A 71,910-nucleotide genomic window follows, 5' to 3' on the forward strand; every position below is an offset into this window, starting at 1 on the left:
CCCAGGTGGCCTCCCCAAATCCAAGCAGCAGGCAAAATCTCTTAGCCTCAACAGGGACAAACAGAAAAACAGTCTTGGATGGGAGATGAGGGTGGGAGGCATGCTGAAAATGGGGTCACATACCAGTGAAGAAGTGGTAGGTTCCAGGAACCCAGGCCAGCATGAAGTCCTGAGCCTTAGAAGGCTGAGCTTGGGGACCAGAGAGTCATAAACTCTCAGGAAAAGCAAGTGCCTTCAAGACCCTGTCAGTTGCTGCTGCTGCTGCTGCTAAGTCACTTCAGTCATGTCCGACTCTGTGTGACCCCATAGACAGCAGCCCAACAGGCTCCCCTGTCCCTGGGATTCTCCAGGCAAGAACACTGGAGTGGGTTGCCATTTCCTTCTCCAATGCATGAAAGTGAAAGGGAAGTCGCTCAGTCGTGTCCGACTCTTAGTGACCGCACGGACTGCAGCCTACCAGGCTCCTCCATCCATGGGATTTGCCAGGCAAGAGTACTGGAGTGGGGTGCCTTCTCCAAAGTTACACTTCAGAATCTTGCCTAAAGCTAGTTATAAATCCACTGAACATATCTGCATTTTATAGGTCTCCAAATAAGCATATGAAAAGTAAATACAAAGAGATCTCACGTATGTTTAATTTCCTGCTCTAATTGTCTTCCACCAGCTACCTGTGCCACCAACTGTCCAGAATATAAGATTTCTCTCTCTCAAGGCCTCCACAGTTCCTTTACTGCTCTGAGCTGGAGCTGGGCATGTTTCTTCAGAAAACATTCTTTGAAATATTTTTGAAGAACTTCACAGAGTCCTTGTTATCTAATAGATAGGCCAAAAATTTGACTCCAGGCATGTTTTCCTTTTCTGTTCTATCAAAGGAAAATAAAGATGAAAAGCCTTTTTGTATCTTATTAGGATATTTTTAAAGTAAATAGTTTTAGTCAAAAATGTTAGAGGCAGTTTCCTAAAACAGAGGAGTATTTAAGTGGCTAGATTTAATAAATTCCAGCTCACAAACTGAGCTCATTGACCATAATTGCTTGCAACAGTAGGAACTAGACACAGAGATTAACATAATTGTGATTTGACTCCTATGGAGAAGGCAATAGCACCCCACTCCAGTACTCTTGCCTGGAAAATCCCATGGATGGAGGAGCCTGGAAGGCTGCAGTCCATGGGGTCGCTGAGGGTCGGACACGACTGAGTGACTTCCCTTTCACTTTTCACTTTCATGCATTGGAGAAGGAAATGGCAACCCACTCCAGTGTTCTTGCCTGCAGAATCCCAGGGACAGGGGAGCCTGGTGGGCTGCAGTCTATGGGATCACACAGAGTTGGGCACGACTGAAGCAACTTAGCAGCAGCAGCAGCAGCAGCATTTATATATATACCAAGAGCCAAGTATTGGGCTATAGTAGAAAGATTTCACTAAAATTTCTCTTGTGAGAACAGAAGTGGCATTGTGATTAGGGCATGGACTGGCTCTGTGACCTTTAACCTCGACATGTCTCAATTTCCTCATCCGTAAAACATTGTGTGATAACTCAGTGAAAGTGAAAGTTGCTCAGTCCTGCCCGACTCTTTGTGACCACATGGACTATACAGTCCATGGAATTCTCCAGGCCAGAATACTGGAGTGGGTAGCCTTTCCTTTCTCCAGGAGATCTTCCCAACCCAGGGATCGAACCCAGGTCTTATTCATGTTAAAGAGGCACCAGTTGAGGGATTTTGCTTCTGCTTAAAGTGGAGAAACGACGTCAGATTTGTCTACTGCCTGAAACAAACACACATGCAAACAAAATCAGCAAAATGTATGACACAACAGTTTTTGAGACACTGGTCATCAGACAGTGGAAGACGGTGATCTCTGAAGAATAAGGAAAAATTAGGGGAACCATACTCTTGCTCCAGCTTGCTGCCTTGAGAGAGTTTCTACTCTGTAGTATAGGAAGGGAGAGACCTGGGCAGAGCCTGGTGGACTCTCCAGCGTAGGGAGATGGGGATGAGAGTCATAAATTATCACTAACAGGAAGACGGTGACAAGTTAGAGCTATATACTATATAGTGCACACAGTATATGCTATGTTTTAGTCACCTCTGTGTTTGGGATAATTTGTTACATAGCAAAAAATCTGATATACTTAATACTTCCTGGAGCAGTGTTGAAAGCAAAGTCTATATCTGAGCAAATGTGATCTTCAAAGTGTTGATTTTTTTTCTCAGCATGTTTTCTAACAAAGCTTTGTTGGTGTTTTCTTCTTTTGGCATCCCCAGTACAGCATTAGAGAAATATCTCAAAGTTACCAGTCTGCTCAACATCAACTCTCCAGCAGTGCTAATTCATCTACACAACTCTGTACAATTATAAGCTGTTTCATTACTTTTATTGCCCTTGCCCTCTTGGTCAATCAAACTTACTGAGTTTTAGGGAAGAAAGGTTAATCTTATTGTATTATTGCTTTAATTATTGCTACATTAATCATTCAAGAGGCTGGGGGGAAAGCAAGCCTGGTATAATAAGAAACAAGAAGTGACCACGTATATAGCCTTCCATCTGACAGCCAAGCTAAAGTCACCATGACTTGACAGGTTGTTTTCCCCAAAATGTAACAGTTGTCTTAAAAATGTGATTTCAAGGTAAGCTATGTGTGGTGTCTTATCCATTTAATGCACAAGGGGGAATGTAAGGAACATGGAAACAGGTAACACATCTCTTGAGATATTCCTTGAGGAAAAAAAAAATCATAATCAAATTGTTTGCAAAACACTAAGTACAAATGGGCCCCTTTTGGAGTTTTACCACCTTTGATAAAGATGACCCAAGTTTCAAAATATATAGAAATCATGACTGTGATCCTGACCTAGTACATCATTTGCCAGTATGAAGTCATTTTTTTCCCTCAAATACCTATTTGATTCTAGTTTGCCAAATATTAAGGTAGAAAAAGATGATCCAGGTTTGTGCGGTAAAGAAACCTATTTGATTAACTTGGTTTATCCCCGAATTTCCCAAACGTATTTGATTTGTACTCTGTCCAAGTTTTATAGTTGAGGTCAGTAGGAGGTAAGTGGAGGTGTGTGTTTATTTCACATGGTCGGGGAAGTCATTTTTTGGCACACCTATTCATCCCTGGAAACGCAAATGTTTTTGCATGGAAAATATTTGAGGGAAATGTGGATAAAGAGATTAAATTCATCACATGTTTACTTACCCTGTCCCTTCTTTCTGATGCTATTCCATTCTAGGTCAGGGGTGGACCTAACATGTGAATTTGTGAGAAAAATTCCTAGCATAACTGCTCACAAATGGAAATCGCCACCCCCACCTCACCTCAATCCATAATCTCCTGTGATAAAATGAATCCTCGGTAACTCAAGAAGTTCAGGCATCACAGATCAGGCAGGGCTTATCACTCTAAAGTGTTCCACAGACATTTTCCAAGCATCTATCTTGTGTGAAGCCCAGTGCATTACTAGCCTGTCAGCAGCACACCAGTCTTTGAAGCTCAGAGAAGGTAGGGGCCATGCCAAGAAGGTATCCAGGAGGGATTAAGACTCATGGACCCCCAGAGGCTTCCAAGGAAGAGAATGAGTGGCCAGGCTGGAAGGTGACAGAGACCCTCAAACAAAGTCAGGGGATGGCACTGCCCTGACCACTTGTGTAGAACCTTAGATGGGGTCTGGCTGGGGTAGAGAACTCACCCCCTGAAAGCAAAACCAATTGACCGAAGAGATTCTGTGAAATCAATCACTGATGGAAATGTCAAGCTAAGAGCAAAGAAGGAGTAGAAAAGAAAGAAACAGAAAGAATCAGTTCCATTTGGCACTGATTCTAAGACGCACATTTCTTCACATTTTGACATCTCTGAACCCTCTGAAATTGGCATATATCCTATACAATCTTACAGTCGCTGGCCTGCAGGCATCAGCGTGACCTAGCTGTCACTGCCTGCATGTGCAAACGTGTTCACAGCCATTGCAGCTGTCATCACTTCAGCGCGATTGTGTGCGTTGTTGGTACTACATGTGCCAGGTTTAATTGCCGTGTAAAATGTCTTCAGAAAGATTATACCATGATTCAGTATTGAAAAGAACACTTACAGTGTCTTCAGAAAGGCAGGCAGACAAAGCAGCAAGGTATAAATTTGATATTTGTGAACTGAATATTCATTAGAAGAGAAATGATTGTAATCCATTTTTTCTTGCGCAAAAAAGCAAAAGCCCAACTGCTTTACACCTGCTGCTCAAAGTGTGGCCCGTGGACGACAGCGTCACCTGGGAGATTGTTAGAAATGCATAACTTCTCAGGCTCTACCGCACACCCCCCCAACTCAGGAAGAAGCAAGGAATGAATTCACCCTGAATTTCCAAATGGAAACTATTTCAGACATCCAGTTTCCAAACTGTGTAAGTAGATTTACTTGCTCATTTGTTAACCGGCAGCTACAAGAAACTAAAGCCCCGCCCCCCAGCTTTGACTCAGATTCCAGTAGAACTGGATACCATCACAAGAACTCACTGGCCCCAGGCAGGATGCAAATTTGAATCAAGTTTCTCACCAAAAATGTTTTACTAATGCCCTACTTCTAGAGGGTGCCACTTGTGCACAGGAGTATGTTAAGTAGCTTCAGTCGTGTCCGATGCTTTACGACCCCATGGACTGTAGCCCACCAGGCTCTTCTGTCCATGAGATTTTCGAGACAAGATACTGGAGTGGGCTGCCATTCCCTCCTCCAGGGATCTTCCTGACCCAGGGATCGAACCTGCATCTCTTATGTCTCCTGCATTGGCAGGCAGGTTCTTTACCACTAGTGCCACCTGGGAAGCCCAGAGGGTACCACAGTTAACTTTATTTGTGTGTTTGTTTTGGCTGCTCTGTGAGGCTTGTGGAATCTTAGTTTCACAACCTGGGATTGAACCCAGGCCCCTGCAGTGGAAGCTCAGAGTCCTAACCACTGGACAGCCAGATAATTCCCTACAGTTGACTTTATTTTTTCTTTAAAAATATTTTATTTATTTATTTATTTATTTATTTTTTACAGTTGACTTTAAAAAGAAGCTCACGCATCCTGTGGTACTTCATCCTGAAAGGCAGGTTAAGGCTTTGTTCTCATTTTCACAGCTGCGTAAGCCGTGGCCTGGAAAGTGTACGCAACTTAAGAACCAAAAGTGACAGAACCCCCGAAAGACGTACCCGGTATTTTGAACCCAAAGGGATTTCTGAAGAATGATACTCCGCCTGTTTCAGGGAAGCCTTAGCAAACTCTGATATAGGCATTCTGATTTATAGTTTATAAATCACCATCTGTTGTCTTTATCCCTTTCCCCCATCCCCAGTTTAGTGACAAAAGGCCACATCTGACAGTGCATTTTGCTGCTGCGAAGTCGCTTCAGGCGTGTCCGACTCTGTGCGACCCCATAGACGGCAGCCCAAAAGGCTCCCCCGTCCCTGGGATTCTCCAGGCAAGAGCACTGGAGTGGGTTGCCATTTCCTTCTCCAATGCATGAAAGTGAAAAGGGAAAGTGACGTCGCTCAGTCGTGTCCGACCCTCAGCGACCCCATGGACTGCAGCCTTCCAGGCTCCTCCGTCCATAGATTTTCCAGGCAAGAGTACTGGAGTGGGGTGCATTTTACTCCCCGAGATTTACTGACACCTGCTGACAAATGGAAGGATAACAGCGAATAAAGAAGTTTTGTAAAAAAAGGCTGTCGTGCTGCTGTGCAAAGTGAAGCCAAGGGAAGCTTCACACAGGAGACGATGGTGGACGTAAGAAATGCAACAGCCTCCAGGTCTCCGACCAGGTGGGTGAAGCCAGAGGACCCCCCCAGTCATGCCACATAAACACCCTATTTCCCCCTCAGGGCGTCTGGCAGGAGCCATTGCAAGTCCTGTGTTCTGAATGATGTGTAACAGGAATTAATTTCTAACAATGCAAGTAGTAAAACTCACTGGTGTAACCTGAGATTATTGCAAGTCAGTTCCTTACTTTCCTATAGCACTCAGGTGGGACACATTTTAGAGTTAATCTAACTAAACTCTTATTAATACAAGGTGTGTTTATATTAATAACAAATATAGTAAGTAAGTAAGTAAAGTCGCTCAGTCGTGTCCGACTCTTTGCGACCCCATGGACTATAAACACACACTAAAACGCCACCCCTTTTACCAGTAACAGTTGGATATGTAGACAGCAGTGATAGCTGAACTTTTAAGAGAGTGAAGTACCACTTTATTCCAGTAGGTGGAACCAGAGATCAGCTGATATATATTGCAGGTCTGTCATCCTGGGCCTTGACAGGTGTTTTCCAGGTTTTTTTCCCAGCTCTTGCCAAGCTTTACACTTACTGGGATCAGTGAAAAGGTAGTTGGGAGCTCATATCTCTGCCTGAGAAGACCACCTGGGATGAAGCGGGCAGATGGCAGTGGTCCTGACCTGCAGGGAGTCAAGTGGGTAGTAGTCAGCGGGGCCAAGCATGGAATGAGGGTTGGCTGTGCTCAGTGGTGTTTTCAAGATCCCCACAAAAAGGCTCCTGGGGATAAGCAGCCAGCGTTTGGCTGTCTGCCGCACTTTAGGGGGTAGATTATAACTGTCCGAGTCAGATCCAACATGCATGGCCCCTCAACTCTTCTGGTTCTTCCCTTGAATCCCAAATGGGCACAGTGAGTAGGGGGCATGGAGCAGAGGGGACAGACTTGGGGAGGGGAAATGCTGTGAGTTAAGTGTGTGGCTATCATTTTGCACTCGGTCTGTGTAATATCTGAAAAGGACGAGGAATGCTGTGACTCAGAAATCCATCCAGAGGCAGGAAGAACAGCACTAAAGAAAAAGTGTCACAACCCAGTGTTGAGAAAGAATGGAGCTGGCCTCTGCCATTTCCATGTAGAGTCCACAGTGGTCTCTAAAGGAATACTCCCTCCTAGAAAGTCTTAGTGGATTTTTTTCCCTTGTGTATCTTGGAGGTGGTTGATGGGTTATGGTGGCGGAACTTGTTCTGCAGAGATAGTCTGGCTTTTATTGTTCTCTAGCTTTGAGGCATCTGCCAAGCACATGGAGAACACAGGAAAAGTCACGTTTCACGTCCTGTCACAAAAGAATAAAACGAGTTGATGTGAGCTGAGTATTTTGCACCTTGCCTGGTACACTGTAGGCACCCGAGAAACGGCAGCTGCCGTTGTCTCTTTATTGCTTGGTGGTGGTGTTCTGTCGCTAAGTCGTCTGACTGTTTGTGACCCCATGGACTGCAGCACGCCAAGCTCTTCTGTCCTCCACTATCTCCCAGAGTTGGCTCAAATTCATGTCCATTGAGTCAGTGATGCTATCTAATCATCTCATCCTCTGCCGCCCTCTTCTCCTTTTGCCTTCAATCTTTCCCATCATCAGGATCTTTTCCAGTGATTTGGCTCTTCGCATTAGGTGGCCAAAGTATTGGAGCTTCAGCATCAGTCCTTCAAATGAAATTCAGGGTTGATTTCCTTTAGGATTGACTGATTTGATCTCCTTGCAGTCCAAGGGACTTTCAAGAGTCTTCTCCAGTACCACAGTTCCTTATGGAAGATACCATAAAGATACATAATCTCAATTTTATAGTAGGCAGAATAGTTCCTAAAATTTGCTAACATCTTTAACTTTACCTATAATTTGAAATTCCTCTCTCTGAATAATAACATTTTTTAGAAAGTGGTTTTTCATTATGGGGATAAAAGTGCCAAATAATTGCCTCTAAATCTAAAATGTTTCACTTGAAGGATTACAATAAATAGCCTCTTATCTCACCCCACCTCTCCCAGTTCTCTATTCTACTCCAGAGTGATGGCTCAAAAACAGACCAGAGCATGATATTGCCTTGCTTTAAAAACTGCTGATACCTTGGTTTCCTGAAGAATGAAGACCGCACACCTCAGCAGGCATGCGATCTCATTCAGAACCGCCTTAACAGTGTCGTAGCGCTGGTGATGATGTGATCACAAACACACACACTTACACATGGAAAGAATTACTCCTCTGTGCTTTTCTTCCTATGGCTTCCCTTGCCTGCATGCTTTATCTGCCTGGGAAAGTCTCACCTTTCAAGCACCAGCTCATCTGTATCCCTTCACCTGCTTTCTGCAAGTCGTCCCCTGCTCCCTGTGTTCCAGGAAGAGGGTTTGTCACACCCTGTGATAGTTACATGTTCTTCTTCCTAAGAACCCAGCACAATACCTGACAGAATAACTGTGTGTGTCTCGAATGGCGGGAGCTGAGAATGGATTGCGCTGCTCAGGAAAATTGACAAAAAACGAAGAGGACTTCTTTTTTTAAATGAAAAACATGACAGCAAACTAAATGAATTTTTTAAGTCATTGAAATGAGAAGAATGAAGTTTGCTTGACAGTGTGTACATATTTTAAACTCACAAAATAAGGAGACAAGATGATATGTCCTTCTTTATTGACAAGTAGTTTGATGTGATATTCTATCCAATTTTACTTTAAGCACTGGAATAGTATCATCCAGCCTTAAAATAAGAGCTATTTATTTCCATAGTCACCAGGAACAAGTAATTTGTCAAGTGTTTAGGAAAGAACCTGATTTCCTGATTATTGTCAACAGCACAACCTCTGAATGAGGATGTGGGCTAGTAAAAATAAAAACAATGTTTGATACATTTTTTTCTACTTATCTACAGGGATAAAAAGATGAACTAGACTATAGACTATAATTTTAAAACTCCCAGAAAATACATTTCCCTAGTTACAAAGAGGACAATGTAGACAATGAGGAACACTGTGTCAAATTCCTGTGAATGGTACTCAGATTCACAGTATGGAAGTTAAAGGCCATGTTTTGATGACAAAAATGGGACATGGTGAAGCAGAGTAGTTGCGAATTAGTGGGGTTCTCCTCTTCCATCTTTTGCCCAGGAGGAAATAAATCAGTTCATTTTACGAGTGCAGATTATCCTCAAAAGTCACACTGGGAATTATGTTCACCTATCTATTAGGATAAAATTAATCAGCAGTGAAACATATGTCACATTAAAAGCAGAACAGCAGAGAGGAGGCAAAGTATAAATTCTGAACCCTCTAGCAAAATATTGCAAGACATGATCTTTTAAATTTACAGATGCTTTTTAAAATTTTACAGGAACTTTTTGCAAAAAGGTTGGTGAAGAGTTAGCTGCAATTAGGATTCTCTGCTGCTGCTGCTGCTAAGTTGCTTCAGTCGTGTCTGACTCTGTGCGACCCCATAGACGGCAGCCCAACAGGCTCCTCTGTCCCCAAGGGAGGGCAATCACAAATGGATTGGAAGAACTGGGTCCGCAATGGGCAAAGGGCAAACCAAATCAAGTCCTCCTGTAACTAGGCTGCAGAGTGCTCACGATTTCCCAGACCAGGCTTCACTTAGACGTTTCTTGGCTCTCAGTCCCTCTGTCTCTGCCTGGACTGTCCTTTCCCACCCTTTTCTGACTCACATCTTACTAATACTTTATGGCCCAGTACAAACGACACTTCTGTGACCCTCCCACCCTGACCCTGGGTTCCCCAGAAATAGCACTTCACACGTTCCTTTCTTTCAGTATCTATCTCTGAATCATGACTGTTCATTTATAGATCTGGTTTGATCTTTCTGTTGCTAGCACCAGGCTCAGTATGAGCACTCAATGAACCCCTGGTGAAAAAATGGATAAGTTAATAAATTGATGGAAACTAGATCTCTGGATCAAGCCTGCCAATGTCATTCCTTGTTGAAACTCTCTAATCCTAGTTTCCAGTATCCTTTTGTTATAAGGAAATGAATTCAGTGGTTTCTAAAATAATTACAACTTTAGGATACGAAGGCAGTGTTCTTTATCAGTTAAATATTCTGCCTAACAAACTACCCTAAGACTCAATGGTTCCTTATTTATTATTTCTCTGGAGTTTGGTGAGTGTCTTTTCCTCTGGTCTTATCTGGGCTCACTCCTCCAACTACGTTCAGCTGGCTGAGAAGAAAGGTCTGAGATGAACTCACTTGTCAGGGGGCCTCAATGCTAGCTGTGCACTGGACACCTTGGTTCACCTACAAGCTTCCTCCATCCTCCATCCACCCGCCCAACTGGCTTACTTACTTGGACAACTTCCATTATATAAGCCTCTGGTTAGCTATGCATGGTGGTCTCATTGGCCATGGCAAGCCCAGCCAATGTGGGAGGGAAATTACTTAGACTTTACCTATTCATGGACAAAGTGGCAAAGAATTTGCAGTCATTTTTAATCCTCCACATCATAGAAATCCTACTAAATGTGTTGTTGCTCTTATGAATGAACCTTTTTTTCCCTCCTATTTTGCTTCTTCCTTCCAATATTTCTACTCTTCAACTTGGGTTCTTATCCAGTTTCATTGGTTAGCCTTCCAGGTCATTGTTGTAAACTAGTTCAGGAACGTGCCTGCTATTTCACCATTTACAATGTCAGACACTGATTTAGGTATTCTTTACCACTGAGAGAATTCTCGCTCTCTCTTATTTCACTAGGGTTCTTGTTGTTGTTGATGATGATTTAATCAGTAATTCATATTGAGTTTTATCAAAAAGAATCTTTGAGTGTGGTTATTTGTTTTCTAAGTTATTAATATGATGGATTATATTGTGGGCTTTCATTCTTATACAGAGCCTCACTCTCCCACCTCCCACCCTTCACTGCTAGGTTGTGTGCATGGCTGGGAGGGAGACGATTTCCCTGCATACAGACTGTCCATCAGTCCCAGTCTTACAATCCCCCTTCTCTCGCCTGCCGCATCTGTCAACATCTCCATCTGTGCTCAGCAATGCAACAGTATCCAGCCACAGGAAGCCATGAAGCACTTGGTATGGATATATTTATATGTATGTGCTTAGTCGCTCAGTCGTGTCTGACTCTTTGCAACCCCAGCAACTGTTGCTTGCCAGGCTCCTCTGTCCATGGGGTGTCTCCAAGCAAGAATACTGGAGTGGGTTGTCATGCCCTCCTCCAGGGGATCTTCCCAACCCTGGGATCAAACCCAGGTCTCCCTCATTGCAGGTGGATTCTTTACTGTCTGAGCCACCAGGGAAGCCCAAGAATACTGGAATGGGTAGCCTATCCCTTCTCCAGCAGATCTTCCAGACCCAGGAATCGAACTCGGGATCTCCTGCATTACAGGCAGATTCTTTACCAGCTGAGCTACCAGGGAAGCCCCATGTATATATATGCCTAATGACATGTATCTGTATCAGACAGCACTGATCTAGCTGAATTCTACTCTCTGGTTGTCAACATTTCCTATTCAGAGATGGTTGAACATACCTGTGATAGATGGTGGCATTAATGGCCTGGATTTGCTCTCATCACCCTTTATGCAGACTCCAGAAGACCCCTTCCCCACTTACTCTGAGCTTGTTCATGTGACTTAGCAAATGTGAGCAGAGGTGTGCTGAGGGCCTGTGAGTTAGGCTTGCCCTCTGTTGCTGCTAGAACCCTGAAGTCACACGTGAAACAGCCCCAGGCAGTCTCCTGGAGGATGACTCTGAGGAGAGAGAATGTGCTGTGCAAGGGGACCTAGCTGTTCCGGCAGAGCGCAGCCCCCAGCCACCTGACTAAGCCCAGACCAGACCTACAGAAGCATCTCCCAGCCAAGCCACAGGATCAAAAGAAAGAATGAAAAACCCTTGTTTCAAGCCATGAAATTTTGATACCATTTTTAATGCAGCAAAGGCCAACTGATTCGGTACTCTCAGTCTTTGAGAGCTCACGCTGTGTAGTGAGGATTGGTCATAATTCACTTTAATCAAAATAATCTTATCTCTTACAAATAGATTTTAAACTAGCTAAACCTGTCACCAGTATGTCATTTCTTACCAATGCCCTCTCTCTTCATTTGCCCTATCATGCAGTTCAAAATAGTATCTACCTTATAGGTTTCTCTCAAGAAACTTCCTCCTTGCTCAGCCTTTTATGGACAAGCACTCTCGCCTCTATGAGGTAGGTTTTATTGCCCCTACAATAAGTAGGTTTTCACAAGTGATGTGACTAACAATTCAGCACTTCTAAATTAGGTCATTACTTCTCCAGGGAGTCTTCTGGCTGACTAATCCTCCAAAGCCAGCCTCCTCCCCAGGGGACCAGCAGGTGTCCCCCAGGCAAAAGATGGAAGCGTGCATCTTTCAATTAATTGAATCTGTTATTTAGAGCTGAGCGACCAAATAACTTGGCTAGCAGCCCAGTAACATCATGACCAGAACTGTTCATGAATTGTACGCTAATGAAATCAATTGTCCACGAAATTTAAAACATATTCAAAGCAAAATCATAAGTACCATGTGGCTGGGATCTGATAATAGAAGAGGGTGTCTATTAACTGACCATCCTTCTACATAAGAATCTTAGAGATTCCAACTCCAGTGTGTTCATTTTCTTTTGATTCTGTCATCTTCATTATACTGGTTGCATTTTGCATCCCCTTAACAAAGTATTATTCCAATTTGGATTTTATATTTGAATCGTGTTGTTCCAATTTGGAATTTCATGTTCACATTGTCCAATTATATATGAACATTCTATTTTCAGAAATGCCCCATTACATTTTCAATGATTGTGAAAAAAATAGTTTCAATTAGCTTTAGACTTCTGTATTGGCCGGAATTAGAAATTTCTTGGCCATCCAGCAGCTAGGACTTCGATCTTTCACTGTGGTGTCCCAAGGTTCAGTCCCTGGTTGGGGAACTAAGATCCTACAAGCCACATGGCAGAGCCAAAAAGAAATTGGCCGGAATCAACTTCTAAGATTTTCGTAAAACTCCTTTTGCAAACCAACTCAATTTTAAAAGTGTATAGGTTTTCAGCACTTGAATTTGACTTACAGAATGAATTGTTGTTGTTTAGTTGCTAAATAGTGTCCAGCTTTCTTTGACTCCATGGACTGTAGCCCACCAGGCTCCTCTGTCCATGGGATTCTCCAGGCAAGAATACTGGAGTGTGTTGCCATTTCCTTCTCCAGGGGATCTTCCCTACCTGGGGACTGAACTTGGCAGGCAGATTGTTTACCGCTGAGCCACCAGAGAAGACATACAGAACGAATACCTTGGTCTAAAGGCAAAAGGAATACTAGCCTAGGGTTTAGGTTACTGTAAATGGTCCACGCTTTTACTGGTTTGCAGACTGGACACACTTGTTCTAATGCAACCACCTCAAAGTTTGCCTCTTTGTCTTATATTCTGTAGCCACAGAAAACTAGACAGGCCAAAATATTGCCTTTTATTTCAAGTCACTACCACATCACCCATATGAATACATTACTCTCCACTATGCTCTTGAGACTTCTAGATTCCCATTTTTATTATAAATTTTAGAAATACTAGGTAAAGAGTATAATGAGGTTTAAGCTGATATCATTCAAATACATAATAATTGTGTCAATGTTAATAAAATGCCATTTTAAGTGCCTATTTTATAAAGATTATTTCATTCATCTTTATACCAGTTCTGTTGAGTAGAAACTAACTGCTCCATTTTGACTTAAAGAGAAAAGGTCAGCTTCTGAGAGCTCAACTTGGCCCACCAGTAAGCAAGGCATGGCAGAACCAGCTGACACAGAAGGTCTTCTCTATGTCAAAGCTTGTGCCAGTGGCCTTCACTCCATCATTCTGAAGTCACCTCTCCTTTCTGCACCTCTGAATTTACATCAGGGAAGTAAGAGTCTATGCTCTCTCCTTTCAGCCCCAAGGTTAGCTGATTTGCACATACCATGATGGGTTTGCCCATTCCTCCATTGCTAGGCTTTGTCCGGGTCTTTCTTACCCGTAACTGGGTCAGGAATTGAAGTATGACTGTCTGGTTGTAAACATTATGGTTGTTATTGATTCAGGTGAACTGAAAAACTGATAAAATGCCTGACTGATGGCATCAAGCTGACGAGTTTTGCAAGTTTAACAGGTTCTGTTCTGAAGCGCTTCTACAAGATTGAGGTGGAAAGGAATGCTGGACTGAGGAGAAAATGATCATTCTCAAAAGCTTATGCTTAGAAAGGTTGCTAGTTTTTAACATTTGCTTTCTAGCTTTTAACAAATCTCACACCACCCATAAAGTGAGCAAAATACACTTCTGCATGTTTTGATAGTCTTCTAGATGTTAGTGATATATATAACTCCTTTATCTCTCATATTTTAGTTAGTTCAGTAAAATCCACCCCATTTCTGTCTGCTGATGTGAAACATAGCTGTGCACAGGAATGAAACAGGACAAAGAATTCTCCAGAGCAATTCTACAGTTTTCTACCTGTCAAAGAACAAATATGTTCTGCAAATGTCCAAGCAAAGGGGTTATTTTGTCCTCCAGTCAGGAGGGAGACACCTTTTATGCCCCTTTTTTCATTCCCAAGTCTGGAAGATCTTTCAGTCAAAACAACTGCTTGTTAAATTTACTCACTTTCACTTCATCCAAATATAATTAAATCTTATGGGATGTAGCAAAAGTTCCCCATACAGCCACTATAATTCTATCTGGCATCTTTGAGCTAAAAGTTCCCCTTTAATCCGAACTTTCTAACTTAAGTTTATGGGCTAGCAATGTATGGTTTTTGCTGGTGCTATTAGATTCAGTGCAGTCCTCACATGTGTCTAGAATTCACACAGCATGACATTATAAACATAACGTTGGGTAATTCATAGGGTTGTTCTATCTGCTTAGCAACCCCAGGAAAGTCTATTCAGAGTTCCAGGAAGAAAAAGGGAAAATATATTTCTTACTACTTTTAAATATACTGTACTCACCGTTATTATGAACGACATTAATAAAAATGACCTTCCAAAAGAAGAAATAATGAAAAAATGAGAAAATTGGATGTATATGGCTTCTCTGCTTACCAGTCCACAACATATTTCCCAAATATTGATGTAATCTTAAAGTTCAAAGTCAATGCCAAATGTGAATTTTGAAGCTCATGACTGATTTATATGCTGAATTTTGCCCTTGCTGTTTGTTGCTGAGTAAAAAATATTTCTAGACTTCCCTGGTGGCTCAGACAGTAAAGAATCTGCCCGCAATGCAGGAGACCTGGTTTCAATCCCTGGATTGGGAAGCTCCTCTGGAGGAGGAAATGGCTACCCACTCCAGTATTTTTGCCTGGAGAATTCCATGGACAGAGGAGCCTGGGAAGGCTACAGTCGATGGGGGCACAGAGAGACACAACTGAGCGACTTTCACTTCACTTCGAAGAGGGTTTCTATATCATGTGTAAACATGAAAAATGCTTGGAAAAATACCACCCAACTTTCTTCCGGCGTATGTTCACATCGTTCATTGTGTGTACATTTCTGTGGATGATGATGTGACAGAACTCCGCTCTCCCACTTTTCACGTATGGCCTAATTATAGCCGTAAGAGACTGTGCACTCACAATTATGGAAGAAACATTTATGTCATAAGAATGGGGGACTGGACTTCAAAGCCAGAGAAATTGGGAAACTTAGTTGGCCATGAATTTTTAAAAGTCATCCTTTTCAAATTTAAAAAAGCCTAAGTGGTAGGAGAATTCAGGATGGAGAGAAAACATGTATACCCATGGCTGACTGATACAATGTATCACAAAAACCATCACAATATTGTAAAGTAATTATCTTCCAATTAAAATAAATAAATGCTTTTAATAATCTAAAATAAGGAAATTTTGAAAATGTATAAAAGTTCAAAGAAAATAAAGATTGGTTGTGAAATCTATCACTCCAAATACAGCTAACATTTTGGTATATCGTCTAGTATTTTTCTAGGCATAAACTTTCTTTTTAACCTAATTGGTTTCATGCTATAGTACTATTTTGTAATCTGCTTATTATAAAGGGCACTATAGTAAATATCCTTATAACTAAACATTTCCACATACTGTTTATTTCCTTGGAGAAGAATACCTGAAAGGTTAATTGAAAAATCAAAGGGAAGGCACATAATTAAGGCTTTCAAAACAAACTGCAGGGTTATTTGTGAAATATAATACTCTATTTCCTCTAGTGACTTTTCCAAATCTAGCCAAAACTGATAGCATCTTTCCCCCTTAATTCGTCAAATTTGTTTGTTTATTTAATGTTTTTATTTGGCTGCTTGGGGTCTTAGTTGTGTGTTGTTTTTTTTTTAAGTTTCAGTATGTGGGATCTTTCTACCTGTGGCATGTAGGATCATGTCCCATTTAAAAGGAGAAAAATGGTTCATGCACATTTTATTTTGCATTTATGTGAATAAAAGGGTCATTTAGTTGATCACTTTGTGCTTTTATTCTCTTTTGTGATTGTGCATTTTCTTTGCCCATTTTGCATTGCAATATTGTGTCCTTATTGATTCGCCAGAGAGATATGAAATATATCTGCCACAAAAACAGAAAGAGTTGTCCTAACGAAACAGAGCAGGACCCTATGATCCTTCACCTCGTGTCTTCAACCTGCCTTTTACCTGTAGAAAACTTTAGCCAAATAATAAATTTAATCAGAGGAATGAGAAAATGCAGACATAAAGGAAAATAGACCAAATAATAATAGCTTAGTCATTTAGTAAATTCAAGAATCTTTAGTTCCTCTTCAAGGGCTATAGATCATATCCTAAGCCATGTCTTTTGAGCTCTTCTGTAGATATTGAAACCCCTACCAGGCTGAAGAAGTTAACCTCATGATAACCAGACTGCAGCCATGTCATAAGCTGCCCCAATTCAGAGAAATGGGAATGGCCTCAGAGACATGGGAATAAACCTATCTTTAAACTAAAAATTAACTGTACTTAAAACAATCAAAATAAAACTGCTCAGATGACCACATGGCCGATTTCAAGATAACTGTGCTGTTTCTACATGTAGCCTCTCTCCTCTGTCTATAAAATCTCTTTTCAACTGACTGTGGGTGGCAGGAGGAGGTGAGGGAAGTCCGCCTTTGGACAGGAGTTTGCCCTTCCAACCTGGTTGCTGGCCTGCAAAATAAAGCAAATTTTCTTTCCATCAGTCTTGGCTCTTTATTGGCGTTTACGTGGACAGCAGCTGGACCCACTTTCGCTGATAGACTTTGGCTCCCAACGTGAGGCTGTGCTCTCGCGATATTGGGCTCTCAGCATTTTCCCCTATCAGAACGCGGCCATGATGGCCAAGATGGCTGCAAAGAACTCACTGCTCAAGGCGTCCTGGCCCCAAGAGGGGGCTTTGAGGGATACCATTTGTTTCAAGGATCCAGAGCAGTCTCCTCTGCTCGGCACCGGCTGCAAACATACACAGTTCCTTGGTGGAATGAAAACATGCGCCTGGACAAGCTGACAAGCTCCACAAGTAAGTCCATCTGTATGCACTTGGGCAAACTTCTCTTTTGAGCATAAGGTGCTTTTTGAGCATTTTACAGTTGGTTCTGATGGGTGTCTACCACTGAGAACTGTTTGTGAGCACTGAATGTCATTTGAGCATTTTGCCATTGGTTCTGATGGGTGTCTATTGTTGATGATTGTCTGTGAGCACACAGTGTTATTATTGGTCATTTTGGCCAGTTGGTTCTGATGTATGTCTGATGTGCAGGGCCATTTTTGTGGAGGAGTTGTCTGTTTGGGACTCAATATTGGTTATTCTCTTGGCAGATTTATGATGGTTCTATCTTCTGGTGTGTGAACATGTATTCCATTTGTGTGATCAGTATCTTTGTTGTCTTTTGTAAAATGGGAAGTTCAGGTTCAATTTACTAGAAAAGCTTTGGCTATGAAATTACAATTAAAGAAATAGAAAGATTTTGTAAACAATGTATGGCAATAGTATTCTTGAAACTCCAGAGAAGATTGTTTAAGATGAAACTCTTTTGAAATTCCAACACTGGTTCTTTTTGTATATGCAGTTACTGTTTTCAGGATTCTGACCCTAAGAGAGCAAAAATAAGCCTAGGAGAAAGCTTCACGTTAACTCTTACCAAGTCCTTGAAAAACAGACAATCCCACTTTGCCTGGGACTTTAGGTTTGAGTTAAATAGTAGGATTTCAAAAGATGCTTGGGATTATTAAACACACATCTTGTTTCACATTAAAGAGAAATTATGCTATGAGAAAAAAAATGCAACTTTTTAGAGGTTATGGAATATGTTCTAAGTTTGCCAATCAGTAAATGCTGGTATAACAGTTAAATTACTTGTTTCTTGGTTTGGTTAAGGCTTTTAAATGTTAAAAATCGTCATATGTAATTAAAGCTACTAATGACAAGGAAAGCATTTCAGTGTGTAAAGCAAGTAGGATATGTGTTGTTGGTGAGAGAAGATAAAAAGAATGGAGATATTTTTGTGAGGAAAAATGATGATAATTTTGTCCTAGAGCTGCTTGTTTCTGAATAGGGAATACTTAGCTGCTCTTATAAGACTGTAAGTTTCCTTCTCTAACTTTGAGTATTCCAAAGGGCCCCTGCTGCTGCTGCTGCTGCTGCTGCTAAGTCGCTTCAGTCGTGTCCAACTCTGTGAGACCCCATAGACGGCAGCCCACCAGGCTCTGCCATCCCTGGGATTCTCCAGGCAAGAACACTGGAGTGGGTTGCCATTTCCTTCTCTAATGCATGAAAGTGAAAAGTGAAAGTGAAGTCACTGAGTCGTGTCCAACTCTCAGCGACTCCATGGACTACAGCCTACCAGGCTCCTCCGTCCATGGGAGTTTCCAGGCAAGAGTACTGGAGTGGGGTGCCACTGCCTTCTCCGCAAAGGGCCCCTAGGCATCTCAAAAGAATCATTAAGGTAACTAGGATTATTTGATATGATAAATTATATGGAAAGCATAAAAATGGATAAGAAATTTAAAAAATTCTAGTGGAAAGTGATTGTTTTGCTTCAAACCATATTTTTGACCCCAATGTTTAGGATGAAAAAAATTGTCTAAGGAAGTTGTCACAGGGTATAACTACTCATTATGTATATTACTGCTGGCTTATGAGTTTATTGCTAAAAGCACATGTACCATTCTTGTGTGACAATTGGGTATAAGTGATCAAAAGTATAAGCTATAAAATTTCTCCATCTGATTAGTTTTCCTCCAATGCGGATAACTAGGCCAGGGTCTATAAACAAAAGATAGGCTTAGCACCAAGGGACATGAATGGACCCCCAGCAGGCAACTGAGCCACTCTGGCAATGCTAAAAAAAGTGTACTGATTATCAGTGCTTTCTATGGAGAGATTTGCAGTTTAGAGGAGAAAGTGGTGGAAGAAAATTTCACATATTGAGGTATGGGAAAGTCATTCTGGTTTATACATGACTTAATTTGAACTTCAACATAACCAAAACAGCCTGTTTGTGGTCTGTTAAACATACATTGTACATCTGCTTTAACCATTAAGGGGAAAAAACATTCTGAGAATAATGTAAAGATGAATTTTGATTATCATCTTCATTGTAATATGTCTAAAATTGTCAAATGTTTGTCTATGTACTATGACAAAGTAATCAAGTTTTCATAATATGAAATACTGACTTAAGTGAACCTAGTCCATGGTATGGTAAATCTTTTTGCCCTACACTAGATAGAAATGGACAGAATTGAAGGGAAGCAGGCTATGTAAGCACAGCTGCTGATTCCTGGGACCAGCCCTACCCCCACCACACATCCACAGCTTTGTGAAGGAGGCAGCCTTCATGCTAGACCAAAAAGGATTAGAAGCCTCTAGAAGATAAAACTTAAGCAGATTTTTTTTTTCCTTTTTAAGTGTCATAATATCCTGTGATACCTTCTTATATGTAAAAGAGGAATGGCAAGTAGAAGCTTGCTTTGGATGATTAATGACCACACAGAAATGATATAGAATAAATTTAAGTTTATTTACTGGGGATTTCCCTGGCAGTTCAGTGGTTCTGAATCACTTTGCAGTATACCTGAAACCAACACAGCATTGTAAATCAACTATACTTCAGTCTTAAAAAAAAAAGGTTAACCATCAATTATACTTCATGTCATTGGTGGAAATTTTGCAACAATTTGTTGGTTTAGTTGATGTAATGAAAACATTTTAGGGACTACCCTGGTGGTGCAGTGGTTAAGACTCCATTCTTCCACTGCAGGAAGATGATACCACATGCTGAATAAAATGAATAATAAATACATTGATTTACTATCAGCATCATTATTCACAATAGACAAAAGGTGAAAATAACCCGTGTCCATCGATTAATAAGTGAATAAGCAAAATTTGGTCTATACATACAGTAGAATATTACTAAACCTTAAAAAGGAAAAAAATTCTGATACATGCTACAACATGGATGAAACTTAAGGACATTGTACTAAAAGAAATGTCAGTTACTAAAGGATAAATATTGTGTAATTCCACTTCTATAACTTGGATACAGTAGTCAAAGTCAGAGACACAAAGTAGAATGATGGTGGTCAGGTGTTGGGAGGACAGGAGAGTTGTTTGATAGGTAAAGAATTTCAGTCTTGCAAGATGAAAAGTTTTCTGGAGATTCAGGATGGGAATACCCCTAACATTACTGAACTGTACACTTAAATAAGTAAGATGATACATTTCATGTTCTGTGTATTTTACTATGATTTTTTAAATGATGTGTGTTGTATCTTCCTTTTACTGGGTAGGATTTTACAAAATTTCTTTCACTTATTTAACTAAGGATATTTATTGAGTACCTCCTATGAGTAGGTACCATTCCAGGTGCTGAGATATAGCCAGCAGGGTACAAAGCATTTATTTGTAACTTAACAATGCAACGGTAGAAAAAGAATATATATAGGTCAATACACAATTAATAAGAAAATATTTGGTAGTGATAAGTTCTATATAGAAAATAAACTAGGGTGATATGATACTGGGCTAACTGGGTGGGGGGGGTACTTTAAATTGGATGTCCAAGGTTATCTATTCTCTACAATATTTTGCACACAAAGCTTGAAACCAGTTGTCAGGCTAGAGGTCATCAAGGAAAACTAATGCTACATGAGTGGTCTTCATTCACTTCAGGTCCTATTTAAAACTAGAGGATGATCAGAGTTTAATTTTTTTTTCATAGTTTAATTTTTATTCTATGACCTGCTGAACTGGATTTGCCATTGGAAGACTAACATATTAACAGGGTCTTAATATGTGGACAGAGTGAAATATAAAGACTGATAAAGGAATTCTGAGGATACCTCATAATGGCATACTGATCTTTGCTCCCCAAATTTGCAATGAGACCCAGCCTGTGTAGGCTAACAAGGGACCAACATTGGTCCCCTGGGAATCTTTGTTATTGCTATTTAGTTGCTAATTGTGTCCGACTCTTTTTTGACCCCATGAACTGTAGCCCACCAGGCTGCTCTGTCCACAGGGCACCATAAACAGATTCCTGTCTTACCATAGGCCCCTTTGCAGAAAAGAAAGCTATTCTAGGGCCTGAGGATCATTTTACACAGCAGTTACTAATCTCAGAAATAATTCATCCTTGCGCACAGTGATTCATCCTTTGTCTTTCACTCAGCCTTGCGATGAACTCAGAGGCACAGGGAACAAAAGAGCCCAGGTCTAGTATCAGATGCTGTGCTTAATGCAAACATCTTTTACTACTATAGAAAGTCACCCACACAGGGCTACACTTTTTGTGTGTGTGTGTCATAAATATTGGAATTACCCTAAATCTCATTGTTTTCTATGCTGGAAAAAAAAAAAAAACACTTTCAAATAATAAACAACTTTACTAAAATGCATTAACAGTTTATTTTGACCAGGCAGCCATCTGTAAGAGAATTGTGTGGATACTATGTGAAAGGACACAGAGGGGAAAAAGAGAAAATGGGTTTGTTGAATGACTGCTTCGGGCCAGGCCATCAGGATAGATTTTATGGTGGAACCAAACAACAATACGCCTGCCCTCAAAGAATTTATCCTTGTCCTGGACAACTAGATGATTCAAGTAATAAAGAATTGTGACAGGTGTTACAATAGAAGAGGGTGTATATGGAAGTCCAATAGGAAGAGTTAATCCATGGGATAGAGAAGCTTTCCCAGAGAAAATGGCATTTAAGCAAAGATCTGAGAGATGCACTGGATTTGGGAATTGGCAGGTAGGACTTTAGGAAAAGAAAAGAGCATATACCCGGGTCTAGAGACAAAAGGGAGCACAACAGGCCAGGGGAAAGAAAAGAGAAATCCAGTCTTCCTGAGTTGTGGTGTGAGGAGGTGAGGGGATAATTGGAGAAACTGTAACCGTTGTGTGCTGTTGGTGGGAATGTAAAATGATGCAGCTACTGTGAAAACCAGCAAAGTATTTCTTCAAAAAAGTTGAAAATAGAGTTACCATATGATCCAGCAATTCCACTTCTGGAGAACTGAAAGCAGGGATTCTAAGAGATATTGCTATACCCTTATTCATAGCAGGATCATTTGCAGGAGCCAAACAGTGGAAGCAACCAAAGTGTGCATCACAGGCTGAATGGATGAACAAAATGTGGTCCATACCTGTGATGGACTATTCAGCCTTAAAAAAGAAAGGAATTCTGACACATGCTTATGAGCATGGGTGAACCATGAAACCATTATGCTAAGAAAAATAAGCCAGTCATAAATCCTGCATGATTCCTTTTGCATGAAATATCTAGAGGATTCAAACTCGTCAAGACAGAAAGTAAAATGGCAGTTTCCCCAGGCTAGGGGTAGGAGGGTTGGTTGTTCGTAATTTATTGGTTGGGTTGGGGAGTTACTGACAAACGAATAGTTTCAGTTTGGAGAAATGAAAAAATTCAGGAGATGGATGATGGGAATGGTAGAATAACATAAGTATACTTAATTCCAATAAATCGTATGCTTAAAATGGTTAAAATGGTAAATTCCATGTTTATGTATATATGACCACAATTTTTTGAATTTAAAAATTTTCAAAAAAACAAAGGACCCATCCTTGGTATTGTCCACTCCTAGAATGTTCAAAATTTCTTCAAACCAGTGCTTAACTTTGCCTTTTTAGAAATAATTTTAACCAATTGTAAAGGTTAACACACTTCCATTGTAAGAAATACAGAAAATGAGGAAAACGTTAAAGAATAATTTTTAGGAAAATGTGAAATCATGATTCTCACACAAATATAAAATGAATGAGTGTCAAAGATTTTATTTAACTTATTACAGAAACCAGTATGATGTTACAACCGATTTGAAGGCCAGTGCAAGGGGTGCACATGTATATATATAGGCAAGCTGGCCTGCTACAGTAAATTTGCAAATCAATGCCAAACAGGTCTATATCTATTGGGTAATAATCATTAACATTCTACTGACAAACTAATTTGCACTACTACGGACAAAAATCACCTGCGACACTACAGGTTTTCTGCAAGAGTGACTGAACTGAACTGAAACAGCTCAAGGACAAAGTCTCAGGACCCTATAGAGTTAAGTGAAAGTGAAGTCGGTCAGTCGTTGGACTCTTTGCAACCCCATGGACCAGGCTTCTCCATCCATGGGATTTTCCAGGCAAGAGTACTGGAGTGAGTTGCCATTTCCGTCTCCAGGGGATCTTTCTGACCCAGGGATCCAGCCCAGGTCTCCCACATTGTAGACAGACGCTTTACCCTCTGAGCCACCAGAGAAGCCTCTTTGTGTATAGAATTAGACAAACCAAAAAACTGTGCTAGGCAGGACACACACACCCCTCTTGTTTTTTTGGGTTTTGTTGTTGTTGTGGTGGTGGTGGTGGTTTTTTTTTTGGGGGGGGGGTCAGTTTCAAAATCTTTCAAGAGACTAAAAAATAAGAAAGTAAAATCCTCAGTAACTCTTCATCCCAGAAACACTCGCTTTGATTCTTTTGTATCAAGGTTAATCCGGAGTATGACATGTTTTTTAAGCAAATGAAACAAAATACACAAGTGCAACACTCTGGGACACACTGCTCGACCGAGTGGACCCTCGGTGCACACCTGCCCAGCGCACCCCGGGAGGTTCCATCCATTTGGCCACGAGTGGCTGCAAGCTAACAGCGCAAAACTTCGGGGGATCTCTTGGCGGGAGTGGAGGGAAGTCAGGCTACAGGTGCACGGTGGACCGTCAGGGACCGGAGAAAAGCTTTAGTCGCTGAGAAGCAGGAACCTGCCCAGCGCCGGGCCAGGTGCGCCGGGCTGTCCAGGTGGCGCCGCCCCTTTCCTTCCCCGCCCTCTGCCGGCGGGCCCAGCGGAGGGGCAGGGGCGGGGCGACCTTTGCTCGGTTCGTCCCAGAGGGGCCTCTGCAGTTTCCGGCTCGCCGCTCCCGGCCCTCCCGCCCCTCCCACCCGAACGGGTTGGGCCACGGCTGCTGCTGCGTCCCCACCTCCGACTGTGGTTTCGATCAGACTCGCCCTAGAACTGGTTTCGATCAGGCGGCCGGGAGAGAGGCAGGGCGGAGCGGCTGGGACGCTCGGAGCAAACTAGGGACGCGCGGCCGAGAACGGACAGTCCTGCGCTGGAGACAAAGAGCGGCCGGAGGAGAACCGAGTGCAGGAGCGCGGGCGTGGCGGCGGTGGCGAGCGTCCGGACTTCAGGGAGCTGGAGCCCGGAGCGCTCTCTGCGGGCGCGAGGGCTAGAGATCGCCAGCCTGCGGCAGGTGCGCCACCCAGGATGCGGACGCCGGTGGTGATGACGCTGGGCATGGTGCTCGCGCCCTGTGGGCTGTTACTCAACCTGACCAGCACGCTGACGCCCGGCTGGAGGCTGGTGGAGGGCTTCCTCGACCAGCCGCTGGACCTGGTGCTGTACCAGGGCCTGTGGGACATGTGCCGCGAGCAGAGCAGTCGCCAGCGCCAGTGCGGCCAGCAGGACGACCTCGGCTACTTCGCCGCCGAGCCGGTGCGCGTGGCGCGGGGACTGATGGTCACGTCGCTGGCCGTCACGGGCCTGGGGCTGCTGCTGGCGACGCTCGGCGTGCGCTGCTGGAGAGACGAGCCCCACTTCGCGCTGGCCGGCTTCTCGGGCGTCGTGCTCTTCACCGCGGGCCTCTTGAGCCTCATCCCAGTCTCCTGGTACAACCACTTCTTGGCGGATCGCACCGTCCTGCCGGCCCAACCCAGCCCGGTCACGGTGCAGGTCGGCTACAGCTTGGTGCTGGGCTACCTGGGCAGCTGCCTGCTGCTGCTGGGCGGCTTCTCGCTGGCGCTCAGCTTCGCGCCCTGGTGCGCCGAGCGCTGTGACAGCTGCCGCAAGGCGCCCTCCAGCAGCGCGCGCCGCAGCAGCATTAGCACCGTGTACGTCGACGGGCCAGAGCCCGCACTCACGCCGGCCATCAAGTACTATAGTGATGGCCAGCACCGGCCGCGGCCTGATCAGCTGGGCGCCGCCAGCCAGCGCAAGGCCGGCTTCCCGATGCCCCGGCCCCCACCCAAAGCTTACAGCAACCCGGTGGACGTGCTTGACGGGGAGAAGGCTCCAAACTCCGAACCCGGCGGGTCTTCCCGCAGCACTCGGCCCTGCAGCAGCACGCTGCCCTGCGACTCGGACGTGTAGGCGGCACCCCCAGCCTGCTCTGGCCCAGGCCTGTCTTACCAGGATCCAACTTTCCCTTTCCGCTGAAAACACCTGGTTCGGAGTCAGACCCTGGGACACATTCCTGTAACTGGTTTGGAGGGCCATCTTCCTTTCCTTTGGCCAAACTAGATCCCTTGGACTCTTGGTTCAGGTTGGGTTTGATTTTCTTTTTAAAGAGTTTAGTGTTCCTCCCCAGAGGAATCAAGGCCCTCTTCTGGAGAGACAGGCATTTCGTACTTTTAGCTGGAGACGTAGAAAGAGTGACTTTGCATCTGTTGATAATAATGTCAAAATAAGCAAATGGAGGCTCAAAACCGGTTTAACACCTTGAAACAACAATATTCTGAAATGCCTATGAACCTTGGATCAGTATAATTATTATTAATTTCCCCCCACTGTGTAATTCATTTTCATGCAAACTGTCAAGAGACTAGTATGTTTCTGGTTATATTTGAAGGAGGCTCTTACAGTAAACATAGAGCCATGTAAATACCAGCAGCTTTAGTGACTCTAATGGAACGAAGTAACCCGATTAACTCATATTTACATTTCCTCAGGTATAAAGAGGATTTATCCTTTTATCACTCACTCCAGAGTTTCTCTTCTAGACGCCAGAAGGAGAATGAAGGGACTAATGCTGTATTGTTCTATTTCTTGGCTACCTCACACTGGCCATAAAGAGCTATATATTAAATATTTGGAACAAAATGGAACCTGTTAATCTCATTAGGCTAATGTACATGTGTATATATCTCTTATTTATAAATAAAATTTGAGAGCAAGAGTTTCACTATACTCACAGAACCATTTGTCTCCAGCACAACCTTTGGAAGGTTAAGCTTTCATTAGTAACAATTTCCTGGCTGCCTACACAGGCTGAAATCTAGCACTCACATCTTTGCACCTCTTAGCGTAAGATTACTAAAAGTAGCCAATGGGCCCCTTCACTCTGATTGCTTTAAAGTAGCCAATGGGCCCCTTCACTCTGATTGCTTTACTTTCAGGTTCATGCTGTTTTCTGTGCAAAGCCAAATCTATTGTTGAAAAAACTAGAAGCACCAGTTTCCACATGAGGTGAGACTAGAAATCTTTTCCTCTTGTAACAGTGCTGCCTAAAATCACAGGTAGGCAGCTATGTGTACAATGAGCGGGACTAAATCTCCAGCAGGGCTGGCTCCAATTCTGAGTGGTGGATTGAAGGGCTGTCTTGAACTGAACTGAATGGTAGCCAATTCAGAGGTAGGAGCATTCAACTCAGGAAACACTGACAACACAGCTATAATAGAACTAACTCAGCAGCACGTGCAGAGTGTTAGCAGTGGAAGGGATAATGCAGATTCATTTTCTTTGCCATTTTGTACTGGAGTCACCTGTTTCTTTTTGCAACCAAGCTTGAGTGTGCCGGTATATCACTGGGGAATCTTTTTCAAATGCAAATTCTGATTCAGTAGGTCTGGAGTGAGGCCTGAAACTGATTTCCTAACTAGCTCCCAGGAGATGCCAATGCTGCCGTTTCACAGGCCCCCCTTGGGGCTGCATGGCTTTCCTTGGGACTGTGCCTCACTCAAATTTCAATCTCGACTGGCAGCATGTAATCAGATCTTTGAGAACTATTGCCTAGATGAGTTTGGGGACTTGATTTAGGGAATCAAGCCAGACTAGAGAAATGCAATCCTACTTTTTTCAGCTGACAGCTCAAAAGGTAGTAATTGGGCACCTGAGAAGTCAGGAACAGGCAGACACCATAAAGATACTGAGTTTCTGGCAAGTACCGAATCTGCCTCTTGCCTGCATCGTAATTCCAGTGTTTCTAGAGAAGCCTTGGTAAAAAACAATCAGTACTAGTACTTAGTGTGATTTTACTTTTCCCTGCCTGGCCACTCTCCTCTGGCTTATATCCAAAACACTTCTTTGTGATTAAGATTTGCTGCTGAGTTAGAACTCCGTTTTTGCTTCATCCACAGGAATAAAATGAAAACTGTCTTTAAGAAAACCAGACTTCTTTGTACTATTAAAAAAAATATTCAAGACAACATGGAAAGAGCCTCCCTGCATCGGGGCAGGATTTGGGTTGGACCTGAGAGTCATGCTGTGTTAGAGCAGTAAAAAAATGACAATAGACTTGAGACTCATGATGCTGGAGGAGGCTGGAGCCTCAGGACTTGCTATCGTGGATAAGTCCTTTCCCTAAACCTAATATCCACCTAACCAAGGAGCTACACCACCCCAGTGAGACTCTAATGTGAAATAGTACTGCCTCCTGGCCTCAAGCCCTTCACACCTCTGACACACCATCACGATTCACTTTTTTCTTCATTAGACTTTTTTTAAAATTGAAGTATAGTTGCTTTAATTGTTGTGTTGTTGTTAAGTCGCTTAAGTCCTGTCCAACTCTTTGAGACCCCTTGGTCTGCAGCCTGCCAGGCTTCCCTGTCCTTCACTGTCTCCCAGAGTTTGTGCAAACTCATGTCCATTGATTCATTGATGCCATCCAACCATCTTATCCTTTGTCATCCCGTTCTCCTCTTACCTTCAATCTTTCCCAGCATCAGGGTCTTTTCCAATGAGTTGGCTTTTCTCATCAGGTGGCCAAAGTATTGGAGCTTCAGATTCAGCATCAGTCCTTCCAGTGAATGTTCAGGGTTGATCTCCTTTAGGATTGACTGGTTTGATTTCCTTGCAGTCCAAGGGACTCTCAAGAGTCTTCTCCAGCACCCCAGTTCAAAAGCATCAATCTTTGGCGCTCAGACTTCTTTATGGTCCAGTTTTCACATCTATATATGACCACTGGAAAAACCACAGCTTTGACCATGTGGACATTGTTGTGAGGATTTGCTTTTAATAATCCTAATGACATACAGAGTATGTGTCCCCATTTATGAGGTGAAGTCCTCCCAAGATTGCTCAAGCTCTGCCTGGAGGAGTGAGGAATCTGTGAAAATAGAGCATGCCCTATGTTAACACAGCCCCTGCTCTGCCCCTCTGCCAGTCAGGCTCTGATCCAGACACCCACCCTCACTAAGGAGGGGTGGGGTTTAGGGCACACATGCTGTTGATCCCTTGCTGAGGCTCTGGCAGGTGCGTCAACAATGCTTCAGCAACCACTCTTATTTTCATGGTCTAGATCATTTGTAAGTTTGGGGGCACCTGTCATCCTGTCAGCACATCTTTGACTGCCTTGGAAAGCAAATTTATTCCAGGCCTGGCCTTTGTAGAACGTTCATACTCTAGCATGAGAAAGATGTGCAAGGAAAATGAAGAATAACAAACCAAGGTCAAAGCCTGGAGAAAAAAGGCAATATTTTAAGAAAGGTGATTGTGAAGAAGGGGAGCTTGAGCAGAGAACTGAGAGAAAAGATTGGGCATCAGAGAGAACAGGAAACTCCAAGTTTCCAGTAAAGAAATGTTAGTGAAAACAGGTTGGCATAGTGATCACGATACCATGCTTTACTTTTCCTTCACCCTAGATGGGGGTGGTAAGGACAGGACGAAGTTGGGGGGACCAACTGAGAGAACCCAAGGACCTCTTCTGGTCTAGTAGCTTATTTAAGGAGGGAACACAGTCTGGATTCGATCTGTAGCATAGAACATTTTCAGAGTCAAATATGAACAATTTGATATATGAATAGCAGGTGAAGAACGTTCTATTCTGCCAGTGTATAGACAAGCCCATAGTGCAGCAGTCAGAGAAAGGTCTTTTAGCCTCAGAGCCTCATCACATCCCTGAAGTGACGGGAATGGGTGATAACCAGGCTCGCTCTCCCAACACTCATCTCACCTCATCTCACGTCTTCACTCCGACCTTCCTAAAATGAAGAGCCGTAACTCATCTTTAAGAGTCTCAGCAAGTTCCTTACCTATGCTTCAGTTTTAAATTCCATTCATGACTTGGCCAAGGCTTAGGCTTTCACCCTCATCACTTTCTCCCACACACATACTCTAAACTGCTTTTCCCCATCAGCTTAGAGGTGTCATCTTTGAACATACCATTTAAATGTTCAGATGTGTGCTTCTCTTGGTGTACTTTCTCATCTCATCTCTAAATTGAAGGTGGGGCATGGACGGCTTCTATTTATATTTGTAATCCTAGAATGGGTACTACCAGTTCTTCAGAGCCTGTTAGCAAATAATTAAATTATAAATTAATTTAAAAGTCACCTCTAAAAGCCCTTTCTGTACCCAAGTGCTTTCCTCAAGTTGTCATACGCAACTTAATATGTATGTGGAAAGTAATTAGTGGCCTGAGGCCACTGGCCCAAAACCCAAGGGAGGGGCCGTGAGAGCAGCCTTGTGAATCTTTATGATTGCCTTACAAAGATCAGCACAACCCATGCATCCTCTACCCCCAAGACACTACAGATGAGATCTTTCTCCTGCTGGGAAGGGAGGGGAATAAGGAACTCAATCAATAGTTCTTCCTTTTAAGTTTGGCTGCACCATGCCATATGTTGGTTCCCCGACCAGGAATTGAACCTGGGCCCTCAGCAATGAGAGCACAGAGTCCTAAGCACTGAACCACCAGGAACTCCCTCAGTCAATATTTCAAGTAAAAACTTAAGTGGAATTCTTACCCCATCTTCCCCCCAAATTCTGCCCACATTCTGCTGCTTTTTTCACTGAAGACAATAAAATGACCTCCTGCAGCAAGTCTTTATGAAGTAGAACTGAGCACAAAGCAGGGCTGAGCACAGGAAAACAAGGTTTTAATTTGTACAAATAAAGGATAATATAGACAAGGCTGGGTGGGGGGTGGGGTGAGGGGAGACAGTACTGACCAGAGGGCTTGAGTCACCAGGGGACAGAGTTAAGTGCAGCTCTACCACATTCTTGTCCAGTATGCCACACTCCCTGGCCATCCATGGGACAAATGGCCCTTGCACTCCTCCCCACCCACCATGGTTGCCTCCCAAATCGCTGCCACTCACCACTCAGCTGTGGAAACTGAACAAGTCACTGCCATTTTTCTAGAATGTGGGTAATAATATGTTCCCTAATAATAGCCTCCGTCTTGCCCTTGCTGGATTTCAATTTCTTGAGCTGCATAACCGGGAAGACTGGATTAGATGTTATCAGAAGGTCTTCCCAAATCTAAATATTCTGAGTGAAGGTTACAAACTAGGGGAGGCTGGAAGAAGAGATGTGAAATCTGAACAGTGAGACTTGGGGAAGCTGACTGGCACATAAAATTAGTAACTGGCCTGAAAGCAACAAACTCCATATTCTGGTTCTCAGTTTCTCTGAATTGCCAAAGCCTGTCAACAATTAAAATAGGAGGAACTTAGAACAGCACACTCATCATTGTTCATGGTGGTGGTGGTTTAGTAGCTAAGTCATGTCTGACTCTTGCAACCCCGTGGACTGTAGACTTCGAGGTTCCTCTCTCCATGGGATCCTCCAGGCCAGAATACTGGAGTGGGTTGCCATTTCCTCCTCCAGGGGATCGTCCCAATCCAGGGATTGAACCCAGGTCTCCTGCACTGCAGGCAGACTCTTTACCAATGGAGCTTCAAGGGAAGCCCCTTGTCCACTAATTTGTTTGTTTCCTAAAGAGAATAAGCACTGTCTACTTTCTGTATCTGTAGGTTCTCCATCCATGGATTCAGCCAAATGCAAATGGAGAATTTTCAGTGCAGAACCCGTGGATACAGAGGGCTGGCTGTAAGGGCCTTGAGCATCTTGGATTTTGGTATCCATGAGGATCCTGGAACCAATTCTTCATGGATACCAAGGAACAACAGTATAAATTCTTAATTTAACTCTTTAATTGCTAGCAGTAGACACAAGAGGTCAAGTTTTGTGTAGGGCCCTTGGAGCCTAAAGCATAAAACCATGAACTTTTCCAAAGCTCTTTTTTTCTTCCAGAAGAAAACTCAAACCTATTTACCAGTTATAGAGGTTGAGTTTCTATAATGAAATGCAGAATTTCCTTCCTCCACAGGTTTACTGCTCCATTTATCAGCTGTAGAGGAATTGAGAAATTAATGTGGAGATGATCCCACTAGAAGTTGCTTCATAACATGCCCATTGCTGCAAATAGATAAGGTCGTGAAATGGACATATTACAATCAATTTAGGGGATGGGATAGTTAGAAATTAAGTGTAAAGTTTTAAATATTGTTCATAAAGTTAAGCCTTTCTGGTGAAAAGGACAGTCAGATATTTTGTGAATTCTTGAATAGAGAAAGCGCAATAGGATGTGTTAAAGTACGTTCAGATGGGATAATAGGCATACATTCATAAAGGACCAAAGACAGGAAAGATATAATAAGAGTAGTCAGGGTGGAAAGAGTGCATATGTGACAGTTCAGCTGTAGTCAGCTCCCTTTTTCCCAGGAATAGCAAGCAGGGGGTATTCCTGGGGCCCAAACACGAAACAGGTCTGCAGAGCAGGAGGGAGGCTGAGCGTACCATTCCAACAGAGCCTGCGACGCAGACTGACCCACCCAGGACACAGCCCTGCGAGTCTGCTGGAGGCCTAAGGTCTAAGGAGCCAAGACAGCGGCCTCAGCACGTTCAGAAAGGGAGAATTCCATCGTACCTCGTCTCTGCAGGCTTTCAATCTGGGTGTTTTTGTGTCAGGTTCTGTATCTGGAGCTTTTGAGTCACTTTTGCACAGGTAGAGGCAGAGCCTTGCCAAGGGCAGACTTAGCAGTGAGGACGGCTCTTGGGCTAGGTGGCAAGAGAAGCGTGAGACTGACCCTGTGGATAAGAGGGGTCTAGGGTACTGTGGGGTGAAGATGGGTTCTCTCAAGTATAGCTGAGCCCCAGAGGCAATCTGATGATGCTCCGTGTGTCGCCTAGCCTTGAGGAAGGGGAGCCCCAGCGAGTGTCTCCAGGTCAGGTCAGATGGATCTGTACTTGGGAATTTTTATACTTGACTGCAAAGCACCATTTGTTTTATGCACCACACCCCCAGTAATAAGCCTAGGACTTCTCTTTGTGCTTAGCATCCTCTGCAAATTCATGCTGCAAGAAACTAAGTATAAATAGTCTAGAAAAGATACAAGCAAGAAATCTTCCAAGTCAAGTTGTGTTTATTATGATTTAGGCTCATGTTATCAGTCTCAGGTACTAGGCTAAGCAGGCATTTTTGTGTTTTAATTCAGTATCCAAATGGTCTGATGTAGGTTCTGTTAATCCTATTTTTTTTATCTCTGGGGTAACAGTTTCACGGTTAAGTCATTTGCCCAAGGTTGTTGCTGTTGAACTTTAGACCATATTCCCGCTTTGTTACCTGTGTCCCATCACAGATTCAACTCCTTTGATTCCTTATGTGGGTATGAATAAAGCTGTGATGCAGGAAGACACGCAGAGGTATTGGCACAAAGAGGTGTTGGGATCTAAGTAGTGTTTGCATGTTTCCCTAGCAGACACAAACTAGTTGAGATGACTTCTGGTCCAAAGACCCTTTGTGTCAATACCTCTGTGTGTCTAGTTTCAGAATCCAACATGGATAACTGGGCCAATATATAAACAAAATGTAGGCCTAGCACCCAGGGACATGAATGGACCCAGAGCAGCAACTAAGCCGTTCTGGCAATGCTGGAAAAATATATTATCAGTGCTTTCTATGGAGAGATTTTCAATTAAAAGGGGGAAATGATGGAAGAAATTTTCACATATTGAGGTATAGGGAAGTCATTCTGGCTCATAGATGATTTAATTTGAACTTTAGGTTAACTGAAACAGCCTGCTTGTAGCCTACTAAACATACATTGTATATTTGCTTTAAGCGCAAAAGTCTGTCTAGTCAAAGCTATGGTTTTTCCAGTAGTCATGTATACATGTTTATGAGTTGGACCATAAAGAAAGCTGAGCACCAAAGAACTGATATTTTTGAACTGTGGTGTTGGAGAAGACTCTTGAGAGTCCCTTGGACAGCAAGAAGATCCAACCAGTCAATCCTAAAGGAAATCAGTCCAGAATATTCATTGAAAGGACTGATGCTGAAGCTGAAACTCCAATACTTTGGCCACCTGATACGAAGAACTGACTCATTTAAAAAGACCCTGATGCTGGGAAAGATTGAAGGTGGGAGAAGGGGATGACAGAGGATGAGATGGTTGGATGGCCTCACTGACTTGATGGACATGAATTTGAGTAAACTCTGGGAATTGGTGATGGACATCACTCCTGGTGTGATGCAGTCCATGGGGTCGCAGAGTCGGACACGACTGAGCAACTGAACTGAATTGATTAAGGAAAAATGTATTAGTATTTACTATTATAGACACTAAAGCCCCCACCAGGTGGAAGAAGTTAAGTACATGATGACCAGACTGTAAGCCATGACATAAGCTGCCATAGTTTCAAGAGCTGGCCTCAAAAAAAAGGCAACAACATCACTCTGGAACTGAAGATGAACTGTACCTAAACAAAGTCAAGATGATGCTGGTTAACCAGTTTCAAGAGGACTGTCACAGCTGACTGTGCTGTTTTGCACGTAGTCCCCTTCCTTCACCAATAAAAGCTCTGGTCCGCTGATTGCCAATGTAGGGTAGTTGGCCTTTGGCAACTGACTCCACTCTCAGTTGCCAGCCTCAGAAATAAAGCAAACTTCTTCCGTTCCGTCAACCTTGCCTCTTTATTGGCTTTTGGGCAGCAAACAGCTGGACCCTACTTTTGGTAACAATCTTGCTTCTGGGCATATATCCAGACAAAACTGTAATTCAAGAAGATAAATGCACCTCTATGCTTATACCAGCAGTATTCACAATAGCTAAGACATGGAAACAATCTAAATGTGCTTCAACAGATGAATGGAGAAAGAAGATGTGGTGCATATAAACAATGGATTAATACTCAGCCGTAAGAAATACGTGGAATAATGCCATTTTCAGCAACATGGATGGACCTAGAGATTATCACACTAAGTGAAGTCAGTCAGAAGGAGAAAGACAAATACCAGATATTACTTACATGTGGAATCTAAAATATGACACAGATAAACTTATCTACAAAACATAAACAGACTCACTCAGAGAACAGGCTTATAGTTGTCGAGGTAGGAGTGGGTGGGTAGGGAGAGGGATGGATTGGGAGTTTGGGGTTGGGAGATGCAAACCATTATATAGAGAATGGACAAGGTCCTACTGTATAGCACAGGGACCTCTGTTCAATACCCAGTGATAAAATATAATGGAAAAGAACATGAAAAAGAATGTATATAAATGTATAACTTAAACACTTTGCTTCACAGCCAAAAATTAACACAACACTGTAAATCAACTCTACTTCAATAAAATAAAATAATAAAAAGCAGTTATTTTAATATGAAGTTACCATTTACCACAAATTGTTACAGAAGTTAAAAACAGTACACAGTGAAATATATAAACAGTTTTTATTGAGATGTTTCAGCTTCTTTTTTGTCAGACTAGTCAGTTTGTAAAGATGTTAACAGTTCCTGTAGGAAAAGAGACTTGAAATTAGAGAATATGCATTACATTAAAACAAAGCAAAAACACAGAGATGGTTGAGCTACACAGAAGTGAGCAGAGATCGCAGGATGGGGGTGGGGGACATAAATTTTAGGGGTAACGTTAACTAACCCTAATTACACCTAGCTTCGCCCCAAGTAGTATTGAGCCCCTTTTGGAAGTCCACCAAAAGCTGAATTTCTTGATTACATGTATGTTTCACTTTGGTGTGAACAACTTGAGACTGAACAGAATCAGCAATCCAAAAAGTTCCTGAGCGTTCATTTGGTCTACATAGTAACATCATTCGCCAATAACAAAAAGCTCTGTAAGTTCACATAGCCTGCTTTCAGTCTGCTAGGATTTTTTGGTAAGGGCATTCTGTGACTGGATCTCACCCCCTGTTTTCCTCAAAGACACTTCCCAGACCTACCTGTTCATCATAAGCTTCATTGACAAAAGTCTCACTATTCATTAGATTCTCCTCTTCTTGGTCACTTTCTTTGTGGCAGGTCAAATTTCTTGATGATGCTGTCCTATTTCTAGAAATCAGAGAAAGTCAAAAGAGTTGTTCCTTAAGGTAGAAGCTGGGAATGGGGCATGGTTTGAAGACGTTAACTCGTCCCCTATGAGAAGTTATTGTTATGGGAACGATGTTGTGCTTTTATTGTCTCTATAACAAAGAACTGACCTAGAACGGCCAACACTTGGGTCAGTTATGATTTGTTACTAGGCATTCGCTGAACTTCCAAAATGTATCTTCTCAGTTGAGAGGAAACTAGGAAATTAGTGAGAATTGAATCTAAAAACAGGTAACTAGCAGCTGGACATAGATGAGTTAAGAAAGCAGGTTAATATAGAAGACAGACCCGATTGACAGTCAAAAGCACAAGGGAAGCACCTCAGTTCATCTTAACATTAACCAGTGTTACTTTGGGCAAAGATATACCATTTCTTTTGGCCTTATCTCCAGTCTGTAAAGTGAAGGCTGTACACAGGAGATGTAACTTTAAAGGATTTTAGTTATCTCTGTTATTTCTTGATATGTATTCTGTACTGTTTCAGGCACTGTGTGTTAGTCACTCAAATCAAGTCTGACTCTGTGCAATTCCATGGACTGTAGCCCATCAGGCTCCTCTCTGTCCATGGGATTCCCAGGCAAGATTACTGGAGTGGGTAGCCATTCCCTTCTCCAGGGGATCTTCCTGACCCAGAGTCAAACCCAGGTCTCCTGCATTGCAGGCCGATTCTTTACCATCTGAGCCAGCAGGGAAGCCCCAATGTTTCTTGATATATAGGCTGCTTAATATCCCTTCCCAATATGTTTAATCAGTCTCCTTCAATTACTGTATCTTCCTAAAGTTTATTTTGTCATCATTCTTAATCATTTGAGTCATTCTTTATTGTTTCATTTGTTTCTTTAATCCAGTGACTCTTGTTTTAGATAAAACTTTATGCTTTTGCCTTAAATCTCGCTTATGAGCTTATCTCACCTCTTGCCAAGGGCTATCTTTTGTCCCCCTAAAATTCATATGTTGAAGTCTAACCCCTAGTACCTCCAAACGTGACCATTTTAGGGATAGGGTCCTCAAAGTGGTAATTTATGTTAACAGGAAGTCATTAGGGTGGGTCCTAATCCAACAGGACCAGGGTCCTTAGAAAAAGAGGAGATCAGGACATCAACATGTACAGAGGGAAGGCTACATAAAGACACAGGAGAAGCCTGTATCTATAATCCCAGGAGAAGAGCAACCCTCGGCCTCAGAAGAGACCAACCATACTGTCACATTGATTTCAGACTTCCAGCCTCCCGGACTGGGAGAAGATAAATTTCTGTTGTCTAAGACAGCCACTGGGGGGTGTTTGTTACCGCAGCACTAGCAAACTAACACACCCAAGAAATTTTCCCTCCAGACAGTCATTGGCGCTGACTCTGCCTCACTGGAGGCTTCCCAGGTGGCGCTTGCCAGTGCAGGAGATACAGGTCTGGTCCCTGGGTAAGGAAGATCACTTGGAGAAGGAAATGGCAACGCACTCCAGTATTCTTGTCTGGGAAATGCTATGGACAGAGGAGACTGGTGGGCCACAGTCCATGGGGTTGCAAAGGGTCAGATGCAACTTAGCAATTGAGCATGCATGCACACACACTTCCTCATTAGAGGGGATTCTCCTCACTTCATCCCTGAGACTGGCCCCTGACTGCTTTTACGTTATTGTAAAAGCACTGCCCCTGACTGCCCCTTACATTACGGTTTGCGACAGGTCTCACACAAAAATGGTCCCAATTATGATTCTTCCAGGTCATCTAACAGATAAGGCTACTTCATTGCTCAAATCTTTGCTCAGAGAACAACTTTCTACAGTGGATTCATACCTCTGATCTCATTAATCTTGTTTTAGTTTTATTTAACAAGCCACCTTTAGAATAAAATTCTCCCATGAGGACAAAAGTGGCTGCTCACCGCTTTAATTTGTGTTCTCTTCTGAAGTACACAAATGCTCCCAGAATGACCAGAACAACCAGTAGCGCTATGGTTAGGCTGAGGGCAATGTGGCCAGGGGCAGGTCCATGGGCTGCTTCTTCACAGAAGTCTCCGCTGTAGCCCATCAGACAGTTGCATTTTCTCAGCTCTCCTTGCATCGTACAGATTCCCCTCCCATTGCAGAAATCGCTGCTACAGAGCAGAAGTTTTTCCCTGTGTGAATCCTTGGGCTGACCTCCTTCCTTGGTTTCTGGAGTCTTGCTCTCTAGAGCAGGAATCGGAGGGGTTAGCATTTTTCTGACAGGGTAATTCATTCCTTCTGAACCTGGAGGTCTAGTCTTGGTGGACTTGGTACCCTGGAGAGGTCGGACAGCTTTTGGCGTCAGTCTCTTTCCAGACTCTGGCATTTTAGGTGTTGGTGTTGAATGGGTTGTATCTGGATAGGTACCTGCAAAAACAGTAGGTGTGAGTACGAGTGTATATACAGGTTTGTTATTGTCAATTAATAACTATTTCAGAAGAACAAGAATTCCAGTGAACTTAACTGGATAAGTTTGAATTTTTGAAATCACAATCACTACCATTACTTTGGGCTTCCCTCGTGGCTCAGATGATAAAGAATCCACCTGCAATGTGGGAGACCTGGGTTCAATCTCTGGGTTGGGAAGATCCCCTGGAGGAGGGCATGACAACCCACTCCAGTATTCTTACCTGGAGAATCCCCATGGACAGAGGAGCCTGAGAGGCTACAGTCCATGGGGTCCCAGAGTCGGACACAACTGAGCGACTAAGCACAGCACAGCACCATACTTTTGACAAAACAAAAAACTATCAAAAGCTGATTTAAAAACTACATATCTAAAGGCACTTAAAATATTTCGTTTCAGGACCAGCGTAGTCTATCATACCAATCCATTTTCAAATGATGATATGCAGGATTTTAGCCAAGGTAGATGCCACCAGTTCCAAAAGTGTTTTCTCTATAAGGATGAGTGTAGTAGATCAAAGTAGTATGTATCTAGACTATAAGGATTAAGTTTATCTGTAAATTTTTCACATTTTTTGAGTCCAAGTAAACCGTAAGTTTAGCAAGACGTACAAGTTGCAAATACTGAACCAAATTTGGTGGCAGCGTGGGAGGGACACTCATAAGGCAGGGAGCAGACAGACAACAGGGTTCTATCCAAAGAGCAATCCAAGAGTTAAGTTTATACTTAAGGCATTTCACCATGTTCTCTGTCATTGTTGACACAAGTGTTACTCCTCACATGGAAGACCAAAGTACCAGGAGTGAAAAGAGCAGAATTAGCAATAAAAATGCTTCTTGCTTCTGTCCTAAGCTGGCCTCACAGGAGCATTTCCATGCCTCACCCTGGGCATTTAGGGTCCTTGATGGTAGGTTACATCCAAAGGAATTCAGCTTAAATTTTATATACCCAGTACCATTTCCCTCAATAAAGTTTTATATGTAGTCAGGGTGAAATCATCAAGAAGCAAAGTCAGCTCTTGGGCCCAGTACATAAGGAATGGAAGGGCAAAAGTAGGTTAGGTTAGGTTTTAAACCAGAAACCTAACCTAACCTCAAGGTGGTAAAGGTGATCAATTTCTCACTCATTTATCCCCATTCTTGAGTCATTGCCAGCAAAGGCCTAGCAACAAAAGCACCCTTATTTGCTGAAAAATAGAATCAACTGTGGGAATCAAAATCCCTTCTCTTTCCCATTAAAGATGACGTGTTTAGAGGGAATAAGTAGTCTTCCAGCTAGTCAGGTTTTACAGAAATAAGAATTTACATTGAGAAGTCAGTGAGAACTCTTCACTGTAAGGCTCCTTTTCAGATCTCTTCCTTTGCTGGTTATGACTAAGCCCACTGTCTCTCTGATTCTACCATGAAGGGGACTTAGATAGCAATAGAGCTATAGCTGATGATTCCAGCAGAATTAGGTATTATGATAGGTGTTGTCTGGCCACGACAATACCTTCCCATGAAGGCATGATTTGGAACAGTATTTCTAGAACAACCATCTACAGCTAACATTTAAGGATTAACTTGACAGTGTTATAATAATATGACAGTTTCCTACATGTCCTCTTTAATTCCTTAACAACTCTGAGCTAGAATATGCTCTTTCCACATTCAAAAGGGGGAACCAGGACAAGTCAACTAGTTTGCCAACCTCTCACACTCCAGGTGATGCTATTGTGATCAGCTTCCATGGGCTGAATCGGATCTTGGTTAGATGAGTGCTCTTTCAGGCAACGTATACTGTCGAGCCCTGTGGAGTGAACTATCATATGGCCTACTCTAAAATCAAATGGAGGGGACGTTAGCTTTTTACAAAGGGTCCCCATAATCTATATACAATTGCCCATAGTTAGAAGTTTCATATTGTTCAGTTTAAGGAGTACACAGTGAGAAGGAAGAAATAGTTTAAAGGATAAAATCTTGAGGAACACTGTGGAATTAAATATTATTAAAGGTAAATCACCAAGGTGACCCAGTGGTAGGTCTTGGGTAGGCGTTACTCACAGTCCATTTCATCAGATCCATCCAGACAGTCAGCATGACCATCACAAACCTGTGTGGCAGAAATGCATTTCTGACCATCCTTACAGGACTGTGATGGCGCAGAGCATCGGACAGCTTCAAGACACTTCTTCATGTCGTCCAAGGAGTACCCACTGGGACATTTACAAGTCTGTCCTTCCGGCTTCGGTAAACAGACATGGCTACACCCTCCATTGTCTTCTGAGCAGTGGTTACTGCCTGTGGACCCCCACCCCCCCAAAAAGATTGATTTAGACCACTTCACAAGGCTCTTCTGTGAACTTGCTGCAGATAGACCATCAGAGTTAGCGGACCCAGATTTTTTCCCCAGAGTAGATGGCTTTTCAGGTTAATTCCATTTAGACAACTAAGAACCAAGTGATTGGTGATTCTTCTTCATGGATAAGAATGGCTTTAGAATATCAGGAGTTCACATCTGTAACTGTAACTAAGCTAAACATGAGTTTATATTGATGTCTCCAACTCTATAATCTATTACCATCTGGATCATTCTAGCTTCCTTCGCTTGGTTATCTGTAAATTCTCAATAGTGAGAAAACTGCCTCCTATCACCTGCCATCTATTTGCTTCATTGCTCAATTCCAGTAAACATATATAGTGGTATCAGAATTGTTAGTCTGTGCCCCAGTGGGAAACAAATTTATCAACGAGAGTACAGAGCTTATGTACAGTTTCTTTTGCTTCAGTGTTAGACTCCACTCATTTCCAGAGTTACTTTGCTCAGTACCTTTTCTACCTTTTCAGTAACGTTGTTTCATATATTTGTAGAACAATTAGATTGTTTTGTCACAGTTTGTGTTCCATCCTAGAATCCCCTGACCTTCTAAATGATTTTTTTTTAATTTACATGTCTTAAGGTTTATTCTTTGTGCTATGAAGTTCCATGGGTTTTGACAAATGCATAATTTAACATATCCACAATTACACAATCATACAGAATGCAAGCCTTAAAAATATCCCCTATGCTTCACCTATTCAACTTCCCTCTTCCCCCTCCTTCCTGGAAAACACTGATCTTTTTTTACAGGGTGTTAGTTCAGTTCAGTCGCTCAGTCGTGTCTGACTCTTTGCGACCCCATGAATCGCAGCACGCCAAGCCTCCTGTCTGTAGGTACACTCTTCCAGAATGTCACATAAATATATAGCCTTTTCAGACTGGCTTCTTTCACTTTGTATTATGCACTTAAAATTAATCCATGTTGTTTCCTGGTCTGAGAGCTTGTTTCTTTTTTGTGGCTGGCTAATATTCCATTTGTACACAGCTTGTTTATCCATTCACTTGTTCAGGAACATCCTTGTTGTTTTCAGTTTTTTGTGACTGTGAATAAATTTGCAATAAACATGCATGTGCACAAAGCAAAACAAGCCAGAAGTTCATATAAAGGACCAGCTTAAGAAAAATTGAGGTAAACTTGGCTCATCCAAGATCCCCTGTAAGTTCTCCTTTTCCCTTCACATCATGTAGCCAAGATCTTAACTAGAAGGGCCTTAGAAATAAAGCTCTCTCTAGATGAGAACTCAGAGGCTGTGGTCTCTCTCCTCCCTCTAAGAGTCACAGATACAGAGAACAGATTGGTGGGCGCAAGAGGTGGGGGACAAGAGTCTGATTAAGTCAGCCATGTATATCTTCTCATAGTTCTCCAAGGGTTCTTTCTATCTCAAGCTTTGACTTCTGGTGAGGCTTTATCTCTTGACACATTCCAGGAATTCTGGAATAGATTATGGATATAACGAAGATAAAATGTACTTCAGAAATGACAAGGACCCTCAATTAGGCATTTGCGTCTATAAGAAAGGTGGAGAAAAACATGCAAGCTCCCTCAAGCTGATATTTGAAAGATGTTAACATCACAAGTAGATATAAGTGACAATGAGGAGAATGAAGACCAGTTTCACTCTAGAACTAAAAGGGGATTTCCAGTTCTATCACAGCTGTAATTCAGTCTTCAATAAGAGAACTTAAAATAGGACCCAAGTATACCAAACCCAAGCTCAATATCCTTACCACCATTATGTCTCCTAGCTATGCAACAGGACTAGCTCTAAACAGCAACAGACCATACATAACTGCATGAAGATAAGAGTTATATAGATCTACGGGAATGTGTCAGAGAAATATTTTACTGGGAAACACAGAGATATTCCGAGGAGATACTATAGGACGGAACAACTCCCTCATAGGCAAATTCAGTAGACTTCAGTGTTGTTATAATCACTGCAAGGTTGCTTACCCTGTTGGCTAAGTTTACTATAAACTTTTAAATCCACAATCTTCTGGTCTACTTGGAACCACCGGTTTTCTGAAAGTTCTGCTTTGCTGTACCAAACTTTACTGATCTGGGCTAAAACAAAAGGCAGTGAACAATCATTAACAAAAGTGCAATTTATCTTACAACTTCCTGGGCAAAGAACACGGCTCAGTATGAAAACTGTCACTCATCTGCAAAAACTCCAGTTAAATAACAAGAGTTTTACAGAAGAAACATGCATTTTTCTAAACCTAGTTCCTGGGAAGAAACTTAAAGATCAGTAAAAGCAGTTTTATGTTTTTGCCGAAAATAAAGTCCAGTGAAGTTATGTCTAGCACATTCGTATACATCTGGATACACAGAGAGAAAAGTAGGATATGATACATGAAAATTCAGCTCAAGCAATTGATGGGTAATGATTTTAGGCATTTTCCCAGAACAGCATTTTTTAAATGGCTTATTTGTAACAAGAGTCACCAGGGGATCTTAAATGGCAAAGGTCTCACTACATTCCTAACAGTTTAGCATCTTTGCGGTAGGATCTGATAACTTATTTTTGCAGTTCTCATGAGGCCAGCCCAACTGGTTGAGGGGCCAGCACTGGGAAATATAAAGAGACAGATTTACTTTAAACAGCCTTTTCCAGTTTTACCAGACCTAGACTTTAGTCAGAAATAACATACTTGACAGAGTACTGTGGTTTAGACAATCTCTTTGAATACTAGAAATATCCACCAAGTATAGAACGCTCTAGAATTCACCTAATGCTTCCATGTGTACCTAGTCAATCAAGACAGGTACACTTCCCTCATGGTACGGGTAAGGTGTTATAGCTACTAACTGATAAAGCCACCTGGTCCCAATTCCTGGCCCAGTTCTCTCTGTACCATACCCTGGTGTCCTCCAAAGCCAAGAGCCTCCTACAAAAGCCAGAAATCTCAGGCAGAATGAGATAAAGCACATTCACATGTAAAAAATAAGCAAATAAGTAAAAGTTCCCCCCAATCACACAGTCACTGTTGACATTTATACATGTTAAATTAGGGAAGCTACTTAGCTATTCCTCCGCAAGAAACACACTGCCAAAGATCAGTGCTGAGCAGTAGCAGATTTGCTTTAGATATCCAGGAGTAAATTCAGCTCACAAAGACAATCAGGTGTAGAATTAAGACCTACCATCATCCACGGTGGTCCAGAACATCATGCCTTGGCCATATGTAAACAGGCTAAGGCCCTGAATTCCTCTGCGGTCCACTCTGTATCTAGAGCCGTCTTGTTGAATACTTTCTATGAGTCCTCTCCCTAGAAAGAGAGGGTCAGTGAATTTCTGTTTGGAGCCCAAACAGCTGTACTCCATCCTGTGGCTCTTTATGTCTTGTCCTGCCTCCCTTCCAGAAGGACACATGCATTTCCTGAAAACTAGTTCTTATTCATTCTAAAGGTACTACACAAAGGTTTGCTCATGCATATTTGTTGTGTTTTTGATTTCATCCCTTCACCAAGAGGCAACTGCATGACTCTCTGGGCTAATATATGCTGCTTAGGATGGGGACTGATTGTATTTGTTTAGAAAGTGGTACAGAAAATGTAAACTCAGACCTAAAAGCCATCTGAAGTTACAGCTGAAGATTAGAAACCATCACTATTTCTCTGGCCAAGCTCCCTCACCCTCACACTTAGGGTGGAGAAGAGAACTGCTCACCAGGATCAGCCCAGTACAGACGAGTCCCTGCATCTGAAAAGCTCAGGCCCACAGGGACCTGGGGTTTCCGCCAGAGCACCTTCCTCCTGCTGCCGTCCATGGAGGCGCATTCAATGCTGGAGCCACGCCTACCGTCATCCTGGGGACCCAGGTCCACAAAGCACATGACTGCAGTCGGCGGGTGCAGCACGACACAGGTCGGGCGGTAGAGACTTCCGCTGAGCAAGACGGTGGAGTACTGGCCTCTGGGGGAAGCTATGTTGATGTGAGCATTCTCACTGCCAATCCAGTATATGTTTCCACTCAGCCAGTCCACAGCAAGGTCAGTCACTGTGCCCTCCACGGATATGATTTTCCTCCAAGAGAGCTTTCCAGAGTCTTTGAGCTTCAGTAGCCAGATATCACCCTTATTCCACTCTGTCAGGTAGAGCACCTTCTCCTGGACTACGTAGTCCATTGATGCAAGCTGGTTGACATTGGTAAAGGGAAGAATCCTATGTCCTGGTAAAGTTGCTTGTCCTCGTGAAGCATCTAGATTTTTCAGATAGATCTGTGGGGAAAAATTAATTGGATGGCACAAGTTGAGACTAGTCAAATTCTTCATCTTGATTTTAAATTCATGTTCAGATACTTACATTCAGATTTTCACACAGTTTTATTGCCTAAAAGCAAATTGCATTTCTCTCCCTTCCTATAGTTTCAGGCTCTTAAAATTCCTTGAATTCATATGCTTGAAATATTTATTCCTCTGTGAAAGGCCTCCGCCACTTAACTTTTTAAATTTATTTTTACTGAGATAAAACTGACATACAATACTATGTAAGTTTAAGTTGTACAATGTGTGGATTTGATACACTTATATATATATATGAAAGGCCCTCTTCTTTAAATCAGACTTCAGTCTGAAGATCTTACTGAAACTGAAGTTGGTCTTCCAACCCTAAAATTTGCTTTGTCATTTTATTTATTTTTCTTTTTTTAAATATAAATTTATTTAATTGGAGGCTAATTACTATATTGTAGTGGTTTTTCCATACATTGACATGAATCAAAGTCGTCAAGTCCTCTGGAGATGAGAAGTTAGGGGTGACTTGCTTGTTAGTACCTTTTCTCCTCCTATGATTTAAGAAAAGTGTCCTCACAAGATGTACTTACCTCTCAGGCTAGAACCCAGCCAAGATGCTTGTATTTGGAATTACTCTGCATCATGAGCTAGGTGCTTGGACAATTCAACTGAGTTAAATATTATGTCAGATCCCTAGCCTCATTGTGTTCTGAGGTGCTAAGCGTTTCTTAAGGAATCTTAAATAGGAGTGGTCTTCATTTCATAGCTACTTTTTTTTTTTTTTTTTGGTCATCATAGCTCCCAATACACAGTGAATATTCAAATTTAAATTGTATTTGAAGAATATCCCAAAGGGGAGAAATTCAAGGAATTCAAATTACCCGAAGTCTGAAATAGACTGTGGCGCAAGCATGTGACAGCACAGGATAGTACCTGCATGATAACTGTGGGCAACCCGAGGAACAGAAACGCAGACTCCTTGAGGGGAACACAGTTGACACCATCGTCTGCAAGCAGGAGTCCAGCTGGACAGCGACAGCTTCCCTTGGACTGTGGGCTCAGAAGGCACAAGTGAGAACATCCAGTGTCCAGACAAGGATTCGAAGACCTGGGCTGTAGCACTTCGTGCATTACCTGGAAGAAAACACCTAGATGTCACTACATGTTGCTGAATCCTTAAAAACAGCAAGTAACTCAACCCTGCCTTTCAATCATTATAGATGGAAGTCCCTGCAGTTTGTCCTTGGGCAGCTCATACACGTAGCCTTCCCAGGGAGGATCGGAGGATATTTTGAAGCATCAACTATAGACCTTTAGTCCGTAAGGCTGTTCCAAACGCTTGATGAGGACAGCCCGGTTCTTGCCAGTCATCTTTTTCATGCGTTGTACTGTTCTCGTTTTCATTTCAGACCAGAAGACTTCATCCTCGAACACAGCCACTGAGAAGGGGCTCTTGATTTGTGTTAGCTGCAACATCTAAAATGGTGATGGTGAGGTTCCCAGGATGAGTTTCACACAAGGCACACGACATTTCACACAAGCCTATTACCAAAAGAGCACTTACGCTAATACCAGTACCATCTAGGTTGGCAGAGCCAATGCAGTGAAATTTGTCATCAGACCAGAATATCTTCCAACTCAGCTGGTCGAGAACTATGCTAGTTGGCCAGCCAAGACCTTGACTGAGGAGTATTTTTCTGCTGCTCCCGTCCATTCCAGCTTGTTCTATTTGAGGCTCTCCTCCAGTTTCGGACCAGTACATTAACCTATGTGGACAAAAGTCAGCTTTAAGACAAAATATTACCTCACAGAAAATAACACCAGTTATAATAACACCTCAAAACCCTGATTCACAGCCCAATTATTTCTTTCCCTCAAACTTGGTCTATGCCTTAAACATAATTTGTGAAGTAGTAAAAGAAGGTTTTCTTTGAAACTTTATGGTGATTGTTCATTATTTAGGGATATAATATCTATTAAGACATCTGTATAGGAAGTCTAAAAAATACATTAGACCATAGCCTGGAAAACATCCAGGGAACCTGCCAGTCTTTTCTGGGCTAGAAAGTCCACTAGATCCATGGGCAATTGGTGCTTTAGATCACATTCTTAGTCATAAGACATTAGGTCCATCAGGAACTCCTTTCAGTCTCCTGAGGACCATGTTACCAGATTCCTGGTTGGAGGTATTGAAAAGGTGAGAAAAAAAAGGGGAAGGCGTCTGACCCAGGTCACCTCTGGATCCCGAGTTTTGCTCTATCTTGTTCTTACATTTGATACACACATGGCTATCCCAATTAGGGCTTTGCTTGGACAAGTAGGAAATGCTGCCTCCAAGCTCCTGGCCCTTTGCAGAGAGAAAGGGCTCTGGACCGAAGAGCTCAACCCCCACAGTCAACTCCCCTGCCCCCATCACTCCCTGCCTCATCACATTACTATAAATTAAACACCAGCCCAAGTTCCATTCTCCCTCCTCCTGCCATTTTAAAGGCATACAGATTTCTCCACTCAGAGGTACACCTGTTTGTTTTAGCCAAAGGAAGTATAGGTGGGCCACCAAGTGAGCATGCCTACATCTCACTTTTCTGAAATAATGGTTTTTTTGCAGGAGCTTTCACAACTACTATGTGTATGGTTGACTCACATCATAAGGTCCAGAGTCAAGTCAGATAAGGTTTCTGTTCACTCATTCTGTGTTGAAGGAACACAACCAAAGTGGAACTAAAGAGGGACAGACCTGACCAGGCATTGTGACACCTGGACTCACCCATCTAGGGGATCTAAAGCCAAAGACCGTGGTTGGTTCAAGTCATTGTCCAGGACGACCGTGTACTCAGATTTTCCTCTCCAAACTGCAGTCAACTGAATTGCCAAAATCTGACCAGCTGTCCCATCTGTCCAATAGAGATTCCTCCCGATCCAGTCAACCGCTATGCAGTCTGCCTTTATCCCTGAGGAGAGGAAACTGTTCATCATGTGTTCTTAAATTACAGCTTTTCAGAAGGCTGAAGCTCACAGACCTCAGACTTGCATGCCACGTTAATTCATTTTCCAGCTAATATATGCATCTCCATCAGAGCAATCTTTTAAATGCTCCAAGATACTATTTGCAGAAGATGATGACTATTATGAGTAATGGTCACTGGCTGATAGTTTGACTGACTCTGTATCAACAGAGATGGCAACTTCTCGTTTCTAGCTAACTATTAATAATAGCAAGACTTGACCACTTGTAGTTAAGGAGATATAAACCAATGTTTAGAAAGTTCATGGCCACTCATCCTATCTTTCATGCTATGTGTAATTAGTAAGGGCAAGATGAGAGCCTTTTATAAGGGAACAAACCTTTCACCATAGTCCCTTTCTTCTTCATGTCCATGCTTATCCACTGAATACTTTGGGCCCCAAGGTCGGTCCAGAAGACTTTCTGATCCACTAAGTCATAGTCAATAGAGAAAATAATCAGGTTCTTGTCTGTAGTTGCCAGAATATCTTCTTTCAAGCTCCGCATCCCATAGAGGAGTAGTTTAAACTGGATTGCCACAAGCAGAACTGGTTCAGTACCTATCAAAAAAAGAACTGCTTTCAACATGGCCTTAAGGAGTTTGATCGGTGAGCCCAGCACTGGCTAAGGAATCAGAGGACAAAGTAGTTTTTGCTTTCTCATTGACAGGGCTGTGGTACCAGCTCACTGGCATCTAAGTAGTTCTTCCCTTGATGTAATGGTTAAGCTAAAACATGGTTTAAAGATACTTAGAATAAAGGCATAATTAGCCTAAATTGAAAACCACATTTATAACTAAATATTTGGTGTTAGGTGGACAGGAAAGAAGGGTTTGTCTGGTCTTTAGATATTTATTCTAACTTCAGGTAAGGCTGACCCATGGTTACAGAGGTTTAACTTAATGGGTTTGTAATACTAACGCCTTATTTGTAGATACTTTCAGATTCAAATTCAAGGTATAAAATACAAAGTATAAAAAGGAGGCTTTGGAACTGTGCTTGTCTTGTTCTGAAGACAAATAAAGCAGGCTGGAACACTTAAGACCTGAGAAAGAGATTTGCATTGGTATTCCTGGATGTCATAGGACCTCAAGCTCTCAACCTACAGTTGAGATATTTCCAGCTCCATTTACCTGTTGCTTTACAGGTATGGCCATCAGGTTCTAGCGAGTAGCCAGGATGACAGGCACAGGTGTAGGAGCCCTTTGTGTTGACACAGGTCTGACTGCAAGGGTGACCACCCAGCCTCCGGCATTCATCCACATCCTCACAGATCTGGCCACTGCTTTTCAGCTCAAAGCCTCGCTCACAAGCACATACCTGACAGAGGTTGGAAAACATAAAGACTTTCTAAAGGCAAGGGACACAGTTGATTAAAAAAAGACCTCAGCCTAGATATAAAAAGCAAACTGATATGCTCCATGTCAGCAACTCAAACTGTTCTTTGAACCAACTTCATTCTGAATGCAGCCACTCTCTCCATCTCCTGCCGCTCGCCCCACACCCTTGCCACCCCCGGGGGTCCCAAGTTAACAAAGATGTCCCGTTCAGCCCAGGCCACCTAGGACTCCATCAGAATCTGTAAGTAAAGGGACCCCTAGACTTCACTGAACTGGTTGTCTGCCAACAGGAGCAGACATCAGCGTGGTTTTCTTCCACTTCCACACGTTCACCATGTTCAGCCAACTAATAATGCCAGCTCAGAACAGGGACAGTTCTTGACTGAAGGGCAAGTCATATCTAAGTACTTACACAGAAAGGACTTCCTCACAGGCAGGTACTTAGTTTCCTGAGCTGCAGCATGGAGGGGGATTACTTGACTCTTGGGACAAATCCCCCCAAACTTACTGCCTCAGTGTGAATGTCGCAGTAGGGGAGTTTCTGGAGCTGGGTGGCAGAGTTCCAGAAGACCGGAGAGGGGAAAGGAGCTAGACAGGACTCGGCAGAAAGCCTCAAGCACGGGCACGTGGGAGGGGGGCTCAGGGCAGCTCCGCTATGGAAGACTCCCGTAGGGAACAGACAGCCCAGCTGAGGATGACCGCCTCTCCCCACACCGAGTGTCCAGCCGCCAGAGCACAGTCAGAAGCCACTCACAGGGCCGTGCGGGGACGGGTAGCAGCTGTGGAAACACTGTCCCTGGCGGCAGGCGGACGACGAGCACTGCCCGCCCTCGTCGGAGCCATCGGCGCAGTCTCGCTTCCCGTCACACACCAGGCTGAGGTCCAGGCAGGCGGACGGGTGACACTGGAACTCGGAGCTCCCACACTTCTCCGGGGGGCCTGGAGAACGACTTTGGGCCTTTAGAGTCAAACCCTCTGCCACACCTCCCTCCCACAGCGAGGCTCTCGCGCGTACAATCAGGACACCTCCATCCCGGCTGCTAAGTCGCTTCAGTCGCGTCCGACTCTGTGCGACCCCATAGACGGCAGCCCACCAGGCTCCCCCGTCCCTGGGATTCTCCAGGCAAGAACCCTGGAGTGGGCTGCCATTGCCTTCTCCAGTGCATGAAAGTGAAAAGTCAAAGTGAAGTCGCTCGGTCGTGTCTGACTCTTCGCGACCCCATGGACTGTAGCCCACCAGGCTCCGCTGTCCATGGGATTCTCCAGGCAAGAACACTGGAGTGGGGTGCCATTGCCTTCGGATTTCGGGCCGCAGCATTTGCTCACTGAGCCGGGTTCCCGCGCAGCCGCGCCCCTTGGAGGCCGCCCGCCTCCTCGCGCCCTGCACTTACATCCCATCTCGTCGCTGCCGTCCCCACAGTCACTCTGCCCATCACAGCGCCAGGGCTCGGGCACGCACTGCTCCCCACTGGCACAGCGCCACTGCCTGGAGCCACAGCGAAGCTCCTTGGGGTCACAGTCCTGAGGAGACAGCGAGCGAGTCAGTCAACAACACCCAAGTTCAGAGCCCAGGAAGGGGCCTGGGTTATGAGAACCCTCAAGGCCCCTCTGCAGTGAGGCCAGAGATGTGGATGATAAGCAACGCCTTCCTCAGCTGGAGTTCAGACGAGGAATTGTGGATGGCAAAGTGGGAAGGAGATACCTTATTCTGTAAACTGACCAGCCAGGAAGTCTTAATTCATTTAAGAACCTACCACTTGTTTAAAAACTAGACCTTATGATGATCGTTTACCTAGTTTGGTTCACTTTTTCTATTTAATATTCAATGGTCCCGTTTCATTTAGTTTTTCAATTTCTCAATTTCTCCATCTTTTCTTTTTTTAAAACATTCTTTCTCAAGCTTTTATCAAGCATAATAGAAAAGCTTTTGTGTGTGTGTGTGTGTGTGTGTATATATATATATATATATAGTATGTATAAAAGTGAAAGTGCTAGTCACTCAGTTGTGTCCGACTCTTTGTGACCCCATGGACTGTAGCCCATCAGGCTCCTCTGTCCATGGAATTCTCCAGGCAATAATACTGGAATGGGTTGCCATTTCCTTCTCCAGGAGATCTTCCTGACCCAGGGATTGAATTTGAGTCTCCTGCATTGCAGGCAGATTCTTTACTGTCTGAGCCATTATATATATATATATATATATATATATAAGAAAACATGAATTTTTGCCTAACTAAAAAATTCATGACATTTTGATTCTACTTGTTTGACTTAATATGAATAGAATGCTGTATTTCTAATGAAAAAAAGATATGCAACAAGCAACAGAGATTTACTATATAACATAAAGAACTGTAGTCAATATCTTGTAACAACCTATAATGGAAAATAATCTCAAAAATAATATATAGGTATAACTGAATCACCTTGCTATGCATCTGAAACATTATAAGTCCACTATACTTCAATAAAATATATATATTAAGAAAAAACTATATAAAAAAAGAACCTATGACTGATTCACATTGATATATGGCAGAAACCAATACAATACTGTAAAGCAATCATCCTCCAATTAAAAATAAAAAAATTTTTTTTAAAGCATAAGCAAAAGAATCTGCTCTAGAAACTCTTCTTAGAATCCCCACCATTTCTAATGCACACTCCAGCATTTGTACCTAATCTGACTGGGATTCTCAGAACTGGTGCAGGGAGAAGGATATTTCAGATCTGTGCACCTGTGACACAGCAGCACCTTGAGATATAGTTTCAGCTCAGCAGACACTACCCATTCTATTGATGAGAAAATAGAACATCACCACAGAGCTGCTTTCTTAAGGTCAAAAGTGAGCAGTGGATTCAAAATTGGGCTGCATCTCACACAACGCAGAAGCAATGGTGTATGTTATGGGAACTGGTTAGGCAGAGCTTCAAAGCATCTCTCTAAACAAGACATTCAAGCTATGACCATCAAGACCTAATATTTGCAAAGCTCCTCCAATAAAGATCTTGCAAGTTTGACTTTCAACCAGAGGATCTTAACACTTCGGAGACTTTGATGCAGTTACAAGTGGCTTTCTGGGCAGAGATTGTGGGAGACCTCTGTTTGTACATTTTCCCAAGTTTTCTAGTGAGGAAGCACATGTTACTGTTGTAATTAGAAGTCTACTGTGGTTTTTTTTGAAGGAAGAGTGGGCTACCTTCTCGTCAGTTCCATCTTTGCAGTCTAAGTCATGGTCACATATCCATTCTGCCAACACACACTCCCCACTCCTCGGGCACTTCACCTCCCCTGATGGGCATGGCAGGGGCCAGGCAGGACAGCCCTCTTCATCCGAGTGGTCCAGGCAATCACGGTTCCCATCACAACGCAGGGAAGAGGATACACATTGGCCATTCTCACATTTAAATTCAGATGGGCTGCATTTTTCATGAACTGAAAAACAAAGCTTTAGGTAACAACTCAGCCAGATGGAGAAGAAGCAATCTGATGGCAAATAAAATGGTTTGAAGACTCCCAGTCTTCTCCTGTCACCTTAGGAATTAAGCCCCAGCGGGGTTTAGGGCAGGAAGGTGGTTCAAGCAGAGTGTTAGGGCAGAAAGGGCCTATAAACTAGCCCAGAAAATCCTCCTGTCCTGGAAGACGAGGGCTGGGGGACAGGGATGAGAGGACACGTAGGAGAATGCTGGGACAGGCAGGGGAGCGGGATTCTTGCCTGGGACCCTAATGTGAGTTGCCCCAACACACCTTTCCAATTGAGGCTGAAAAGGCACCATTTTGACCTCAAGTTTCCATTCTCAGACTAAAAGAAGTATCCTTTTTATAATCCTTTTTGTTGTTTAGTCCGGCAAGTCATGTCTGACTCTTTGTGACTCCCGTGGATTGTCACCCACCAGGTTCCTCTGTCCATGGAATTTTCCAGGCCAGAATACTAGAGTGGGTTACCATTTCCTCCTCTAGGGGATCTGCCCAACCCAGGGATCAAGCCGGCATCTCCTGCATTGGCAGGCAGATTCTTTACCACTAAGCCATCAGGGATGTCTTGCAATCACTTAGGACCATGTTTTCCATGTTTTTTTTTTTTTTTTTTTTACTTTCTAGTGATTTTTCTATCTAAAATGACCTCAAATGTAGTGCTGAAGTGCTGTTTGGTGCGCCTAAGGGTAAGGAGTCTACAGTGTATCTTATGGGAAAATATACATGCATTCAATAAGCTCTATTCCACATGAGTTTTGGTGTTGCTTAATATTACTTAGTCAACAATACATGATAAGTCATCTTTAAACAGAAACACACATTTTAAAAAGGTTCTATATTGATCAGTTGACAAAAATGTGACCAGACTCTAAGAAACCTCACCCTGTATATTTTCCAGGAGCAATGATCCACTATCCTCTAATTGAATGTTCATGGCAGCTTTATAGAACATAACTCCCACAAATAAGGAGAACTGACTACAGTGTAGTTCAAAATACTCCAGGTAACTTCCATGGAACTTACTACATCCTTGTTCGTCTTTTCCGTCAGAACAGTCGAGGTGGCCATCACACAGCCAGCTCTTGGGGATACAGCGGGTCTTGTTGTCACAGCGCAGAGAGCAGTCTTCAACGGGCTTCCAGCAGCCCAGCTCGTCGGAGCCATCCAAACACTGCTGGGCTCCATCACAATGATATTTCTCCTCGATGCACTTGTTTCCATCCAGACACTGGAAGACCCCTTCCATGGAACAAGTCAAAAGCAAGGACCATATGTGTTCATCAAACTGAAGTTTTATTACTAGATTAATTCACCCTCATTCTGGAGTTCGAGGGGTAAGTAGACTAATCTTGAGTTGTGTGTGCATGCTAACTTGCTTCAGTCGTATCTGACTCTTTGTGACCCTATGGACTATAGCCCAGTTGTCTTCTCAATCATGAGATTCTCCAGGCAAGAATACTGGAGTGAGTTGCCATACACTCCTCCAAGGGATCTTCTCAACCCAGGAATTGACTGAACCCACGTCTCTTATATCTCCTGCCTTAGCAGGGGGATTCTTTACCACTAGTGCCACCTGGAAAGCCCGTTTGAGTTCTATATATACATACTTCTTAATTTTTTATTTATTTGGCTGTGCTGGGTCTTAGTTGCAGCACATTGGATCTTTGATCTTTGTTGAGGCATGTGGAATCTTTAACTGCAGCATGCTCAGTTATGGCATGTGGGATCTAGTTCCCTGACCAGAGATTGAACCCAGATCCTCTGCATTGGAAGGTGGAGGCTTAACTACTGGACCACCAGAGAAGTCCCCTGAGTTCTATATCTTAATTGATCCATAAGTGAGCTTTAGCAAAGTACTAAGGTTAATTAAGCTGAACTAGGACCTTGAAATACTAAGGCTTCATATTGGTTTGGTTACTTGAACAACTTGTTAAAATAAGACCAAGTCAGTTATAAGTGGTCCATTTAGGTCACTCTATGCCAGTATAAAGGCAGCTATTGGAATACTTCGGCAAATTTGAGGAAGCAAGGAAACAATAGTCACATTGTACCTGGTAAAACACTGCAGACTTAAATGTGATAAAATGGGCAATCGGTCTGTGTTCTGACAGGCTAAGTAATCTATGAAAATGTATAGGGAAAGCAAGTGTGATTATAACGCACACTCCAGCAGTTCATAGCGTGCATCCAAGGCAGAATCAGACGCCTGGGACAAGGGCCAGGAGGTAGTCACACACCTGGTCTGTTGCAGAAGCGGGAGCAGTTCTCCTCATCCGAGCCATCCCCACAGTCTTGCTTGCCGTCACAGAGGTACCCCCGGGAGATGCACTCCAGCCCATCCCGACAGGGCACAGAAGATCGGGTGCAGAGGACAGGGGGTGGCGGGGGTGGGGGAGGAGGGCTGGGGGCTGCTGCTCCTTCGACCTCAGGATCTAGAACCAGCGGTGTGTCAGTAGCTCAGCCCATCAGGTGTCAGCAGTGGAGACAGGTTTCTACCGCCCCGCTCCCCCAAAACCCAGGTAGCTGTTTCCCTACCTTGTAGAAAGAAAGAGTAAAGACCCTGGATCTTTAGACCATGTGTGTGGTGTGTTGGCCCATTATCTCATGGTTTTGAATGGGGGGAGATTGTTTTTTCCTTTCAGGCCTATAAATTTAATTTTTTCCACTACCCGATGCTATATTCTAGGCCTGCAGAATAAAGTAAGTTTCTGAAGATGGGACTTCAGTTTCATGGTGAGTGTCTGAGTTAGGCACTTTCAGAAGTTACCAGTTAGTATTCTTCAGCACCTGTCACAGAAACCTAACGGATATGCTAGTAGAATAATCAAAATTGGATTTTTTTTTCTTTTTTTTTTTTACCAAGAGTTAACCTCTTGTTAACATATTTTACCACCTAGGAAACATATTCCTACGCCTAATGCTTCTTAACCTTGAAAATCAGGTCAAACGAGTGAATCAGGAAACGATAGTTTAGACTGCAGGGGGAGATGAAAAACCTCTAGGGGGCAGGTACATAGGAGGAGGAACAGGTCTGTGCATCTGTTTCTACTCTTCCTTGGGGTTTCTAGCTGCTTCCTCCAAGAAAGCCCCCTGAATCCGGTGATAAGACTTTTTCTTCTGCCTCAAGATCTGAAATCAGATTTTTTGGCACTATGCCAAAGGTTTATATGAAGATAGTTAAACCAGCTTTAAGCAGATTAATCTGAATGATCAAGGCACAGCTTTAAGAGAAGAGCTGCTTCCCCTGGTAACCAGGACTCAGAGCAGCTTCACAGAGGATCCCCTGCAAGATGTCACTGCTATGAGAAAGCGGGTTCCTCAGTTTTTTGTTTTTTGTTTTTTTTAAAAAAAAGCCACCTTGGGAAACTGATTTGCTTGCATTGGTGCTCTGTTGTGTCCCATTCTTTGCGACCCCATGGACTGTAGCCCACCACACTCCACTGTTCATGGAATTTTCCAGGCCACAATACTAGAGTGGATTGTCATTTCTTTCTCCAAGGGATCTTCCTGACCCAGGAATTACACCTGGGTCTCACGAATTGGCAGGCAGATTCTTTACTGCTGTGCCACCTGGGTAGCCCGGGAAACCTGTTTAGAGCAAGTTAAATGGATCTCTTTACTACCAAACTAAGAGCTTCAACATGCTACCATGAAAGATGATTCCAAAAAGGGGCTAGGTGTGCACCCTCCTTGGGGTATTACTCAAGAACTGGTATTGTTTAGCAACTTTGAGAAATATGTTAGATTCTTACTTGAACAAGTTTCAGTACAAGGACAAGTTAGGCAGAAGGCCTGCTGAACTGTGTGTGGGTTGGGACCACTGCCGATACAGACTGGAAGATACCCGGGGAATTTCTCATAGATAACACACCGAGGAGGGCAGGGTAACATGGATCTCTAAGAAAACCCCCAGGGGAAGACTTGCCTGGAACCTCCAGGTTCTCGGCCAGGATGATCATCTTCTGGACATAGGCCTCTTTCGACACTGAGAAGGGCTCTGGCTTCCTCCTGTTCCACAGTATGAGAGCGGTTCTGTTCAGAGTCAGTAGGTAGGGCTCATGGGCCGCAATCATGCCATCACTCCAAGTCTCGTTCAAAGTGTAGGTTCTATTTTTTAGGAGGCTCAGACTTTGCAACCCTAAGGAAGAGTCAAGGCTTTACAAGCTGATACAGAACAAGTCACCTGTGACAGCAAGGAGGCAAGGGCAACATTGGATTGAAAGTTTCAATGACCTTGCACTGAAAATATGCACAGATTCGTCTATGAAGTTTTGTAACTTTTAGTTCTGTAGTTAAAGATAATCCAAGGAAATGTTTAAAGCTCCAGAAAAGTGAGGGGTGCTGCATGAGAACATCAGATGTGACTTGACCACCACAGTCCTACAACCCCAGTCATCAGCACAGGGCCGTCAGGCCATCCTTGAGACTTCTGGGTGAGTAGACTACCACATTCAGCTACGAAAGTGTAATATGCACCTGCTGTCAAGTTATAACCAAAGTGTCTGTACTTTGTTTATAATGGAAGTTTCATTCCATTACTTCTACTTACCGAAGTAGAAACAAATAGCTTTTTGCAGTGTTAAAAATTAAGTACGCTATTTCTGAAGTTTTTTATCTCTTCAATCATAAATTTAGACTCATAGATGAGAATAGAGTTTGAGGTCGGTGACTTATGCTCAAGCTTTAACTATGAAAATCAGATTTTGAGGCTATATCTAACTAGTTCTAAAAATGGTGTCATTACTACTAAAAAGAAGACTCTCAGTCAGCCCCTCAAGCCTCTTCCAACCTCACTGGTAATGCAGCACTTGCCTGACCCTTTGGTGGTCCAGAGGATGCTGGAAGAGCCGAGATCTAAGGTTACGTGGGTGTCTGCCGTCCAGGTGCCTCTCCAGACTGTCTCGATGCTTTTGCCATCAAGGGTCACACTTCGCAAGGGTTCCCCACTTTCTACCCAGTAGAGGAGTCTCCTTGGCCAGTCGAGGAGGAGATGCAGTATAACGCTGCCCGTCTTGTAGAGGGTATGGGTGTCCAGGCCAGCAAGTCTCGTCCTCTGAATAGCACTTCTGTCGCAGGGCAGCCAATACAAGTTCCCAGTTGGAATGTCCACATTCGCTGAGCAGACTGTAAGGAGGACGAGTCGCTCCCATTAGGAAAGACATGCAAATGTGTTCTCATGCTGTCTTAAACTCCGGGCCAGGGAGGAAGGCAGACAGTTGCAGGATACAAAGATCATTCCCTAGAAACCTACACACCTTGTTCACACGAGGGTCCCATCATGCCTACTCTGGTTTCTTATCCGTCAGTGTGAGCTCCCCTGATCCTTGACAACCCCTAGGCAAGGTAGACATGCACTGCATTTTGTAAGGTGGATAGCTAGGTGGAAGACTGGCAACTCCCTAAGAACACACTGGCCCCATGGGGTTCTGTTTCTCTTGACCTCACTGGGCTCTGCCCTCTGCAGAAAATATGTGCTCTCCTCTGGAGTCAGATGTAACCACAAAAATCCCGCATGCCAGCATCACAGAATGCCCTCAGAGTGATTCTACACCAGTTCTTAAAAACGTGTTCTCTTTCCTAAAGTGGAATTTTGAAGCCCTCCCATTTTTGATTCAGAACTTCATCTGTTTTTTCTAGCCTCAAGTTTCAGTCTGAGGACAAGATTAACACACCCAAGAGAAAACACAGATATCAGTGTAGTTCAGTTCAATTCAGTTGCTCAGGCGTGTCTGACTGTTTGTGACCTCACGGCCTATAGCACGCCAGGCATCCCTGTCCATCGCCAACTCCCAGAGTTTACTCAAACTCATGTCCATTGAGTTGGAATCCATGTTCCCGAGACACCCTTCAGATCAGTGGCTGATGTCTTGATCCTTAAAGAATTGGAATTGCGTCAGGTAATTTTTTTTTTTTTTCTTTGTTTAGGACACTCCGTTTGTGTTGCAGAATTGCTTGGTGTTGGTGGGGAGGAAACACATACTGGTGTCACAAGGATTGAGGTATAGTAAAGGGCTTCCCAGGTGGCACAGTGGTAAAGAATCCACCTGCCAATGCAGGAGACACAAGAGATGTGTACACGCTGATTTAAAAATAAGGTGAAAGCTGCAGACCCAAGAGATGTCAGGAGGCCCTGAGATCCTGCAAACTGGCCTGGAGAGCAGAGGTCAAGCTGATCACTACCCAGAAGAGGTAGTGGCTTTGTCACGCTTTCCAGTTAACTGTATAGGAAGACACTTCTGTGTGTCTCTGTGTATGAATGTGCTCAGTCACTCAGGGATGTCTGACTCTTTGTGACCCCACAGACTGTAGCCCACCAGGCTCCTCTGTCCATGGGATTTCCAAGGCAAGAATATGGGAGTGGGTTGCCATCCAGGGGATCTTCCCAGGGGATCTTTACAACCCAGGGAGATCGCACTTACGTCTCTTGTGTCTCCTGCATTGGCAGGTGGATTCTTTACCACTGTGCCACCTGGGAAACCCTTTACTATACCTCAATACTTGTGACACCAGACATGTGCTGCTTCCCCCCACACCAAGCAATTCTGCAACACAAACTGTGTCCTAAACAAAGGGGGAAAAAAATGCCTGACGCCATTCTACTTCCATTAGGATTAAGGCATCAGCCACTGATCTGAAGGGTGTCTTGGGAACATGGATTCCAATATAGCACTTCATATAGTAAAGCAGTTCCTTGGCACTTAGAATACCCACAGTGCAGGCATTCAGAAATCAGATTACTCACCCTGAAACTCACCTCTCAGCTTTCTTTTATAAAGCAGATATTTTCATTTAGGCTGAGTACAGGGAGCTAAGGGTGGGGTATGCCATGTAGGAGTGTGGGAGGGGAGAGAAAGTATATATTATCAAATTAAGAAAATATCTTGCTAGTTCTCTCTGAAATCTGCATTGCAAATTGCTTCTAAATTGGTGTAAGAAAAATCTGCAATGCAAAGTTGAAGTATTTAAGGTCTGTTTCCATCCTATCCAGATGTAAGGCCAGAAAAGTAGAATTTTAAAACCCTTATCACTGACCTCAGTATTTCCCAAATCAAGGTAGCCATTTAAGAGTCTGCATACCCTTCATAAGAACAAGGGTAAATCACAGACACTTAATATTTAAATTAGTTAAGAACCATTCTTTGGTATTAAGCTTGATTCAGATCAGAGGCAGGTAGGGTTTTAGAGATGTTTGGGAGCCTACTTAAATTTAGAGCCAGAAAATAAAGGAAAAACTTCAAAATAACCAACCCAAGCTACCTGTACGTTCTGTCCAAATCTCTTGCTTGTCCCCCAGGTAGCCAGTTGAGCGAAACAGATGTCCCTGGGTATCTGTCCAGTAGATGAGGTTTCTTTTCCAGTCAATATCCAGCAAGTAGATATTCCTTGGATGCTCTTGAACTAGGCTTCTCTCTATAGCAGTTCCCATAAAGCCAACTTTCAACAAGTAGAGGCGTTTGCCAGAGGAAAACACTAGTTTTAACTCTACCGAAGAAAAAGAGAGATGTACTGTTTGAGCATTTGTCAGAAAAGCCCCATGCTCCCCTCTGAAACAACATTGCTCTCTCAAGTTGAGGCTTCCCTAGAATTCTAGGATCTTATAAAGTTTGCTTCTGAAGCACGTACACACAATATGAATGCCTTGGCTTCCTTAGAGAAGGAAGTCATTTGGGCAAATGAAAGCGCTGCTCAGTCTCCCCAAGGCACCAAGGCCTTTAAATTTCTGCGAAAAGATTAACATAGAATCCTGAGGATTAGGGCCTCAGGGTTACTGTTTGATCAGTAAGGTCATCAAATCCTTGCCTGTAGCACACACATTTCAACACAAAGAATTTTAAGCTCTGCTGCCTACCTAAAGAAAAGTTACCTGGGTGCTTAACTGTGTATAAGGTTCAGAAACATTTTAAGCTAAGACTTGTGTTTGGCACAACGGCTTATTACACCATAATCACGCTCCATGGCTACCCATTGTGAATTGCCTTCTACAAAGGCAGTTAGAGCATCAACATATTTATATCATTTATTCTTCTTAAAATCTCACTGTTCTATAGGAGAAATTCAAGGAATTGGGCAGCGATGTTCAACCAATTATGTAGCCTTTACAGTTTCAAAGATGGAACAGTGACATGAGGAGTTATGTTAACAATGTTAAAGCAGACACTCTGCTTACAACAAGAGTCAGAAAATACTATAGTCATAAGACTGTAGAGGGTTTCTTTCTTACACCAACTTAGTCGTTAGTCTTTCATGTAAAACTGAATAAGTAACTAAAGTCGCTCAGTTGTGTCCGACTCTTTGTGACCCCATGGACTGTAGCCTATCAGGCTCCTCCATCCATGGGATTTTCCAGGCAAGAGTGGTGGAGTGGATTGCCATTTTCTTCTCCAGGGGAAAACTGAGTAGTATAAGCTATTTTTTCTTGTTTTAAAAATTACTGAACCCAAATATCCATTGATAGATGAACGGATAAACAAAATGTAGTATCTACATACAATGGAATATTATTCCACCTTAAAAAGGAAATTCTGACACATGTTATAACATGGATGAACTTTGAAGACATAATGTTAAGTCAAAAAAAACCAGTCACAAAATGACAAATACTGTACCGTTTTACTTAGATGTGGTACCTAGAGTAGTCAGATTCAGAGACAGGAAGTAGAAAGGTGATTGCCAGAGGTTGTGGGGAGAGGGGAATGAGGAGTTATTGTTTAACAGGAATAGAATTTCAGTTTGGGGAGATGAAAAAGTTCTGGAGACCAAGGGGGGAGGTGATGGTTGCACAAAAATATGAATATACTTAATGCCACTGAACACTACACTTAAAGTGGTACCTTTTGTTATGTATATTTATAATACAATAAAAAACCTAATCAAGGTCTTTTGATAACAAAACTCTTGTGCTTTCAGGGCAAAAGTGATTCATTCAAAAACAGAAGTGACACTATTTCCAGACCTACCACAGAATGTGGCTTCTTGAGCCAAACCCACTTGCCCCAGCATCCTTACCACTACACGTGCCGGAAGGTAAAAGAAACATCCCCTCTGGACAAACACACTTATAGCCCTTGGGATGGACGGGAGACAGGAGACACAAGTGGCTGCAAGAACCTGGAACGTACGCTGAGTATTTACCTGTTTTAAAGGAAAAACAGGTTGGACACAATTTCAGATGGACTTATCCAAACCAGTTCAAAACTTAAGACTCAAAGGAGTTAAGGCACTTTTGCTTTAAGAGGAATCCCAATATATTTGTCACCCTCTAAGTTAGGCATGCTGACCTTAAAACTCCTGGGGTCCCCTATCTTTCAGATGGTGACAATGACCTCTCTACAATAAGCTCAGCCTCAGAAAGCTTCAACCAACAGTATCTTCCCCCTCCAAGTTAAGGCAAAATAACTGTCTAGCTTACTGATAGGAAGTAAATAGTGGTTCCCAGTTCTCCACTTTAATTAGTTTCTTGGACCATGAAGAAGTATAGTCTGAGTTGAAGCTGACAATTTCAGATTAACAAGCTTTTAACTCCTAGTCAACAAACATGTGACCTCCTTCTATAAGCAGGATGCCAAGCTTGGTTCCATTTTCTGTTATCAATTGATGTGTCAGTGAGAAAGCTACTCTAGTCCTTTTGTAAACAGCGCATTCCCCGTTTTATATATTAAAACTCAGATGTTTTGTATGTTAAAACTCTGGTTGCTATGTTAGATAAAAGCCAGGTATGTGCCTGGAACAAGTTTTCCAGCAGATATTTTTGTTCTGTTCATCTTACTCAAAAGTCCTGGGTACGTCTGGAATGATACCCAGAACATTTCCCTGGCCCCAAAATAGCAAGTTCCAACAACAGATGGAGGTAGTAATTTAGGGGGGTGGGGGTTCCATTTAGTGTGAGTTCTGATTCATAAGTGTTTTGAAAGCAAGTGATGAGACTTACTTTTAGGCTGTTGGGATTGGTGGAGTACCAAGAAGGCAGATACGGAAGCGTTTAGCAGCACCACTCTCTCCTTTATGGTGTGGGGTGAAGTACGAAACAGCTGTAGTTTATTTGCCCAGAAGAAAGAGTTCTCAAATACCGCCAGGCCCACTGGATCGTCATCTTCCAGGAAGACCTTGGGAAAGGAGTGCCTCCCGGAGCCATCCACGTTCACTGTCTCTATGGACTGAAGGGTTATAGGGTCTCTTGAGAGTGTGGCAGCAAGAGGGGTGACCATCTTAGCGTACCACAGTTTCTTGGATACCAATTAAACACGTTTTGATATCAATTTGATAGCAATGAAATTATCTTGGGATCTGCAGAAGTTAATGCCAAAGGCCTAGGATTGGGCTGCTTCTTGTATCAATTAGGGTCACAAATCTTGTACAAGTAGCTACTATAACTTAGTGTCTGCATCAGACATTGTACCAAATCCTTTTACTACATTCCCCAACCACCTTCCAAGGCAAATGTTCTCTCTCTTTCCAGAGAGGGCAAGAAGAGCTCAAAGAGGCACCCTAAGTAACCAGAAATCACAGCTGGAAGAAATAGGCTTTAAAATATGACTCCCAAGCCTATGCTTTCAGCCCCCATGTCCAACTGGTCTTTTAGTTTGATGGTTTCAAAAATAAGATAACATGACCTGTAATATGAAAACCTAGAAATGTGGGCAGAAGTCACTGAGGTAAGTAACTGCATGTTTGTTTGTTTGTTTTTTGCCATCTTAAAACATTTTATACCCCAGGTACCACACAGAACATGACCTAGACAACCAGGAAATTCCAGTGCTGAGTTTGACTGTAGAGAGTTTAAGAAAGTCACACAGAGTCTCCCAACCTGTGTTGATGCAGTCCAGTTCCATCTGAAGATGCTGGGCTTTTCTTGGTTTTCATGGCCAGAAGGTTGATGCAACACATAAGAGAACTCTGCACTCAAAAGAACCCTTTACCCCTACCAAACAGGTTTACCTTTTCCTCCTGACCCATCTATGGTACCTCTTTATATTCACTGATCCAGTAGAGTCTGCTAGCCACATGGTCCAGCGTCAGCCCTGTGGGTTCCTCCATGTTGACTACCACCAGCACCTTCCTATCAGAGCCATCCATCCCTGCCGTTTCGATAGTCCTCAGGCCTTTCCCACCTCGATTTACCCAATACAGGTACCTGAGATCAGCAAAGACACAAGGGTTAGAGAATCCACTACAGGGCATGTATACGATTCCGACCAGCCAGGCTGCCCTGGTCGCTCGCACAGACCTCTTATCATTCCACTGATCAGAATGCTGGAGATTTTTGCTCTCAGACTCAGTAGACTTTGAAAAGTTTGGCTCTATGGTATTCAATTTAGACTTCAAAGTTAAGAATTTTTTGGAGCAAATGAGACCTAGGTCGAAAAGGTTGACCTGTTCTCTCATCGACTTAAATACCTAAGACAACCAATGATTTGGGATTTATTTGGAAGAAAGCGCGACTTACTTCTTTGCAGGAAACACTATGAGTTGCTCTGGCACAAGATCCTTTTCCAAGATTCTGATGTAGCCTCTGCCATCACTTAAACCAGCACAGATGACCCTGGCAAAGCTGCTAGCCCAATACAACTGCCCCGTGAACCAGTCCAAAGAGATACTGTTGATGGTTTTAAGTTCTGGGGATTACAAGAGACAGCTTCTTGTTTCTGTGCTCTCCTATGCCCGTCTCACCCTGAAAAAAGAGACTCAGACAAAATTTTTCTACACCTTCTGATCTCAAGTCACATAATGAGGCCAACAGGACACAGGGGATGAATGAGAGCTACTGCTGTGTGAGGTATTCCCAATTTACAGTAAGGAAAGACAAAGGCCTTAGGAGAAGTATAACCAAGACATCCAGGAGAATGTGTCCTCAGTTTGGGACAATATTCATTATCAAAGCTTTTGATATTTTTTTCTGGGAAGGCTGTGATGAATGCTACCTCTTAACTGCCAGCAGAGGATTTTTGTACATCCAGGACTATGCTAAATTCTTCTTCCCCTTAATCCCCACACTTACCCAATGAGACAAGTGCTGTTATCTTCATCTTTTACATGGTGATTCAAAGGAATTAACAACTTGCTCAGGGTCATATACCAAGTGATGGAGCTGAGACTAACCTTGGCCTGAGCCCACATCTCTATACTTTCCATACTGCTTAACAGTCTCATCTCAGGTTATACTCTACCAAGCTCCTATAGAACTAAGTTACGTAGACTTACATCTTACTCTGATGATTCATGACAAGTGAGTCACAGAAGATGTCCAGGTGAACATACATTTCTCACACCATGTTTAAGTAGCTTAAAGAAGCTAGAACTCTTAATATCAAGAAATATACCTGGATAGAGAGAAGCAGGGTTTGGATTCCCAAGAACAAACACATTTAAGACTTCATCCACCCAGAAGTACATGCTTCTCTCTAGATCATATGCAACAGAAGTAGGCCGTGATTTTACAGGTACCAGTGTCTCATAGATGCCTGTTCCTCGATCCAGGATACCAAGTTCTCTATCTGCTGCAACAAGAATTTTAACAGCATCATCTGCAATAGAAGTAGAAGATGACTCATGACTCTGAAACTTTCTTTCACACCATTCTCCTTAACTAAAGACGTTGGCTAGTAGCCCATGCCAAAACCTACTTATCTCTGAAGTCTGGACTAAGGTGGATCTAGAGGAGACCTGGTTGACCACCTGAAGCCTCAATTCCTCCTCTGAACTCTAGCACATTGATATGAATCTTTGGAACTTTTTTGCCTGATTTCAGATTCAGCCCCTCACCCCTAGACAGAGGTCCTCTCCAGGCCTTATAGACAACAGCCAAATATAATTAAGTGTCCCATCGTGGAGGTGGCACAGGACAAACTAAGATCATCAGTTGGTCTCTGGAGCACCTAGCTGTAGATCCTACGGAAAAACTAAATCATTTTAAAGACAAGCACATGTGCTAAGTCACTTCAGTCGTGTCTGACTTTTTGTGACCCAGGGGAATGTAGCCCTCCAGGCTCCTCTGTCCATGGGATTCTCCAGGCAAGAATACCGGAGTGGGTTTCCATGCCCTCCTCCAGGGGTTTTTTCCAACCCAGAGATGGAACCCATGTCCCATGTCTCTTGTGTTTCCTTCTTTTTACCCCCTAGTGCCACCTGGAAAGCCCAGTCATTTTAAAGACACATAATAGCAACTGATACTCAAAACTGATCAACTAACATTATAACAGCAGCTTCTTTATGGAAAGAGAGGAGTCATCTCTAATACCAGACCCTGAAGTGAATCGTCTATATCACTCTTACCTAAACGCTGCTAAGGATAGAGCAGGGCCTCCATTTTGTTTACGGTACTGAAACTCACCTGTAACTCGACAGTCAGTGCCATTGTGGAGCTGGTAACCTCGAATACACCCACAGGAGTAAGAGCCGCGTGTGTTGTGACATAGCTGGCCACAGGGGCTGTATGCCATCGAGCACTCATCCACATCTGATGACAGAGAGTTGGAAATTAGCGAAGACTGAGGAACGATCTCAAGTATTTTTGTTCTTTGGGGCCACTTTTCAGTTGCTTATGGAGCATGCATTAAGTGGAGATGACTGTGTGGGTCCTAGGATAGAAAATCCCCGTGTCCATAGGATTCCCATGTATATGAGTGCATTGCAGCAGAACCATCAATACACAGACCCTAGATGTGCACCCCTGTTACTCTAGCAGCATTCCTGAGGCTGTGACCCATCTCAAGCTAGCCAGAGCCCAATTTAGAATGAGCTGCAAGGATGTGCAGAAATCAGAACCCATGTGCACTGCTAGTGGGAATGTCAAATGGTGCAGCCTCTATGGAAAAGTTTGATGGTTTCTCAAAAAGTTAAACATAGAATATGACATAGCAGTTCCCCTAGTGTTATATACCCAAGAGTATTGAAAGCAGGAACTCACCGAATGTTTGCACACCAGTGTTTACAGCAGCATTGTCCACAATAGCCAAAGGGTGGAAATGACCCAAGTGTGCATCAACATATGCATGGATAAACAAAATGTGACACACGGTCATCTCTTGGTATCCACAGGGGATTGGTTCCAGGACCCCCAGAGAATACCAAAATCCATGGATGCTTACATCTCTTATATAAAATAGTTTGGTATTGGCATATAGCCTATGCACATGCTTTCATATACTTGAAGTCCTCTCTAGAGTACTCATAATCCCTAATACAATGTAAATAGTTGCTAGCAGACAGCAAATTCAAGTTTTGCTTTTTGGAACTTTCTAGAATCCTACACCCCACACCACCCCCACCCCAGTATCTTAAATCTGCAGTTGGTTGAATCTGCAGATGTGGAGCCTGCATATACAAGGAACAAACTGTATGCATACAATGGAATATTATTTGGCCTTAAAAGAGGAGGGATACCTCTTCAATGTGAATGCACCTTAACGACAAGCTAAGTGAAGTTAGCCAGAAACTTATACATAGTACCACTTATACATAGTACTGAAAGAAAGTGAAAGTGAAGTTGCTCAGTTGTATCCGACTCTTTCCAACCCCATGGCTGTAGCCCATTAGGCTCCTCTGTCATGGGATTTTCTAGGCAAGAGTACTGGAGTGGGTTGCCATTTCCTTCTCCAGGGGATCTTCCCAACCCAGGAATGAGGTGAGTGAGGCCTTCAATTTCCATTCAGTTATATGTGTTTTGGAGGCAGCTTGAACTCTCTGAAAGTGAAAGTCGCTCAGTTGTATCTGACTCTTTGCGACCCCATGGACTATACAGTTCATGGAATTCTCTGGGCCAGAATCCTGGAGTGGGTAGCCGTTCCCTTCTCCAGGGGATCTTCTCAACCCAGGGATCGAACCCAGGTCTCCCACATTGCAGGCAGACACTTTATCACCTGAGCCACCAGGGAAGCCCAATACATAGTACTAGAACAGATGGATTCATAGGTAGAAAATCAGTAAAGTTTACCAGGGAAGGGGGACAGTTGTTGCTTAATGGGTACAGAGTTTCTGTCTGGGGTGATGAAAAAGTTCTGGAAATAGTGTGATAGTTGCACAACACTGTGAATGTGCATCAAAATGCACATTAAAAATGATGAAAATGGTGAATGCTAAGGCAGTCCAATGAGAGCTTGTGAAGATGAGCCAAAAGAATTCTGACCTCCGCAGCTCTGACCATCGGGCTGTAGCTGCCATCCGGCTGCACATGAACACCGGACACCCCAGGCTGAGTCCCCGCACTGCCCCTCGCAGCCCCCGTTGGCCAGAGAGCAGTTTTTCCCTGGTAGAGACAGGACAGTGGTCAGTACAGATGAACATGGTCAGGATCAAATGCTTTATAAACCATGCTGTGTCACAACCTTCCATACTTGTGTGAGATGACTGGCTAAAGGTAACCTTTGAGCCTGCCCTCTTCCCCAGAGAAGAGGGAGAGTTAGGAATCACAGAGCTGGGGAAGGGTGGACCGTCTGGACTATTCCAAGTGTTGGTGTGCGGTTCACCCATGGAGGGACCAGCGACCTCTCTATTTTCTCTAGAATCTATAGACAGCTGGGACCATTCATTCAGGAAGTGATGTAATAATTTATTAATCCCAGTGAATTACCTATACAGGAACAGAAGCCTGTATTTTGGGTTCTACTGTTTATGCTTTTAGTATCTCTTAAGTGCAAAGCATCTTTCACAGCCTTTAACAGTACTAAAAGAGCTTGCACCGTAATGTCTAAGATCGATTTAGGGGGAAATGAGAGACAGATGACAAAATGACTGGGGACAGATGCCCTTCTTCCTCTGCCCCAACTGGAACCAACAATGATTTTTATCATGAGAACCACCAGGATTTAAAAGTCAGAGCTGCGAGCTGCCTGTTGAGAAGGTTCCTCCTCATCAAGAAAGTCTTTCTCAGTTCTTTTTTTAAAAATTATTTTTAATTGAAGGATAATTGCTTTACAGTATTGTGTTGACTTCTGCCAATCAACATGAATCAGCCATAGGTATACCTATGTCCCCTTCCTCTTGAACCTCCCCCCAACCTCCCTCCCCATCCCACCCCTCCAGGTTGATAGAGCCCCAGTCTGAGTTTCCTTAGTCATACAGCAAATTCCCACTGGCTATCTATTTTACATATGGGAATGTTACTCTCCATACATCCCATGGTACTCTCTCCATACATCCCTCCCTTTCCTCCCTTCTACCCCCAACTGTGTCCATAAGTCTGTTCTCTATTGTCTGTGTCTCCATTGGTGCCCTGCAAATAGGTTCATCATTCCTCAGTTCTTTGGCTAAATGTTTAGAGAATTTGCCCTTTTGTCTTGAACAAATGATTTGCTTCTTTGTGGCAAAGTTTATGTTCCTTATTCCAGAATTTTAGAAGCCCTGTGGTTTGGGGACTGTTTAGCTAATCTAGTTCCATAAAGCTGCAACATAGAATGGCCCTCAATTTTTACAGTTCCGGTAACATTTCCTCGAATTCAGGAGGCCAAAGCCAAGGGCTGGAACTTGTAAGGGATCCATCACTGAAGGATAAGTGCTTCTAAAGGAGTTTGAGCCCAAGTGTTCTCTCAGAGAGTAAACCCCCATGATAACTAAGGTACTGGCTTGTTTCATCTTACTCTCCTCTCTCCCATGTTAAGCAGAGCAATTGATTTCTTACCGCATGTGATGGGTTCATCAGTACCATCTGTGCAATCCACTTCCCCATCACACATCAGGGATTCTAGAATGCATTTCCCTTCATCACATCCAACCATGCCTTCTGGACAGGAAGCTGTGTAGGAAGTTAAGCATTCTTTTCATTAATATTTGGGGTGGTGGTAAAAAAATAGACAAGTCTTCCAGCTGGGAAGGGAGGTGGCACTATTTCTATAACCCAAGGCAAGTTTAGGCTGGAAAGGAAGTTATCTTTTCAAACAAGAGTTTTCAGGAACTGGGACTTAAGACTCAATAGCAACAATGTTAAGACATCAGGGCACTGGATTGAAATTGTATTAAAATTGAACTGAGTTAGCATGGACGGAGGAGACTGGTAGGCTGCAGTCCATTGGGTCGCTAAGAGTCGGACACGACTGAGCGACTTCACTTTGACTTTTCACTTTCATGCATTGGAGAAGAAGTGGCAACCCACTCCAGTATTCTTGCCTAGAGAATCCCAGGGATGGGGGAGCCTGGTGGGCTGCCATCTATGGGGTCGCACAGAGTTGGACCCGACTGAAGTGACTTAGCAACAGCGGCAGCATTAAATAGTTCTAATTGAAGTCATATTAAAGTCAGATAACATGAGCCCTAAAAACATACTCTCTTAAGAAACCAGGTTATAAATTACTATAAAAATGTTAGAATCTGAACACATTTACTATTACAGATTTAACTCTAGGGAAGAATAGTAAAAGGTACTGAAGTTCATTTAAAAAATTGGAGGTTCTGCTAGACTGTGTATTGAGGATAAAAAAAAAAAAGGAATGTAGCAATCACCATGTTTGGAGGAGGCTTTCTATTTTTTAGTGACGAATGTTCTCTTTCCATATTCACCACACAAGGATGTAGGCATCTGTTAGGAGACTGCCTCCGGATGCTGGCGCTCAGGTGTTCTGCAAGTTGGCCAGACTTGAACAGCGGAAACAGTCTAGGCCATGCTGCAAGTGTCCACTGCAGTTGCTATTTAAGCACTGCTTTATGTTTCCATGGATAAGGAAATCTTGGTTATTGCTAGGAAACACCCCATGTTTAGATATAAGATGGGAGTCTCAGTCATAGGGATTAAAACACCGCTAGCAGAAAGGAGCCCACATGGGCCAACCTTTCCTTTAACGGAAGGTGGGGCGGGCCGAGACTCACCACAGCCCTGCTCGTCTGAGGCGTCCCTGCAGTGGTCCACGCCGTCACACCGCCAGCCGTCCGGGATACACAGCCCATTCCTGCACTGCCACTGCCCGCTCGGACAGCGGTGCTGGGGGCAGAGCGCCTCCCCGAACTGCCCTCCACAGTCCTCACTGACATCGCAGGGGTCCCAGGCATCTCGGCACCGCGGATCTCCTGGACACTGGGTTTTCGGATGTGGGCATCCCGTCCTTCTCTCTAAAAGGCGGGAATTAGCTGGGTGAGATAGAACACTTCCGTCACGCCCCTATTATTTAAGGATTTACGATTTGCTCATGAATTTAAGAAAACCAAGAACGGGAGGGGATGGGAGCTGTCAGAGATGTGGCCATAATTTTGTGATCTGACGTTTCACCCCCAAATAGGTTTTAAGTCAGTAAAGCTAATAATCTTTTTAACACTTTTTTGGGGGATGTGATCCATTTTTAAAGTCTTTATTGAATTTGTTACAATATTCTTTCTGTTTTATGTTTCGGTTTTTTGGCTGCAAGGCATGTGGGATCTTAGCTTCCCAACCAGGATCAAACCCACACCCCCTGCATTGGAAGGTGAAGTCTGAACCACTGGACTGCCAGGAAGTCCCAAGCTAGTAATCTTAATTTTAGGTAAGTTTTGAAAAATGGAGAAGTGAGTGAAAACAGGCATTTGCAATATGGGAGACAATGTAAAGTCTGGGTTTAGCATATAGGCAGAAAGCGACTTTGTGACGGGCTTCACTTAAGACAGTTGATGCTAATCAATGCAGCTAATAAACAGAATGTGACTGAAGATAAAAAGATAAGCTGTACACACCGCAGTTAACCTCATCAGAGCCATCTAAGCAGTCGCCAACACCATCACAAAGCCAGTGGGAGGAAATACATCTTCCGTCATCACACTGCCAGGCCTGCGGGTGTCCATGGCACGCCTCCTCTGTGGGTCAGCAGCAGCGTCCAAGGAGCGGAGCAGAGGAAGAAGTGCTTGTTAGGGCACTATCAGCTTTTAAATTTGGATTTCATATCAGGTATTTTCATTAGCAAAGGAGTCATTCATTCCTGATTTGTCCCTGGAGTGAACCCTAAACCAGCCCGTCCTTTCATGTTACTTTTGACGACATCATTCAGTAGCCCTACCTTGCGGGCAATCAGTCAGCAGATCAGTAGACATCACCTCATATATCTAGATATAGATATACATATATGGTTGAGTCCCTTTGCTGTTCACTTGAAGCCATCACAACATTGTGAATCGTCTATACCCCAGTACAAAATTAAAAGTTTAAAAAATAAAAAAATCTAACATCTCTTTCCCATTATTCTTCTAGAACACCAATGGAAGCATTTTACATCTCTGCTGTCCCAAATGGCAGTCACCAGTCACACACGGCCATTAAGCTCTTGAAATGTGACCAGTACGATCCAGAAATTGAACTTTATTTGTATTCATTTAAATAAATTTAAATCCTCACATGTGGCTAGTGGCCTCTAAATTGTCAGTTTTATAGGTTTGCTACTCTGATTTCTTTTGACATTTGAGACTCTATTAAGATCTCAGGCAACCTGGGAACTGGGGTTGGGGGCTTAATTAGACCTTCAAGTATTTCCACCAAAGTCTGACTTCAGGCCGAAGCAAGTCAACTTGAGGAGCTGGGCTGACGTGTCTGGGGGGCTTGAGCGCAAGGCATTTCTGCAAGTCTGAAATTTTACCCTAACCTGTAATAGTACACATTTTGATATTCAAGATATCATGTTAAATTACAGTAAGTGAACACCCCAGGAATGTACATGAGGGGAGCACTCACCCAGTACTGTGCGGGTTTTCCTCTTTTAATGGGGAAGGTCCGCCCTCATATTCACTGCACC

The 71,910-nt window shown here is 43.2% G+C and overlaps 2 protein-coding genes and 1 long non-coding RNA gene across 3 annotated transcripts; 1 reads left to right on the top strand and 2 right to left on the bottom strand.

Moving 5' to 3' along the window:
* The first annotated feature begins 23,392 nt into the window (after window positions 1-23,392).
* Window positions 23,393-27,414, top strand: CLDN23 (claudin 23). Its single transcript, XM_040243190.1, has one exon. It carries the CDS (start codon window positions 24,524-24,526, stop codon window positions 25,403-25,405), a length of 882 nt encoding a protein of 293 aa, XP_040099124.1. The 5' UTR covers window positions 23,393-24,523; the 3' UTR covers window positions 25,406-27,414.
* Window positions 27,415-28,174: 760 nt separating this feature from the next.
* LOC120865802 lies at window positions 28,175-30,756 on the bottom strand. The gene is made up of 3 exons (XR_005721509.1): window positions 29,998-30,756; window positions 29,414-29,542; window positions 28,175-28,358 (listed from the first exon to the last, which is right to left on the bottom strand). It is a non-coding gene; the product is annotated as an uncharacterized LOC120865802 (long non-coding RNA).
* Window positions 30,757-34,750: 3,994 nt separating this feature from the next.
* On the bottom strand, window positions 34,751-47,971 carry LOC120865804 (prolow-density lipoprotein receptor-related protein 1-like). The gene is made up of 12 exons (XM_040243191.1): window positions 47,759-47,971; window positions 47,181-47,364; window positions 45,978-46,179; window positions 45,725-45,889; window positions 45,347-45,547; window positions 43,849-44,398; window positions 43,323-43,448; window positions 42,129-42,239; window positions 39,859-40,095; window positions 37,308-37,776; window positions 35,279-35,387; window positions 34,751-34,832 (listed from the first exon to the last, which is right to left on the bottom strand). The coding sequence occupies exons 1-12, from the start codon at window positions 47,922-47,924 to the stop codon at window positions 34,803-34,805; spliced, it is 2,550 nt and encodes an 849-aa protein (XP_040099125.1). The 5' UTR covers window positions 47,925-47,971; the 3' UTR covers window positions 34,751-34,802.
* Window positions 47,972-71,910: the final 23,939 nt, after the last annotated feature.

The sequence above is a fragment of the Oryx dammah genome, unplaced genomic scaffold (assembly GCF_014754425.2).
Source record: "Oryx dammah isolate SB20612 unplaced genomic scaffold, SCBI_Odam_1.1 HiC_scaffold_7, whole genome shotgun sequence".
NCBI lineage: Eukaryota > Metazoa > Chordata > Mammalia > Artiodactyla > Bovidae > Oryx > Oryx dammah.

What these genes read in the sequence shown, in the direction of transcription:
- CLDN23 (XM_040243190.1), top strand. Translation starts at nt 24,524, where the DNA reads ATGCGGACGCCGGTGGTGATGACGCTGGGCATGGTGCTCGCGCCCTGT.
- LOC120865804 (XM_040243191.1), bottom strand. Translation starts at nt 47,924, where the DNA reads ATGCGGAGCTTGAAAGAAGATATTCTGGCAACTACAGACAAGAACCTG. An exon ending in GCTTTAGATCCCCTAGATGG is followed by an intron (nt 46,180 to 47,180) that starts GTGAGTCCAGGT and finishes TTGTCCACATAG; the next exon opens with GTTAATGTACTGGTCCGAAA. An exon ending in CTGGACCACCGTGGATGATG is followed by an intron (nt 42,240 to 43,322) that starts GTAGGTCTTAAT and finishes CTTTTGTTTTAG; the next exon opens with CCCAGATCAGTAAAGTTTGG.